This window comes from Platalea leucorodia, assembly GCF_965183815.1.
Source record: "Platalea leucorodia genome assembly, chromosome: 1".
Taxonomy (NCBI): Eukaryota; Metazoa; Chordata; class Aves; order Pelecaniformes; family Threskiornithidae; genus Platalea; species Platalea leucorodia.
The window spans coordinates 129870626-129923603 of NC_138823.1; the positions used below are offsets into that span (position 1 = coordinate 129870626).

A 52978-nucleotide genomic window follows, 5' to 3' on the forward strand; every position below is an offset into this window, starting at 1 on the left:
GCTCTTGATGAGGGTCTCTCACCGCTTTTTTGGCAAGAAAGCTCTCCCAGCTGCCACAGTGCTCGGAGCGGTGCAGGTTTCGCAGGCACATCTGCGGCGCCCTGCTGCAGAGGCAGGTGCGTCCTGCCGGTGGAGCAAAGCTGCTTGCTTTGCTTTTTTGGGGAAAGCTGGTTGCCACTCGATGCATAGGATGTGGAGCGTCGGGCTCAGTGAATGTCGAATACCTGAGACCACGGCTCAAATATCACGACAGGGAGAAAGCAGGGTAGGCAAGCGATGGGGACACGGTACAGGCTCACAGCTCACGGCACACGGCTTCCTCTCGCCTGCAGGAAGGAGGTTGGGTACCAGCTGCTAAGCAAGAAAGCAAGTGGAAAACTATGACCTATAGGAAACTATGTGAGGCACGTCTGGTCTCTGAAGACTACAGATGAGCTGGCGATACCAACACTGCAAACAGATGCTAAATTGATTGGAAATTATTTTGGCGGAAAGCCATAGCTGGAGCAGGAGCCCTGGTATAAAGAAATTGATGCAAAATGCATTTTTAAGTCTCAGATCTGTTTGAGAAAACAGTGACCTGCTCTCTCCTAAGCACCGCTGCAGGACTTTGCACAGGCCACACATCAGTGTATCTTGCTGAAAGCAGTGAGGTACACACTTAGAAAGCGGCCAAAGGCTGATGGTCAGCATCAGGACCCACTGGGGGCACTGACAGGGAAGCAGCATCTCAGCCACTCCTTGACTGACAGCTCTAGAAGGACACGAGTATCACCAATTTCAGCTCCTCCTGCTGCAGGCAAAACTCCTGCACTAATGGTGACACCTTGCTAAAGTGGTAGGTAAACAGCAAAAGATCCTGGAGAGATTTTACCAGACCTTGCAAGCCAGAACACCAGCAAAGTAGTACAGGCTGGTAAAAGGTGAAGGTTAGGGGAATGCAAGAACACAACAAAACTTGGAAAAGCCTTTTTCCCCTCATCTCCAAAGTCAGGGGTTGAGCCTGGCACTGCTGTCACTGCAGCTTCTCTAGGAACCATCCCATCACAGGGCAGGGAAGGAAAGCTGGAAGCTTTCTAATGCTGATGTGTTTTTTTAATGATAACGCACAAGAAACAAATCTAAAATCTGTGTTAGACACAGAAGGAGAGGAATAAATATCTGTTAAGAAATATATTTGGGTCAATGTATTGAAATATTAGGAAAAAATACATGGCAACATCTTGGATGAAATCTTCCAGGTGGACAGACAGACACATAGCTTGGTTGCACCCATGTTTTGAAATGTCTGCTATACTGCAGTATCTCCTATGCTTCCTTTTCTCGTCCTAATACTTATGCTTGACACTTACTCTACCAGTCCCCAAATGATAAAGAAAACTTTTCTCCTCATGGCTCCAATTCAGGGAACAGCTTTGTGCAAACACATTCAACTGGTGTTCAAAACCTGTGCTCCGTCTAGGCGGTAGCACTGAATTATGGTCCCATATTCTGCATTTTAATAGCTTTGTCTTTCCCACAGGGCAGTAAAACTGCACACCAGCCCCACGCTGCCCCCAGCGTAGCAGGGTTTCCAGCTGGGCTAAAAAGCAAGCAACCTAGTAAAGGTTTCGCTCTGCCTGGTGGCATTGGTCAAAGCTTTGGTGCTGTGAGCTTGCATTGCCTTTCCCCCTTAAATTCAGAAAACATCGTCTTTTTCCACATAGAAGAACCCTAAAAACAATATTTACAGATATTTTGGTCATTGCTGAATCTTTAATGTGTCCTCTTTGAGGTTTCCATTTTAACAGCAGCACCTGTGCGTTCCTATGAACCCTACACGTTCAGCACACTGTTTTTATTTTGAACCAAGGATCTAGATTCCTGTAGGGACAGGGGTGGGGACAGGAATTTAGCAGCCTCTATCACAGTCTATGGCCTTTACTAACAAACATCACAAACTCTGTCAAAGCTTTAGCTGGGGCTCTTTCTGCAGTTCATCTGGGATCCCGTAAAGGCAACAGATGTGCTTTTTTTAACCAGTGGAAGCTGTGGTGAGGAGACACTTGCCTGGGAGATTCTTTTTGTGCATGGGGTTTCTATTAGCGCACGTCTGTGCAGTGCCGCTGGCCTGTGTTTGGATGTGCAGAAGAGCAGAGCATGTTACAGAGGTGACTCCGACGACTCACGCTGGCAGACAGTCCCTCCTCACAGCCGCACACCTCCTCGCCACAGCCACCACGTTCTGCTTTTCCTTTTAACGCCTGTCTCTGTGTACATCCTCTCTGTTTCGGTGTGAAGAGCTACAGCTGTCTAGTACAGCGTAACACACTATAGATACCAACACCAGGAGCGCCCACCCTGCGTAGGACAGGGCTCTGCCCCAGCAGCAGCCCCATCCAACTGCGACACGGAACGGCACGGCTTCGGAGGAGCTGCCGGGTAATACGGCGAGCCGGGCTCAGCGGCTTGCGGCGGCACAGCTGACGCTTCAGGAGAGCCACCAAAGCAACCTGCGCCACGGCTGCAATGACAGCTCCTGCCAGTGGCACCCAGGCTCACCCACGTGCCAAGTGATTTCTACATGCCCACAGAACAGGGCCAAGACGGTGTCTTAGGGGCACCTCTAAAAAGATGAGTGACACAACTGTTGTTATTTAGCTGCACCACGCGAAGCTGGAACCGCCAGGGTCTCATGACTGATAACTGCTCGTTTCCTTAGGAAGGAGAGAAGGTGAATAAAACCCTGGGGCGGTGAAAAAGAGATGTGATCTCTGCCGTGGGAGGCCTTCTAAACTATTTGTCCCTCTGAGTTGCCAGCTATCCACCAGCTCAGCTCCAGCAGGTGAGACAGAGGGATGCTGAGTTTGGGGCTCCTGCCAGAGCTCAGCCCCTGCTGAAGCAGATGCAGCTCTAAGCCTTTGCAGAGCTCATGCTCTGGGTCCCACTGCAATTAAAAAGGTTCAGAGTCTCCCGTACCCCACAGGAGACAGCCAGATCTAGCTGAGCAGTGCTGCTGTTGCTGCAGCAGGATACCTACATCCTCCCCTCTGCCACAGGGCTGGCTGGGCACAGGCAGGGGCTCGGTCTCATCTGCTCTTCCCCAGCTGAGAAAATGCCTCCGCCACTTCACAGATCTCTACCTGGGTGTTGCCATTTAACAGAGGGACTTGCCCTTGCTAGAGAGAGACAACCGGGTGTCAGAGAACCGCTCTCACGTCCACGCTGTGTTTATATGCAGAGAGAGAAAGAAAAGGGGGAGAAAGGGAGATGTTACACCCACATTAAGTAAGGAGCACTAGTCTTGATCTGCATCTCACAATGACCACACAGGGATTTCAAAGACTTCAGAAACTCCTAGAGGAGAGATTCCAATCCAGGCAAAAGAATAATAATACACGCAATTTTAAAACACAAATTCCTCTCACGCTGCCAGGATGGCTTTTGCAACTACAGCTTTCACATATTTATACTGGCCAAGGACCCACAACCATATGCCAGACACAGCTTTTATTCTCGTAATCAAAACAGGCTCCACATGTGTTAACGTTCTTCGTACAAAGATACATACAGGTAGTTTCTATGAACCAGAAACATACTGTTTTCGACTGTTCAGACAGTACCTAGAACAGATGCAGTCCTGAAGAGCACTTTAGGCCCTCTATTGTAATAAAAGAAACAAAATCCATGCAAGGAGAAAGTGAGATTTTAAAACATGCTTATTTAAAATAAGTTTATTATAATGAAATAATATAAAAGTCTGACAAAGGTCTTAACAATGCTCCAGAAGAAAAGGGACAGATGCTGTATGATTTGAGAGATGATGCAGACTGGAAACTCCAAAGTATTTTGAGACCGAACTGCTTACGACAGCACAATGTGTGTGATGCTTACACTGGAAGAGGTGATTTTAGGGGGCACGAACAAGCCCTTAGAATTAAGTAAATTTAAAGTGTGAGGCAATATACCTTCTCTTCATCTTTAAATGTATTTCAGTCTGTAGGTAATGTATTTTAGTATGTACAAGTAAGGCTTGCAGTAAGCTCAGCTTGACATTGATAAAATGTATGCTCAAAATTGGCTTGAAAAAAGAAAATAGGAAAGGAAACGACAAAAGCAAGCTGCTTTGGTTTTCAGTTTAGTCACCATATTCTGGAATGCAATTTTCTTGTTTAGTTTCAAGCAGACATAAACCTCAAACTTTCAAGATGGCTTTAAATAAAGGAATTAAAGAATAAGTTTTGGACCCCCTGAGTGCTGCAATGCAAAATAAAGTAGACAAACTTAGTGCTAAGCAAAAATCAGGATATGAAAACAAGGAAATTTCATATATTAAAAAGAAAACCAAAAACCTTTAGCACATCAGATTATTTGCAGGGAGAAATAACATACCAAGAAAGGGATATTGAAAATGATACTCAATGGTCCCATTTCGAAGAAGCGCATGCCAGCGTGTGTTTAAGTGAAGCGTATGCCTGGATTCTAACTTCAAAGCAAGTGCTTAAATCCTTATGTGAACTGTGAGCAGGATCAGCTACTGCCTGGGCTTGCTCAGAGCCAGTAAGTGCACTATGATACCCCTTCTGCATGAGGGTGATTTTATATTGCTTGGAGCATGCAGTAGTTCGCAGGGTTTGTTCACCAATGGGCTACAGAGGTTAGCAGAGAGGCATGAATTCAGTTATTCCCGCCCCCCTTCTCTTTTTGTTTTGTTATCTGTACTACGCAGGCAAGAGAACAGAAATAAGTCAATTAAAAAAAAAAACCAACCTGTGCTTTCACTTGTAAGAGGTAGAGCTGCCAAGTCTGAAGTGTCCCAATTTAAATTTCATCGGTGAAATTAAAAGTTCAAGGTATTGTGGTTTTCCTGGCAAAATATGTCAAACCAGGGAGAAACTTCAGAGAAAAGCAGCACATTCTCCATCTGACTGTAGGTTTGGTTGCCTGCCAAAGAATTCAGGTCTGATTTTCCAAATTTACATTTTTATCACTTACAAAACCTCTTGCTTTGCACTCTCATGGAGCAATGCTTCAACTTGACAGCAAGAGCTCTGACAGCAAAGAACTTGAGGAATGGAAGGGGTGGTCACCAGGTGGGGAAGAGGGAAAGACAGCCAGATAGGAACATGCTAATGATCTTTTCTGGTGTCTAAAAGGCATTTTAGGGTTCCCTAAAGCTTTTTCCAAAAGCTGAATTGATAATGAAAAGAAAAGGTTAGAAGGTCCAGCATACGGACATACCTAACTCTGTTTTCTATAATGGTCCACACCCCGTTGCCAAAGCACGCTGCAAACAACTGGAGCACATTTTGGGCATACTTTTTATACATCCAGCCAACCAAGTGACACTTTTGAAACCATGAAACATTTTTAAAACAAACAGCTGTAACCTAAATCCTGATGATGCTTTACAAAAAGCTTTTAAGTGAAGGTATATGGCCCTTAACTTTAAGTGCATCTGCTAAAGGGAGACCCACATTACAACAGTGTCAAAATGGGATGTTTCAATGACTCCTTAAGTTTACACTAAAGCACTTGAGTATCCAGTTCATATTCTACAACTGTAATGTCACAAAACTTCACTATACAACTGAGTATGGTGTCTTAAAATAGCAGAGGGGGCTCCAGAACATAGTTTGTTTTAAAAAAATAACAACAAAATAAATAAAATAAATAAAAGCCTCCCATTGCTAAGCAGAACTCAACTGAAATGATTTGAGAGCTCTGCTCTAATGCCAACGGCACTATATTACAAAGATGTGTAAGATCTCTATTCAAATATGCTGACTGCCATTATTCAGTACTAGATAGCACTTCCATCAGATTGCTTTGGGATTTACCATGTCTCAGCAAGGATGTGCACTGGATAGACACTGTCAGTGTCATATGCTGTATCAGAATTCTACGCTCAGCTATACTAATTTCACCAAAACCAGCCTTACTCCCCTAGGGTAAGGCTGTGATTACTCTTATTTTGCCATGGCTAAGTAAAATCCCTGAGAATATGCAACTGTTAGACATTGAAGGAAACAGCCGAAAGCATTTCTAAAGGAAAGGGATGCAAAACTTCAGACTAGTGCAGTTTAAGAAACCAAAGTAGTTCATGTAAAGTACACAGAGCGAGGGTGCTGTTATCCGAGTCACGTGGACCTCTGTCAGTATGCAGGTCACTTGTTCATAAATGTCAGCCATTAAAAAAAACAAAACAACCCTAACCAATTAACAAACCAAATAAATCAAACAGAAAACACCAACCTTCTCTCCAATTCTAAATTTGAAGGCCAAAAGTTAGTTGCTTGTTCTGTACAATTATAGAAATCAAAAGCAATCTTCTCTGCTTGCCAAACTGACATCACAAGAAAAGAAAGACGTGAATTGTCTAGCAGTGTATTTGCTTCCACTTGGTCATCTGGTCTATTGCATCCTTAGAGGTATAACTTGGAGTTCGGCTCTGCAACATGCTGCATGGGTTTCTTTCTCAGTGGTGGTTTGACTGGAAAGACAGCATTCGTTAGTCTTAGAAGTGCTCAATGCCCCGCAGTGCATGGTGAAGTACCAGTTTTCAAGGCAAGGAGACCTTCCTCAATTCCTTCTCTATAAGTCCCCTATTTAACAACAAGCACACAGGGGTCTCCTGAAGCCACCGTCTCCTAAGAACATTCCCAGAAATACCAACTTTATAGAGATGAGCAAGACAAGAAAGCCTGTTCTGAGGCAGGATGCCACGCTGGTTAGAGGATATGCAATGTGGACCACTCTCTATTTGTTAGAAGAAAGAAGAATGGTAGAAGTTAGTAATTGCTGAAGTTAATGGCCCAATGAAGCTGTTAAGTTCTCTGCTTATGAAATAAAGCCTCCTTACTTTTTGCATCAAACATTGGGTCTGATGCACTACGAATAAACCAGTAGTTCTCCTGCTAGTTAAAAAACAAAACAAAACAAAAACAAACAAAATCCAAAAATACCTCCAAGACTTTAAGTGCTGAATATGCTTTTCTGCTACTGGAAAGGTCAGAGCAAAAAGGGAAGCCAATTTTCATCATGATCTCACAGTTAGTTTCTAGAGAAGAGGGATTTTTTTTTCCTACTCTTCCCATACCCCAGCTGATACTTTGTGGAAATGTGGTCTCCATTACCTTCCCAGAGCATTCAGCTAAGAACTATTACAGAAAAGTTTCCCACATAATAGCCAATAACCCTGAGGAAACCATGCAGGGTAGAGAGCTGGCTGTTCTGCTGCAGGGGTGGTTTCTTTGCATTCATGCTTCGAAGCAGCAGACAGCCAAATCCCAAAGGCTCTCTGCTTCATTTTTAGCACTGCGAGTAGTGAAATAATTGAATGGAGCTTTGGTCAAAAGTTTTGACTTTTTACTCAAGCATAAATATATACTACTTAAATTAAGAAAACACAAAAACTAAAACCCCACATCCTTCTGATTCCTCTTGGTGTATGCAAGAACTACAGATAGGCACAAGTCAGAGAAGATGACAGAACAAGAAAGACATGCTATTTAAATGCCTAATTACAGTTCTGGTATCTTGCTTTATACACTAAGTGTGATGTTTGGTCTTTTCTTAAAGCATCATACGCTTTTCTTAAAGCTCGCAATGCTAGGCTCTTTAGAAAGGATCGAGTATTTGGTGTGAAGAGAGGCTCCCGGCACAGAGTGATGCCGGGCAGCAGGCCTGCAGTACATTCATTTTACAGACAATGTGGTTTTTAGCCTAGCAAAGGCCAGTACTTCTCCTGTGAGTATGGTGACACTGAACCTTCTCCTGTATTTACAAAGACTTACTAATTCTAAGTACCTCATTATCAGTCTTCTCTCTTCCTACACATGAGTTAAACTCAACTCTTTGCACAAAGCCATCTGAAGCCCTAGGTCACCACTGAGACCCATTTATTCCTTGATTGGGCAGTGAATAATTCACAGACAGCCTTTTAGTCATCAACACAACTAGTAATTTTGTCCTTAACCATATCACTAGCTAAAAGGACTTCTTTATTATTTTCAATAGCAGCAGTGTTAAGGAGCACATTTTTATCTGTATCAGCAAAATGGGAAAAAGGGCAAATCTTATTTTCTTAATTTCCAGTCACTTCAACATCATTTCAGATTTTCAGGCTTGTAATTGGCCCAATGTGTAATGACTCCTTGACAAATTCTAGCTTCTCCTACGCTTTACTCATTTCATGTCCACTTTCATAAAGTCTCTGCCCATAATGGCAGCTTAGGAAGGATTTTAATAAAATCTGCTTTTTAAACTGCTAGCTGTATTCAATTTAAAAGCAAATATTACTTTTCTGTGTGAATTTGATTTAAGAAAACCCTAAACCCAAAATAGAAAAACCTACCAAAACCTTAATAAAACAGGATGATGGACATGATCTTCAATTGCTTGTGTAAAGCACTGTTGCAATTAGCTGGGCTCTGCCAGTCTGTGCCAGCAAATTTCTTGTGGCCCACTGGCAGGAGCTGACAGGGAGAACGTGGCACATACTGGGAGCTGGTCAGGGAACACGACCCACAGTTTCAAAGGCTGGTTCCTGGGGAAGCTCAGACCACCAACCATATAGGCTTGTGGTGAAGATCTCTGTAATATTTGGGGGGGTGCTGCATTAAAATGCTTCAACCCAAATTAAGGGACAAATGCATAGCGTACCTTATAAGGTGGCATTTAACTGACCCTCTGTTCTGCTACCAAAGTAATAATAACTCTCACTACCTCTGTCCTCCTACACCTCCTCTGTCCTCCTACAGGTCACAGGGAGTGGGCACAGGGCATGGGAGAGCCAGAGCCAGCAGCGCCCGCCTGGGCTCCATCCTGACATCCCGACTGCTCCGCTGCACGTGCGGCTCTCTCCTAAGGTACGGGAGCAAAGGCCAAATTCTGCTCTGTTACTTTTATGAGGTGAAGAGAAGAGGGAGTGCACAGGCAGGAAAGAAACAGTCAAAAACATTCATCACAGACATAGTTATGACCCAAAGAGAAACAGTACCTCTGCATTTAAACACAAAACAAGCGTTAACAAAAAAATAAAAATCATACATACCCTTCCCCAAAAACACTCACAACACCCTTCCCACCTGAAAAGATACAATGAACAGAAATGATGTCCAAGAAAGCCCAAAACAGAAGAAGTTTTTGTTAACAAACACAGTCCCTGAAGTTTTAAGACATGGTCTTGCTGTAGTCATACCACCTCGTCTGACTCCAAACCATGTACTTCATAGAGAGTGTCCAAGATATTTAGCTGCTTTTCCATGGCTGGTAAGTAAATGTTGAGGTCCCTCTGTATTCCTTTGTAAAATGATTCTTCCTGAGGATCACACTCCTCTACAGACAGAGCTGCCACAAAATCTTCGTACGTTGGAGCTGCCCTTAAAGCTAACTGGGAGAGGAACCAAAGCTTTTAGATTTGCAAAACAGAACAGGAAAAGAAACTGAACTAAAGTAATGAAAAACTTTTGAGACATCCCTCTCTGCACTTAGACTGCATAGCTTTAATGTATTTATGTGTATGTGCGTATGTTAAGATTTTTAACGGACAGGGAAGCTAATATATATTTATTATCTCTATGTAGATCCCCAGTTTAAGACATCTTCAGAGAGGTCTGATTTTAAGGAAGTGAATTAAATACAAACCCCAAATAAAGTACAGTTTGTTAGGGGAGCTCCCAACCCAGTGTCACACACTTCAACATTTCAACATTGAAGTCCCTTTCTCAAAACACTCTTTAGAAAGCTTTCCCCAACATTTCTGTTTCTCCCAGTCAAAGCCTCTGCCATGACTGCTTGGATGAGGCTCTTCTTTTTTTCCTTTTATAATTTTAGTGGTAATTTCCAGTGACAGACACGAGGGGGAGCTGCCAGACTGGACAAAAATAAACCATTTTCTCTAGCCAATATATTCTACTTCAACTCCCTGACACATTCTGCACTAACCCTTCTTGAATGCCCACATCCAAAGACAAATCAATCCTCAAAAAGGCAACCGCAAACCCTCATTTCTTCATGTAATAGCCCTGCAAGACTGTGCTGAAAAGCACATAATGAAAAAAATGTGCATGCAAGCGTGTTCCATCTATTTTGGCTCCAGAAAGCAGGTTCCACCCTGAAAGCCCAATACAGAACTTAGCGATAGCCACAATCCTCACCCGGAAAATAAGGTCTGACAAGGTAATCTATTCATTTTAATGCATATAATTTTAACATGGTTTATTAATTACACACAACATAAGACCACATTAACAAGACTCCCAGCTCTATCAGTAACCAAGATAAATACTTACCGCAAAGACCCCGCGGACAACCCAACCATGGTGCTGCCGTAATGTCTTTCCATAAGCATTGTCTTAAAGGAAGAAGAAAAAAAAAAAAAAAAAAAAAAAAAAAAATCAATCAAGAGAGAGATGTATGGCAGTTTTAAGTTTGCATCACAAAGAGAACTTAGAGCTTAGAAATGACTATTTAAGGATATATTCTTGCCACTGGATGCAAATAATGGCTGTTTCTGAGCACCAAAGTCATGACTGAAATGAGATGACAGATTTGTGATTTCTGCATTGAGGTCTCAGCTCTGCTGTCAAATCTTCTTCAACTCATCCACGGCAAGTAAGCGTTCTAACAGACAGGAAGGCAAATGTAATTTTTATTTGACTAGCTGTGATTCATGACTAACACTTCTTCTACTATCTAGTTCTCAGTTCAGTGCAAGTCTGAGAAAATAATATACGGGGTGAAACAATCCTGAAACCTGATGGTTAACCAATCAAGGTGGTTAGCTCAGGCATTAACCAAGAACTCTCTCTTTACATCTGAGGGTCGAGTTTCAAGGGTCATTGGAACAGAAAGCACTGGGCCTTTATTAAAATAATCCTCAGGATCTCTATTGTGAGTGCCCCTGATTGTAGCCTTTGATGAAGACCCTTTTTATGTTCCTAGACAGCTCCACTTTCATATACAAAGCTTTTTATGGACAAAGCCAAATATCTTTGAGCCACATTTTCCCAGTCTTAGTTTGTCACTGCCATCATTTCATATCCTTGTCCTTCTGTTGAATTTTTAAGTATCTGACATCGTATTGTACTTTCCCTGAGCTGTTCACCTTGAAGAAATAGAACTTCTACATTTTGCTGCTTTAGCATATTTGCTCAAAAGACTGCAGACAGTTGTTATTGGAAGAGTGTAAAAAGTCAGTAAAACGCAGCCACAAGTTTTGTTGTAATATGAAGTACTCCTTGTCTTATCAGTCTAATGACTGGGGAATGAGGCTTTTCTATCTTTACAGTAGGAGAGAGAATTTATGAGAAAAGCATACAGTAATAAGAGCAATGAAATAAGGAGAGAGTGTTGTGTAGAAAACAGGACTGACAAGTCTATTATCTGCCTTATCAGCAAATACAGGGGACATTAAAAACACCAGAAGTTGAAAAGTTTGCTTAGATTTAAATCCCAAGTAAAGACAAATCCCTTTAGAAAGCTGTTTGTTCCTCAGAAGATCCTAAGAACTGGTGGATATTCCATTTTTTATTTTCATTTCATTAGCTTGATATTTGAGCTTGTAGGAAAAGAACATACACCCCATCTTTACTTGAGATTCAAATAGCACAGTAACTCCTAAATGAGAAACTGTAACAGTAAGCCAAAGCTGCACTGGTGATACAGATATGGATGAGGGGGAGAAAGGGAAGGAAGAAGTGAGAAAAAAACAGGAGCACAGCTCTGTTGCACACAGAGCAATTGAAGAAATAATTCAGTGCTGAAGCCTTCAGACTTAGAAGGTCAAATAAGTGGCTTGGCTTTCTGTGGTATTTAACATCCACATCTGGTAGCAGCGTATTTACAGTCCCACTTCCTAGAGCTGCTTACATACTTCAGTGTAGTAGTTCTTAGTTTACTAATCCTACAGGACAACTTCTTAGCTGTTTAAAAGAAGCTAAAAAAAATAAAGCTTTAAAAAAAGCTGGTTTAAAGCCATTTTAAAGGATTATCATAACATTAGACTGCATGCATATAGAGAGGGTCTTACTCAGGAATAACCAAGTCAAGTCTGAGAGGGGTTTGTATTTTGTTTTATACTTGCTGTGGGCACTAGCCTGACTCAGTAAGTAACAGAAATTGTGTACTTGGAAAAAATTCCTTCTTTTCTGTTACAAACTCCCTTCTAACTGATACAGGCAATTCACAGCCATACTGGCAAAGAGGTGATTTCAAAGAGTAATGGCCAATCTCACAAGGAACTAAAAAAATAACACAACAGCAACTATAAATGCGGGAGCGCTCTCACTGCAAACCAGTAGGAGAAAATGGAGTGAGACAAAGCACTTTTTTCCCTAAGATATGACCGTCTCCCCTGCCAAAAGTATGCCAACTAAAGGAATCTTTATCTGCTATTAAATCAACATTGACCAATTATCTAGTAATCTGCCTGAAGATGGCCATTTTCAAAAACTGCAATTTTCAAAAAAGTTATGTCTTGGAGATTACTTGCATCGTTAGTCCCTGAAGAAAAGAAAACACAGGTTCTAAATGAGGAGGAAAATAGCCAAGTATATAAATTCAGAAGCACATGAAGAATAAAGCAACTGGCACTTACTCAGAGCTGTTTGGATATTCTTTTCCCCGTTCTTCACTTCTGTCAAAAACCCTTTCAAGAACTTTAAGCCTCTGTCAGGATGAACCCACAAAATAAAAAGAAACCATATTTATAACAAAGTAACCCAAAGTATAACAAAGCCCCCAAAGTTGCAATACAACTCAGCTGTGCAGTAAAACTCAGAATTAAGGCGCTATTTTCAATCTGAATAAAAAAAATGCAGCCACCTCCTCCAGTCTCTCTCCTAGCCCAAGGGAAAACACTTCGCTAAAACATTTCTGCTGCAGCTTAAAATCACCTGCCTGATATTCTGGCCCAGCAGGATCAGTCACTCACTGTAATTTCATTTTTATGGGAAAAAAGGTTGCCTGTAATTGCTTTTTCAGGCCTTTTGGCAAAGTTGTAGTGATACAACCACAGACAACACATTAATCTTGAACCTAGCCAGTTTGGATTGATGCAGCCTGTGGAAAGTAACCACTTTTCTCCATGTACATAAGCTTGCACCGATGAAAGGCCCCTCATTCCACCTTAGCCGTTCATATTGTATGTAGATACAAGGCCATTACCTTTTCAGCCACAGGAGAGCCTCCGTAGCAGAGTTTCTAACTTGTGCTACACCGGCATTCACTTCATGGAGCACTATCTTCTGAAGGGTATCAAACTCTTCTTTGTTGGTTATAAATTTCTGGTTTATTTTCTGGAGAAAAAACAAAGCTTTAGGCTTCTAAGACCAAACAGTGGCCTGTCCTGTAAATACCACCTATTTACCAGGACTCTTCCCTGCAAAGGATACCACAGATCCCCAACCACATCACACAGCCCCCACAGCACGGCTGGCCTGCCACGCCAGGCACGCCTTTGCAGGGCACAACACCAGACACATCTGGCTAACGCAACCAAAAAAAAGCATCTCAGTCAAAGATTTACATGGAACCTACCATTTCTGTCTGACAAAATGCTTTAGGTTCGCATGGCATCCTCCACACCAGTGGAACGGAGTTAAACTCAACCTGCTCTCTGAGCAAAGTCCCATTTGCCCCAAGCTTCAAGTACAAACAAGACTGCCTTCTGACAACTGCTAAGCTGCAAATTCTCCATTACACTTAGCAGTCATCGGCATGCTTAAGCTTTTTAATTTATTCCAAAGTTTGTTATACACAACTCCTCACAAAAACAAAAGGCAAAATATACGCGGCAGTTAAATAGTCGTCTTCTACCTTAAAGGAGCAGCTGCCTATCATTTGACAATAAATATTCAATTTTTTTTTTAAATAGCATTCTTCCCTCTTTCTATTTTCAGTCTTTCAGTGGCTACCTTCAGCAAGATAAGTTCATATCTGCCTTACTTTGCACCAGACAAATCTGAATGTATGCAACGTTGCTTATCATACACTCAGGAGATATGGTTTGCTTTTCTGTTTTTTCCTTGAAAGAAAAAGCTGTGAAAAGTCTCACTATGAATACATCTTGTCTCACAAGTAGCACTTCAAACCTTTTCGGACTTGGAGCTGGAAGGACTGTCAGAACGAGAACCGAAGCTGCAGCGTCTGCCCTGACCTGCTGTGAAGCTGCTTCTTAACGCACTAATTTGCTCTTACTTGTTTGAGGAAAGGTTTTTTTTCCCCCCTGGTTTGTTTTACAGTCTAAAGTCAATATTGCTACCATTGCATCATGACTTAGAACCTATTCAGTGCAGAATCGAAGTCATATTCATTAGGTGTCACAGATGTTTTTCTTGGCAGTCAGTCAAGTATTTTATAAGTTTGTGCACAACAGCTGGATTTATTAAACACAGCATGTACCGTAAGAACAGAATTAGGGGCATTTCAGCATTCTGATCTGACAGATGGTAACATTATCAAATATTAAATAGCATTCCAATATTGACTCCTACAACAAAGATTCTTGAGCTTTAATACCTAAAATAGATATTTTGTTTAAAAAAAAAAAAATCAGTGTTAGAAATAAGCTGTTACCTTGATGTTACCTACAAAATCCATTTTAACAGGAGCAAAAACAGTTGGTCCCAGCTTGTCTAGGAAAAAAAACAAAGGCGGCCATATTTTAAAATTGTGGCTTTTTCCAGTCCTCACGTCTTAGTAACAATTAATTTCATTTACTCTCTTAACAATCCTTTTAAATGGCAGGAGAATACTGAATGAATGACATAAACCGAAGTCTTTCTTTGGTGTAGAACCAATCCACCCCGGTTGGTACAAGTGGTAAAATACACCGACCTACAATCTGGAAGTCTTCAAAAGGGTGCATGCTTACAGGGTCCTCACATCTGCTGTTAGATTCAGGGGCCAAGCAGGTGGGGGGCTGCGCTAGCTGGAGACAGAAGTCTTTGGAAAATCAAATAGCAGCAATAGCTAGTACAGCTGATGGTGTGCTCTCAGCAGTATTAGACACGCAAGGCATTCCACACTGTTCTTTTGAGGGCAAGAAACCACTGTTCCAGATATACCCACAGATTTCCAGACAGCTTATACACGGGTCCCATCTAAATGAGAGTGCCTCCTCTAAAAAGAGAAAGACTAAGAAGTATCTTCTTGTACCAGTCAAATTGATTCTGCTGATAGGAACTATTTCTATCACTTTATAACTATCACTTTATAACTATCACTTTATAACTATCACTTTATAACTATCACTTTATAACTATCACTTTATAACTATCACTTTATAACTATCACTTTATAACTATCACTTTATAACTATCACTTTATAACTATCACTTTATAACTATCACTTTATAACTATCACTTTAGCAAAGAAACACTTTAGAAATCACAAGAACACAAAGAAATCACTTTAGCAAAGAACAAATTCTCCAAAGCAACTGCTCCACCTTTTCTCACAGCTGGCAGCTAGAGGAGTAGATAGCAGCAGGCAGCTAGAAGGAGTTAGATGCACCCATGGGATGAAAAGAAAGCGCTGCTTACCCAGAACGGGCACAATTGCGTAACATGACTCCAGAAACTCTTCTGTTGGTATGCCCTCTTCCTCCCGAAGTTCAATATCGCTGAACCTGGTGTCCAGGACAAGCAGAGAAGATTGTTTACCTTAACAATTTTTGTGCAACTTCTGAAGACAAAATTACATTTCATGTCCGCTTCACTTGCATAGAGGTAAAACTTATAGACATGGAACTACCAACATGGCTTTTCTTTCACAAGGTTAAAGTAAATGACTGCAGAAAATACACATTTGGTGGCATGCAAGCAAGGCCTGTAATTATAACCAAGGAAAAAACCTCCCACTCCACTCTGTACAGCCAATTCTACAAAGGATATCTTCAATTATTGTGCTGGATGCAGTCATGTTAAATGATCTCAGCAAATACAGCTTTATAGACAGAACAGCCTTAAAAATGAGTCAATTAAGGACTTAAAGGTTCAATAAGCCTTTTAATTTACATCTGCAACATGTACTACCTATTGCTCATGACACTGAAGAAGGTAGGAGAATCATTTTCATTTCTGTCTTCCTCACACAGAGTCAATCCACTTAAAGAATTCGTTTCCGACTGCAGCAACTTGTGGGCATCAAAGCTTTCTACAGCTTGCAGCTTGTTCTCTCCATCTTCTTTAATGCCTTATATTTATAGGAAACAGAAGAAAAACAAAAATAGAAAAAGAAAACAGCCACACACCCACATTGTTATTCTTGTTCCTTAAGACAATCATACAAATTTAAAAGCTTTCCCTGCCAACACCATGACTCTAACTACAGTTCCCCTGCTGTTGGGTGCTCAGACCACATGTCAACCAGTCCCCTCCCCATTTCCTTTAATCAGACAGACCAAGCACCTGGCTCCAATGCAGGTAAGCCCACGTATCCTCAGCAAGGACAGCAATATGAGAGAAGAGCATTGAAGAAGTGATTGGGTGCAGCGGGGAGCAGACTCATCTTGAAAGAAAGATTACTTCTCACATGCTGTAACTTCCCTGGTGCTGATAAAATGGCACAGTGCATTTTCAAAAGGAAAAGAGTAATAGTGACTTGTTTGGTCTTTCTGATAAGTAAGTAAACTGGCTGCTTAGATAGGTACTGCTGTGATATCAAAGGCTGCTATGTTCTCCCCGATTTGTATGAGTATCTTTAAAGTTTCCCAGAAAAAGATCCAGTTGCCTCTTCCCCACTGTTCTCTGTTTTATTTCTTCCTTGGGGTCAAGCGCATTTTTTTCAAATAAACAGAGCACTACGTGAGCACCTCTGAAGGAAGACAAAGTCTTAGACACCCAAAGAAAAGCCACATCCCATGTGTGGTAAGACCTTCTGACCTCACGGAAAAGTGCAGAGAACAACTCAAGAAACAAAAGTGATATATTCGCAGTATCTGCAGCGCACAGGCCATGGCCACAGTATGTCTTCCTGCCATACTGTCACACTAACATCCAGAATTTCTCGGGGAACATGTCTCTCCAGGAAAGGAATACTTTCAAAGGCCAGTGAGGATTTATAGGCCTGAAGTGGAACCGAGCTCCTGGCTGAAGGGATCCAGCTGCAAGGAACTATCTTCCTCTGAGTAAAGCCTGAAAACAAACTTGCAGCTTTCCCTATTACTTGCAGAACCACTAAATAAGCCTAGTGCTGCGTGAAAAAAGAATCACTCAAACCCGGTAACAGCAACGAGACTTTAGCCGTGCTCCTCAGGTCAGAAAAAAATGGCCTCAGCCACCACTGACCATGCCTTACTCACAAGCAAAGTGACTCTGCTAAGGAACTAGAGTTTGAGGGATGTCACTGATCTGTCCTTCACCAAGACACATGGGATGGTGAGTAGAGAAACAGCCCGAGTCCACAGCGACTCCACAGGAGTGCCACGCATAAAGCCTGGGGTCCTCTGAAACTTTGAACTCAAACACTGTAAGCACTAAATGACAAACTGAAACTTCTTACGGGACTTAAATGCTTGAGTGTTTTTAAAGATTGACTGCTCTTAATAGAAGGGAGAGGGAAGGAAGAGTATCTGAGACAGGGCAGAGCTCCTGGGGTCACAGGGAGCACCCAAATACAGCCACCAGCAAGACAGGGCCCCAGGCTGGCTGGGTCAGCCCATCCCAGATGGATGGCACTGCACAACCTGCTCTACGCCGTACTGCCAGCAAAACTCTGCAGCTTAGATGTGTGTACCCAAAAGGGGGTAGGCTTTTCGCTTTTTTGCACAGGAATGACCTCAGCAGCTAAATACCAACAACCTGACTTGAATTAGTTTCATCTCCTTGCTTTAGCACTGTATTCTTGAGGTATCACACTAAATGGTGACACATGCATGTTATTCTGCAGGGACTTACCACATAACAAAACACCAGTTACAGAAATGGGAAAAATTCCAGAGAACCCATGTAAGAACAAAATCACCATGTTCATTAACTTGGGCTTAAAAACTTCAGGTGATTCACTGACCGCATATATAAGTTTTGGAATAATGGCCAGGCAGAGAAAGCTCTGTTCAAGAACAGTCCATTCAACAGGACAGGCAGAAATCATACGTTACTTGTATAGACTTACCCAAAGTAAGTTCAGCAGCCCTTAACAATATAGCTATGTTGGATGGAATTTTATACTGAATTAATTCAACAGTGTTTTACTGAAGTCACATGCAAATCTAAGTTTCCTGCTGTTGCTAAGGTAATGGAAGAAATAAGGTGCTTTCTAGTATACTCTTAATTGCAGAAAAACTGTTAATTTTCCATAAAGATTTGTCAGAGCAATCAAGAGCGACTACAAGGTCAACCCCTCCAAGACAGGCACACAATTAGCTTCAGTGCCCCCCTTCTGACAGTGCAGCCCTACACACTAGCAGAGATGCCAGCATTCCCAGTGGAGGGCCTCTGGGAACAACGTGTCCGTCCACAGCGCAAAACAAGCCCAAGCCCTGCCAGGCTGTATTGTTACGCACGTCAATCAGCATCTAGAGGAGCCTCCACTTGCCCAAAAAAGAATTTTTAATTTCCTTCCCCATTCAGTCTCAAGTTAGCTATCAACAAGGGCAGGAGCTATGCTGGGAAGACTTGACAACAGGCAGATATCGGACTAAAATACACTGACATTCCTTCTCCTGGGAAGGAAGGTATCGGCACTCTCACAGGCAGCCTACACCTCCCTCCATTTACACTTTAAGAGTAAGATTCTGGATAAAAGATGGTGCATATATTTACCTGCCAAATCCTCTGCTATGTGATCTTCAACAGAAACATCACTGCCCCCCTCATTTGTTTCCGGGTTTAAACGTTCCAGACTTTTAATAAGGGTTTGCTCTTGATGGTTAATTTCTGCTTTTACAGAGCCATTTTCACAGGGGTTCATCTGCCTGAAGAAAGGGAAAGAATAATGGTTAGTGTATAAAACATTGCTTGGTAAGCTTCTTCCTGTGAAAACACACAAATAACAATAAGAGAAAAATAGTTGACAGAAATTATAGGCTGCCACAGGCTGCTCTGAGCAAAAGAACTTGTCTAAAATAACAGAAGGAACCAGGCAGCTCTTTGCAGCAAGTAGGATTAACGATTCAACCTCAGTTTGCGGAGTCTGAATATATTTACAATGACCTTTATTAAAAAGAGATATAATAAAAAAAATACAATTGATTACAAAAAAGAAAATCACAGGCAGGTATTGCAGCTAAAAGAATATCCCCTCATTAGTACGTTAAAATATGCCATCTACTCCACAAATCATAGCCTGCTCTCCATCAATGATTTTATGAGCTTATGGAGTGGAACCTGAGATGCAGGAAAACGCACTGAAGCGGGAGAGAGCTGGCTGCTGACTGACCAGTAAGTCACCAGTAAGTGGATGGCTGAGAAAAATAAAAGGGAAAGGGCTGATAAAGAAGAGACATGAAGTGGGGTGAGCCAGCTCCCTTTTGGTCTGTCTGCTTCCATGTACACAGCTCAGAGCAATACAATTCTGCCTGCATCCAGTACTAGTAATATTACAGTACAAATATGGAAAGAACAGACACTACCAAAACCAGATTAGAAAGAGATTGACAGTAAAGACTTTTATTATACCTTTCCGTTGAGGTGTGACTGGGCAAGACAGAGTGCTTTATCTGTAAGATAAGTGGGGAGGGGGAATATTCTTTAAAGCAAGAAGACTGTATCATGCTTCTCAAGCTTCACATTTTATTAAGCCTAAGCTGGAGTCAGCAAAAAAGCTGAAAAGCTAAGCATACGCTCACTAATTCTCTGACCTGGAAGCAGTATACAGACAAATATGAAAAACTTAATACATTATTACACCATTAAAATATTGAAAAGGTAAAAAAAAAGAAAAGAAAAGAAAACCAGGAGACTTCTTTTAGAAGCTAGCTAGCAAGTGCCAAGTGAGACACCATACAGCGTGTGGAAAAGAAACAAGGCAGTGAGTTTTCTTTGCAATGATGTTTTCTTCCCTTAAGAAAAAAAATGAGGAAAAAACAGACGAAATGTGAGGCCAGATACCAGGTCTGGTGAAGTAATCTCACTTCCCAGATGCACTGACGTGTCTACCTTCCTACGTACAACTTAGTCTGCTGTTTGCCAGAGATGCTCCAGTTTTGTGTATGTAGCTGTGGATCCAGGATTCAAGAAAGTGCCCTTCTCATTCAAAAGATAAGCTCATCAGCTTCTGTGGGCGTATTACCACAGATCCGATGCTGCAGTAGCTTAGAAGAGCAATAATTGCTGTGAGCTCCCACAGTGGACCAACTTGTCATACAGCTAGGTGTTTTTTGAAACATCGCTGTCTGCAGATGGATCAGGCCCTGAAAGTTAATGCTTAATAAATTTCACCTATCGATAAAAGTTAAGAGATTAGTCACTGCTTATTAAAACATGGCCCCACCTTGCTTGCAAACCCCAAGAAACAGCAGAGCATGTCCAGTAGAGGACTACTAGCTATAATATGGGTAAAAATGCATTCCCTACTTCTACAAATGCTCCTTCACAAAAGGGTGCCTTACTATCCATAACCCAAGACTGAAAGAAAAGGATACTGGCCATTACCTTGTTCATTCTGAGAACTGCTAAATGTGGGGATCCAGGCGGGGTCTGATGCAATAACTCAGAAGTGAAGGCAGTATTTGCAATCTGCATACATTCTTCAAGAGTCTTTAGGAAGGTGTCACAGGTTGATTTTAACAGAGCTCCCATATCAATCCCGCTCTGTGGGAAGAAACCAGTTGGAAGACATGGACTCACCACAGAAGACCAACTTGGAGCAACTAATGTCTACAAAGCCCACAACTGCTACAATCATGATTTTTGTTTAACATGAATTAAAATGCAATGTGTCAGCTGCTCAGAGAACTGGCATCACATATTACTGGGGCTATGCCCCCTCACAGCATTACCACTCTTGTCAGCCTCTCAGTACAACAAGCTCAGTACGCTTGCGTTTTAAAAAAAAAATGCCTCTTAGTTACTTATCTCTGGTGTTAAAAGTGTATTAAATACTAAGCCTTGATGTATTCAATGGCATTCCAGAAGACACCACTGACAGGAGAAATAAAAAATAAACAAATTAAATAGATACAAAATGATCTGCAGATAATAATTTCAAAAATCCCATGAATAAAAAATTACTGCAATTGAAAAACAGGCAGAATGAAGTATCACATTGCCACAATACTCTTCACCTCTGCAAAGCACAGTTATTGATGCTGAAATGCTTTTAGCAATAAATCTTTCCAGTGAAATACCAGTAAGATCAGGGAAAGTGAGTTTTCCCCAAGAAGCATGAAATATGAGCTGGATAAACACCACATTACTTGTTTGTTGTCAACACCTGTGAGCTGCAAGTTCTAATAGTGCCATTTAGTCATTTATACACTACATCATGCTTCTGCACTGTCTGTTAATTCACCATAAACAGTTTATCAGGTATCTTTACAGAGATGGTTTGGACGTACAAATGATTAACCTTCAGGTGTTTTGCCTGTCTGTCCTGCAGCTGAGGACCCATCTCTCCAGTGGGAGGTATCCTGGAACTCCACACCAGCTTCTCTAGCAGGTGATGTGCATCCCTCTTCACACATTTCCCTCAAAGCAAGGGGCAGACCACCATCATTAGGAGACCCCTCTTAAATGAGGCTTCTTTGGTCAGGAAGATTTGCAAGGTTTGAAACTTTAACTTAAGTGAGGCTAATCAGGCAGTTCTTTCTGGCAATTTTGCTTTTTTGTGGTCTGCATCGTCTCTTGACCTTTTGCGGGTTTCGGTTGAGAACAGAAGCTGAGCAGGATATTAATGACCCAGGAGCAAATGTGCGCTTCTTGCAAGTTATCTTTTTATAAAAAAATTGTTGCTTTTTTGATCCACTATATACACATGATCACCTACAGGCATGTTATTATCTAGATCACAGACATCACATCTCACTACTTGCTACCCCAACACAGGGAAAATTATTTGCAACAATACAGTGTTACTCCATTTAAACAAGAACTGTTGTGTGGGTACATTATTTCCCACAGGTTCTCTGCAGAAAGAGGGTGCAATATTAAGTAACTGTGAGTGAATACCACATTGGCTAAGCAGAAGAGTTCACAGTGCTCAAGACTTCACGGATATGGTCTACACCAAAAATAGAGCTGTACCTCTGGTTCTGATATACCAGAAATGCTGGCTTCCTTCGTTTTATGCACTTGCTGAACAAGGAGGTTACAGTACAGTCTAAGTTCAGACATTTTAGTCTTCAAGGCTTCTGTGTTTTCAGTGAACTCTAAAAGTGAAACAAAAGAAGAGTTAAATTTATTGTATCCATCTTGCAGTACATGATTTTGCAAAGTTGCTGAAATAGCATTATCCAATCTAATTCAATCAATGCTTCCTTATTTCAAAACATTTTCTATCAACTCAAAAAGATGAGCTGAATTGGCCATAAATTATGCTCCTGACAGGTAAAATACTGTTTCATTATTTGTTTCATAGACAGGAACAATATGTTCCTGGACTTAGGACACAGAGAAAAAGCAAGTACACAACACTTGACCTTAATGGTCCTTTTAAACAGGACGAAACCTCTACATATCATATTTTTTGTTTTCACTAAGTAGTTTAAGGTGCAAACAATTATACTGTGAATTAAACGATCAGGGTTATAGGTAGAAAACACTAGAGGGAAAAGACGCATCCTATCCTACACAAAGGGATTAATTTAATATATATCCTTGAATCACAGAGTTGTTGAGGTTGGAAGGGACCTCTGGAGACCAGCTAGTCCTACTCCCCTGTTCAAAGCAGGGTCAGCCAGAGCACATTGTTCAGGGCCATGTCTAGTCAGGTTTTGAACGCTGCCAAGGATGGAGACTCCACAACCTCTCTATGCCACCTGTTTCAGTGCTCCCTCATCCTCACAACAGAAACATTTTTGCTTATGTCTCAATGGAGTTGCTTGTATTTAAATTTAGGACCATTTCCTCTTGTCCGTTCACTGACAAGAGTCTGGTTCCATCATTTTTATGCTCTCCCATCAAATATTTCCTTTAATAATCTTAGTGACCCGTTGCTGGACTCACTCCAGTACGCCCATATGTTTCTTGTACTGGAGAGTGCAGAACTGAGCAGACTAATCCAAATATGACTAACAGTCAATCTGAGATTTTTCAGAAGTAATTTTTTGACATTAGAGTCCTAGAATTACAAAGTAAATTATTTTGTCTCTTAGTAAGACTAACATGGTTTAGTTCTGCAAATACATCAGTAGCTTTTCACCCTGTGCTACTGTATGACAGTTTATAGATATAACCTCTTTCTGCTGCTAGGCACTGCGCATCAGATCCCCACTTTGTGGAGGACCCTACAGTAGCATCTTCTGCTCAGTTCTGACTCAGTTTGAACTGGCAGATGCAAAGCCTGCACATAAGGCTAAGAGGAGAAGCAATTCCTCAACTCGGTGAAAGGAAGTGCCCACCCCCCCTGCATTTGCTCAGGATCACTGATATCTTAACAATAATTTGCTGTTTTCCCATCTTCTGCATAGTTACTGTGCTGAGGCTACACAAGGTTAAGGCAGGAGGTCTCACACTGACTCATGAATGACACCACACTTGCAGGCAAGGGGGGTTTTCACTGGGGTGAAAGTGAGATTGTTGGTGAAAGCAAAGAGGTAAGTGAATTAATTTTCATAGCCTGACCATGGTTGGATTTCAGTTTCCAAATACCAGCATGCACATTTAAAACCAATTGCAAACCTTTATTTTAATTGCCAAGGGATTCTTGAAGTGCACAAGACAGCCCAGTTAGAACATGGAAGGAAAGGGTCTGAGGAACTCCAAAGCTCAAGAGCCACTGGTATGAGAGGCTGGGTCATCATACTAAGACAGTTGCACAAGGTGAGGGTCTTACCTTCATGCACAGACTGCATCCCAGTGACCTGCAGCCAGGAGCTACTCATTCCTTGTACTTACAGAATTTATCAGCACACGATTTTCAAATTATTTATACATAGTATATATTAAGGAAAAACCAAAGTTTTCAAATCCCTGCACCGAGAGCTAACACCTGAGATTTCTAGCTAGAGTTCCCAGATGGCTTGGCTTTTAGTGGCACCAAAGACCTGAAGCACAGGTTGGACACAGAGTTCAGGTATAGATTTTGTTATCTTTGTGTGTACACCTACTAGGGCAAGGAGAGGGAAATAAAAAGCAAACAGTATGTGCTGGCAAAAGGGTGTTCTTGCCTTTTTCCTTCTGTGTTCTGCTGTCGGTCAGACAGGCTTTGGCAGTTCCTAGCGCAACCAGCCACTTTTGCCTTTCAACTGCATTTCTTGCCTTCAGATAGAAGTATTGCTCCCCTGGGATGATCAGGTCCATTCGTGTGCTGTCTGCAGGATGAACTGGAAGCAACACAGATTTCAGACCAGTCCCTCAGCCCTTCCCAGCCCAACTGAATATAACAACAGATATATTAGGTGGCAGCTCAAACAGTAAAGAAAGAGGAGGAATCTACAGCCCCAAATTACTCCTGTTGCCATTTTATGACTTGTCTTCTGAGTCAGGGAATAGATAGGACATACATATGTACAGCTGTGGGACAAAAGGCTATGAAAGGCAGTTTTGTGATCGGTACAATATCATCTGGGAGTCTTTATGGTAAAGGCATCCTCTTCCGGCCAGCCTCTCTTTCAAGTTTCCAGCCCATAACCGAACCTCAAAGATGTGGCAAGGAATCCCATTTGAGTGAGCAGACCTAGTACTGAAGTTTATTATTCATATTTCTAGCTTCAGCTTTGCGTTTATGAAGAGTCATTTGAAGCTGTATGATGTTCCACCACGGCTCATGAAAAACAGTGACCCACCTGCATGTAGAATACCCATTATATTAGAGGCTTGCAGCTTTCTTAACATTTTCAAAATACTATAGAATAAAAACTGGCATATATATCAAGTCACTGAGTTACTACAAATACATACCAAAGAAATCAAGGAGACAAATAGCTCTTGTGATCTGAAATCTCGTCTTGAATGCAACATTACTGGACAAATTTCATGCAGCTGAGTGTTACTGTATCTTAGTTACCTTGAATTTCACACACGGCCATTTGGATGCTTCCTTTACAACCCTTCCAGGCATCTTCCTGAGAGTCATAATAGGACAGGATGCCACCACAGAGAAGAAACCATCGAGGCTGCCAGCCTGAAAAACAAAACTGCATTTCTCAGTTGCTTCTCTCCCTGCAATTCTACTACCTCTCTCATTCAGGACTTGCTGCAAATAAGGCCCCAAAGATTCTCAGTCCCCCCAGGAAAATTAAACTCTTTAAAGTGGTAAGATTTGTGGACAGGCCTGGACGTTGTACACCACAACCCCTGCTTGCTGGCAGCTACGTGCCCTTTCTGCAGGCAGCTGGACCACAGCGGTATGTTCCTGAGATGCCATATGTCATTTTCAGTAGTTTTGCTAAGACAGTGTCACTGACTCACTCTCTCTTCCAAAACCACCTTTTCAGTCCACCACCCCTCAGTTCCTTCCATCACTCCTCCACCCACCTCTTCACTGTTTCCTAAAGCTACCCCAGCTGTCTTGCCTTACATGTCTTCCTCCCTTGCGGGAAGGTCTAGCCAAACTGTCTTGAAAAGCAATGGGCAAGAAACTCCTAAAAATCAAGGGAAGGAGGGGACAGAGGAGGATGTGTTGATTTCTGAACACCATCTTTCCACGAAGCAGTTCTCAATAGCTCTTGAAACTCTCATGCTGCCCACATAAAAAGTAATCTTGAATTAATGACTTGCACTTCTGGATACCTTCCCAGAGAAAAAACAAACCACCAGGCTAAACCAAAACCAATAGATCTGGGTACCACTTTTGCCCACCCTGCTGTCCAACTTCAGAAGTAAATTACCCCCTTTGTTTTCTTCTTTTGGAAGTACTACAGCAGTATGAAAAGATACAAACAAACAAGACATGACAGCCATCATTTATGTCTAATTAAGAACTACAAGCTCATTAACTCAAGAAGAAACGAGGCAGCAATGTTACTGGAGGAAAGCAGTTTTCATTACTGAGCTGCAACAAGCTGCCCCGGACAGGACCAAGGTGTGGTGGTGCATTCTCCCACCCACCCTTCTTCTCTTGTGCACCTGGCAGAGCATGGGAAGCGAAGCTGCTTTACAATCTCAGTAACTCCCGTCAAAACTTGGCCTTTGTGTAACGAGTTTGGCGGTTAAGCGTCCCTTGACCATATCAGAACATGGTTAAGGTGGGAGCAGCACTGTCTACACCAGGGAGGCAGCCCTGACAACCTTGGGACATATTTTTTGTCTGTATCAGTCACCTCCCGATAGCCTTGGGGGCTATCTTATCTGCGCCATAACTCAGGAGGATCTGTACCAGCATCACTGGAATTTTTGAGAACTTTAGTGATTTCCAACACGGGCTGTGAAAGTAGAATGGAAATTTACTGATGCCTAAAGTCAATCATCTCGTGACCCTACAAACAGCAGTACCAAGGGAGACCCTTTGAGCTCTCCTGGATCGCAGCGGGCTGCACCAGAATCTCCCTCTGGGTGGGATGCCTCTCACAGCTGCGAACTCTTAAGTTTGCATACAGAGGTCTGACAACAGGACCCGGGCTGATCTCCGGCGCCTTTCACCCCTTGAGACTCAACATTTGCCTGTTGAGTTAATCATTTAATGTGAGTATTTCACTGAACTCAAGGGGAATTTTTACTGGGTACCTTTATATATGCATATTGTGAGTATTTCACTAAAGTCGCAACAAATTACTAGGCCTATTGTCTCTGTGTGTGTATCGATACAAATATTGCAGTAGACCTCATTTAATCTAATCACCTTTTTTTTTAGATGCTAGATTAATTAATGATTAGTTATGGCTAAATTCTTGTGAATTTCTCCTTGCTGCAAACAAACCTTAAACTGCTGCTAGCTATTTTCTTTTTTCTTCTTCTTCTTCTTTTCTCCTTTATATATATATTCCATTCATATAGTAAGTAATAGAGTGAACCTTGCCATCGAACTCTGTTGAATCACACTTTTATAGATTACTATTAAAATCACTATTTCCAAGTATCTTTGACGGTGATTCTTTAAGCGACCTAACCACTCATCCGTGGCACAAGGGAGCGAGACACCGAAGCTCCCCACGCTGTGCTGGCAAACCATCTCTGGGAAAAACACTTTGACAAGACACGGCTCCACACATTTTTGCAGAGAGGCCTCGCCTCTGCTGCCCTGCACGGGGAGGAATGACTGCTGCTTATGAGCTAGGGACCAATTCCTTAGGCTACTGCTGAAGCCAAGCCCAGCTCAGTTTAAGGTTAGAAAGCCCTAAAGCCACAGGCTAATAGTAGGAGTATGATTTGGGTTTTTTTGTTTGGTTATTATTTTAAACAAGCAACACCACAGCATCCGGGCCAACCTGGTCTACAGGTTACTGAACCTTCAGGGTGCAAGGGAAACAAACATAAATCCTTTTTCACACTCTTCCAGAGCTCTTCCATTATTTCCTAGAAGAATATAAAAACATTATAAATGCCAAAGTATTCTCAATACTTCTTTATTTTATATGAAGGGAAAAAAAATCACAAGAATGAGAATAAAAAAAAAAGAAAACAGCAAGACTGATTTTTATTTGTCTTGCCACCAAAATAAAGAAACTATCCTAAAAGTCACTATTGATATGGAGGAACTCACAAAAAAAGGAGGTGATTGTTCAGCAGAGAGTAGTAGTTAATTGCTTCAGACACTCAATGGCACAGAACCAATCCCTTAAATAATGCACAGCGCCACAGTCAATACAAGCCTCTAATTCAGCCTGGAGATCCTGCTGCTGCACATGAATCATTTCAGCCATGGTCCTACAGCTTACAATTGCAGCTGATGCTCAACCAAATTGCATCCCATCAGTCAAAGCCTGTGCAATCAATTAGTCAACATACAAAGCACTGTAGCTCCATCACTTTGGAGGCTGGTTAAAAATATTTTATGAGTCAATATATTTTGTTGAGGTTTTTGTTTGGTTGGGTTTTTTGATTCTGGGTCTTTTTTTTTTTTTTTGAGGGGGAAGCTGCAATTACCTGTCTTCCTTCGCAGAACCTAACTCTTCTTTATTAGATATGTATTAAAAAGACTATGATAGGCAATTGTTAATCAGAACAACATGTATTTTCAGAACAGAATTGTTACACTAATAAAAATACATTTTTGTAAAAGGAAACCAATTTAAAAAAAAAAAAAAAATCACAGCAAGGTTCTGTCAGAAGATGCACTAACCACCTGGTACTCACTGACACTGAGTCAGCAGCCATGGGAAGGTTATCCTAAACAACCAGCTAAAAATAGCATGTGGCTGACAAATCATGGGCAGTGCAACAGGGATACAATCTTCAATTACAGGAACTTCACATTTGCAGACAAGCAAAGAGCAGAGGGAAAAAAAAAAACAAAAACAAACACAACAAAAAACAAAGCAGCAAAAAGACACTTGGACTCTTCCACAAATGCAAGTCTTGGGTTTATTCAGTTTTATTCTCTCCCTATAAACTGTCCTAGGAACACTGCAACTTTTGGAACTGAGCATTCAGAATTCACCTGATGTAAAAAGTTAAAGCTGAACCTTTCGAGGTCTTACTGGTGCCAGCGCTAACACAACTTTGAAGAAGAATTTACTAAGTCCATTTATACTGGTGGTGCACAGGCAGGACAAAATATAGCTCATACTTTCATAGCTCATTTTAGAGGCACAGAGCCATTAACAGTAAAAATTGACCTTGCTGGGGAAAGACATATATAAAAAAAAGACAATAAAATGCAAAGCACAATAAAAGTGAATAGTAGCTTAAGGTCTCAGCCATAGAAGAAAGTGAAGAGATTCCAGACAACTTCACAGACACTGGTTAAGGTCCTAATACATATTGCACTCCTGTGTGAAATTTAAAGTTAGTACCTGCAGTACCTGGAAGATTTGATATTGTCCACTACAGAAACAGATATTTAAGCAGTCTGTGCCTGCTAAGGATTCAGTATTTCTCCAGAAGTTTCCACAGCCTGAAAGATCTGCCTACTTCCACCATTACACTTCAGGAAGTCTGGATACAGCTATCACTGAGCAAACTTGACATTTCTTGATAACACAGTTGAAACTTGGACATAATTCAAAATTTAATGTTACACAACTCAGACTCCAGACAGCATTCGTTCCAAAGTGCCAAGCCTGAAGGAAAAAAAAAACATTTGAAGACATGTAGATCATGTCAGACATCCACAAAGCCAAACCATCTGGGAGAATTACATACTCAAGAAGTCAAACTGATGACCTGGAAAACAAGCTGCAATTAAGAGATGTCAGTTCCAGTTGCATTTCTAAAAGGCACAAAGGCCAGACACCCAGGTTTTTATTATTGCTTGCTTTCCACTAGAATTAGGTAATACTTTATGGTTATTAATTTCTTGAACTTCAACATAAGTCTTTATAAAAACTTATGCAACAGATAGTCCTTGGACTTCTTTGACTTTAATTCAGATTTTAAGTGCGGATAGGAGATAATTCTGAAATTTCCACGTTAGGGCAACATCTGCCTAATAGGAGGGATTAAAGCCTTCATCACATCCCTACTTCTAATATCACAGGCAAGACCCAAGACAGCTGCAGGTGGCAGAGCAGGGCCAGATCCCTGCTCTTCTGTGCAGGGTTGCAAGAGAGTCCCAGAGCAGCTGCTCTGATAGTCAGAGACATCTCACGGCACGAACAAGCAATATCCATCTTTTCACCCCACCCTGTGCAAAGCAAGCCGTGCCATGTGTTCAACCCTACCACCACCTACCACTTTACCTCCCAGAACCCAGGGGCAGAACAACCCCAGCTTCTGCCCAGCGCTGTGTCAACGACTGATAGCTGGACTAGAGCCACTGAAAACTCAGCTCAAGTAGGACCAAGACAGTGCTGGTGTCTTGCAAAAAGCAAGAGAAAATCCAATACATGTCCTTCTCCAGTTGCCAGTACTGATGTAAGTCTATGAATGCCACCAGGTCCGCACCTTTGCTGAAGCCCAGCCTGCTCCTGGTTGTTCAGGTAGCAGCTGCTGGCCAGAACATACTGCCTTCCCCTCCTGCAACTGTGGCCGCAAAACACCTGCCTTCCAGTTACGAGGAAAGTCATATTTTCCAGTTACAGGATGCATCTAACAGCCAAAACACAGGACCAAGCCAAGTGATCTTATTTCCAGCTTAGAAAGAAGACCACTGAGCTGCCATGGACCGTGCTGAAAAAAACCCCAACTTCTGCACTGGGCTCACCGCGTCTCCTCGCCTATACAACACAAACGTTTCATACTGGCCCAGAAGGACCACTGCTGTCCAATGGATGAGGATTTCCCCAGGGAATTAAGGCTATGGAAATCTCCACATCACAAATGGACAAAACAGTCGTTTTCAAGGTCCCAATGTGCTTGCAATCGCAACTACTGGGTGCATGCACTAAATCTTACAATCCAGTACTTAACAACTGATGGTGTGTACCTCTCATGAGACTAAGTTCAGTTCACGCGGCCGCGTGTTTCATGCTGTCAGTCATCACTGTGTTTCTAGTTGGGAACAGCATACAGCAAAAGCGTATTTTGCACAGACCAAATCTGAAACTTTTACCCTTTTTGCTCATATAGTGACCAGAAGTAACACGGTTAAAGGGTTATCTTGATATAAGCAATTCGCACCCAAAACCACTGCCTGCTCTTTCCACACAGCCTCCTAAGGCTACCTAGTATTTTGGGAAGGACAATCCCAGGCACTGGAACACATTTTGCAGCCTTAATTCTGTAGCGAAACAATTTGATAGGATAAAAATCCACAGACCGTATACATGAGTATATATGAGTATATATATGAGAATTCACGCATGTCCTCTGAGCTATTACTGTCTCACCTAGAGAGCAGCTTCTAGAAATGCCCATATTGCAATATTACTCTGATTATGTGCACATTAACAGCAGGAATCAATACCAAAAGCCCCTAAAGGTAATGAAGTTAACAGATTTAGCACTTCAACAATGGTATCACTTTTTAAAGCACTTGTTTGAAGAACACTAGAGGTTCAAGTGAAGCAAGCAACAGCTGGAACCAGCTTTTACACAGTGACCCTCTCCCAAATGATTTTTCTTGCAGGGGTCCCATAAAATCCACCCTCATTTCAACCACAACTCATAGTGCAGGGCTAGTGGCGTTGGAAAAGGCATTCTGCCATCACAGGACAACTGGGTTTGTTTGTAAAAGATTTTATGCCAGTGACCAGCCAAGGCATGGAGAGCTCAATGTACCAGCAGTCAAGGCATTTTTCAAGGGGACACAGTGAAAGGATGAAGGGCAGAGAGGGGATCAGGGTGAGTGATGGAGGCGAAAGTTCAATAATCCAGGCCACTGCCCAGACATACGAATTCAAGTCATTCAAAGTTCTCAGGAATTTCCCTCCTCTGTTTACACTTCCCAGCCCCAGCAAACCAGGTGCTCCTCTCTTTGACCCCTGGGGTGGTTATCAGGCCAGACTGAGCCAACACGATGAATTTATGTAAACACACAAGGTGGTATCTCTTCACCATCATTCTGCCACACCTTTCGTTTCTGTCCTACCCAGCCATTCCCTGAGATCACTTATTTATTTCAGCGCAGGACTCAATGCAGAGGCACCGGTACTGCAGCATACCTGGCAGGGAATGCTGCACTGTGTATGCTCTGCAGCATTGCTCTAACACCTACAGAGGAGAGAGGGGACACTGTTTTCCATTCCTGCAGCCTCATCAAACTTTTCTGCTGTGAGCACATTACTCAATTATAAAAAGCTATGACAAAAGCAAGGCTGCCACGTGAAGAAAAGGGGAAGGAAGGGAAGAGAGACATGAGAAAGAGGGTCAAACCACACAAATGTAATTATGCAAAATCCAAAGAGAATGAACTAACTCGTCCCTGAAGCATCCTGGGTGAGAAGCATAGCCAGGACTGGGTGAGACTCGGTCATCCACCTAAACCAATGCCTGGTCTTGAGAGCAGCTACGGTCAGCAATACTGGGCAGACCATTGCCCTGAAGGCCACAGAAACCTCAGCTGTCTAGGTCAACCTCTACAAAAGCCAGACTTCTCATTTTATACAATCAGAACTTGGACTATGCCCAGAGGTTAAAAAGAAGGGAAAAAATTATAAACAAAAGCTTCTTAGAACCAAATGTTTATCTAAGTGTGAAGTTTTCAATTACTTCCTCCATCTCTGGAAACAGAGGACCTTACTTCCAGAGCTTGATATCAACTGGAAGTGTACATGTCTCCCATCCTAAAAGGTCAGATTTCTTAAATTAAACTCCCAAAACAAAGACTCACTCTAAGCAGTACCATGTGCATCCGGATTCAAGCTATAAAAACTGATGCTCTTTCACATTTTCTTGAGCTCTCCCTCCAGGTTTGTTCAGGAATTCTGAATCATTAGAGACAAGAGTAATTTAAAGTTTTATGTGGAAGCTGAAATTTACTGCTTGGTGCCAGCTCTTGGCATCTCAGGATAAATTGAAAAGAATTCAGAGCACAACAATGAAATGAGAGTGGATGATTACAGACAGGAAGGTGGGGAGAGCGAACTCTGGTATGTGGTATGATGCAGCGTCACTAGTGATGGCATGAATGCGAGGGTGTCATGCCTCAAGGAAGATTAATTACTTAAGGTTAGAGTTACTCAGCACAATTAAGGAAGTGAACATTTAAATACCAGGAAAAGCTTAGCTTTGTGAAGAAAAGCGATCAAAGCCATTTCACAGAGCATACAGAGAATACTAGGCAAGTCAGCACTAGTCAAGTTTTTCTTTCTAATGACGAAGCTGCCTTTGATCCCCAAGCCAAGAGCTGATACATACCACCTTTTCCAGAGTCAGCAGCAATCCTGCCTGTGGCCGGTGATGCCAGGTAAGGCATGCCTTACGCTGAAGATCTGAACTGAATTGAATTTCAGCAGAAAAATCAACTGAAAGTGCCAAGCTTTCACACTTCATACACACCATTGAAGAAAGGTATTCCCCAACTTCACGCTCTGTTTCCCTGTGGGTAAGCGATAGTTTACTCATTCCATAAGCCTGGTGATAAATCAAAATCACAGATTATTTTCAGAAGGTAATCTCCAAAGACTAAAGAAATTTCTTTTATTAATCAGAAGGTATGCTTAACAAAGAGCGTGAATTGCAGCTTGAGTTCAGTCAGAGAGTCCTGTGGGAGACAGTTTCCAAACTGCAAAGGGCAGCCTTCAGGTGCAGTTCACCTCTGCTCTCTCCTTTCTCTGTCCTGCAAGCAGCATCCCCTGGTTTGAGATCAGTTCTGCTAAAAGATCGCAGCCAGGATCCGGCTGTGATGCTGTGCACGCCAGAACGCTTTATGCTCAGCCAGGACCACAGGCAGCAGCAGCACAACAGACCGAGGAGCTATAGGGTGACGCTTTTGTCACCCCAACTGCTTACTACAATAAGCAGTACTGAAGTAAGAGTTATAGTCCCTTTATCCAGGCTATAAGCCCATCCCTAGCCTCCACAACCTTTAACAAGCAATGATAACATTAGAGAGTTTTGGCAAAGGATGAAATCTAGGGAATTTTTAAGATCAAGTACACACTTTGACTGTAGGCTCAGCTGAGGCCAACTTACACACCTGCATGATTTAAGTCACCCAGCTCTGGGTTTTGAGGATTAATAATTTTAAGTTTGCAGAGGCATCGTATATTTGCCCAACTGAAAAAGTGCTATCACACTTTATACATCAGCGATAATTCTGCTTGCAAAGTTCCCTGTTCCCTTAAGGTTTTAACCAATTTAGCAGGGGAAGCATAGATGAGAGCAATCTCAGGACATGCTTACTGCAAACACAAGATCCCAAGTGGATTTTCATAGGCTAGACCTGCGTGCATGCCTATCTGATCCAAAGCTGGCACACTTCACTTGAACTTAAACAAAAATATTACATTGTAAAATCACTATTTGGTGGCCATTGCATTAAGGGAGAGAAAAACTCTAAAAACTTAGTTCTCTAAACTCAGAGATTTCAGAGGCAGCACTGGAACCACTGCATATAGAAACCACATCGTGAGCGTGGGATCAACACCAGAGAAAAACCCTATCTCCAAGCAGAAACCATGTAACACTAATTCAATTTATCCTAATCTATATAAAGCAAACAAGTGCATTTATTATAAAACAAGATAACTTGTTTGAGCAGTAACACAAGCTAATCTGTCTTTCAGTTGCCAGCAATCGTGCTGTGCTTTCTTCGCCCTTTGCCCACGGAAAGCCAAGCTTAGTTCCTACTTCTGAAATGTTCTTGCTGTCAATAACTATGTAATTTGCAACAAAGATTTAGCTCCCTGCCCAAGAGCTGAGGGAAAATAGGTTGATGTGGACTTGACCTCTCGTGATGGCAATGACAGAAGACGTTATAAAACCAAAATTCCCAGAAAAGACTTCAATTACCAACAAACTCCATCAGCTCCTCTCTCAGAGCAAGAAGGGAAAGCAGTTATCCTTTTCTACAGTTTTAAGCTTATTCTTTGGTGAATGCCTTATCTCCTCTCTGTGTGAAACAAAGGTGTGCTCCTCATTATGAGGAGGAAAGGGCATAAGATACCTGCTGTGTACGTTTACATCAGCACTGTGTTACTAACACAGGCACACAAAAGATTACACACATTTTCCCGACTTTTTGCATACATCATTTGCACCACTCAGCACCAGTGTAGATAACCTTGAGCAAGAGGAAAAGCAGAATACTGACAGAAATACTGTTCTGGATGACCTGTTGAACCCTCTTGCTTCCCTTAATCCCTGAAAGGAGGCTGTCCTGTCTCTCACTCCCCAGCTCTGTGCTACTGCTATGACAAACGCCACATTACAGCACGATACTTTTTTTTTGCATCAGTGCATAAATTTATAACTTAATGGCTTCAGGGCAGGAAGTCTTCATTTTATGCCAAAAGAAAGCACATGTAAGCCTAGTTAGCTTGCAGAACAGCAAATTTACTGTTCTCAAACACACACGAGACAGGCCTTCTACAACCTAAGAAAAGGCATGGAGTGACCTTGACCACCACACTTACTAGCAGAGTCAAGTTCCAGCAAAGAAATCAGAAAGATGCTTCAATCCTCCATCACTGATTTTCTCTCTACTGAGAACAAAAACTCATCTAATTTCCAGCTGGGGCAAATCTCACGCATTCAAGGAAGAGAGACTTCTTCAATCTGCATGCAATTAGACTGAGGTTTGCAAAATGTCATCCTTCTTCATGAAGGGTCAATGGGTTGACAGTACATATCAATGTGGCTAGCAAACAAAAATTTAATTTTGATAGAACTGGAATATTTCTGGTTCTTAGTCTTCATCTTACCATCAAAACAGAAGACAAGTCCAGCTGATCCTACCACATCCACACTCAGACACAAATGCTACAATGCCAAACACCAGTCAGTCATCCACACAGGCACTGGTTCCCACAGACACTCACTCCCCAGATCTCACGGCACGAAAGCAAGCACAGGGGTTCCAAATACGCCCCAGCATCCAAGCAATGCAAAGAAAAACAAACACACAAAATTTTAGATCAACTGAACCATGGACATTTTTATTATGGGGAAAGGACTAATAACACTACCCCAGTTCTGCAATCCAAGTGGAAAAGCCAAGCATCGCTGCTCCTACTGCCACAAAGTCCATAATCCAAGAGCATTCAGAAATAATTAAAAAAAAAAAAAAATCCATGCCTATTCACTGAGACCTGACAATTTTTGATTCCCCTCTCAGAACACCTGAAGGGGAAAAGCTGCAGCAATCTTCCAGCACAGCAACAAACCCAGCCTCATGCACCGCTCCCCCCCCATCCCCCTGCCACATCAACTCATCACTTGCTTGCGCTTCAGCTTCTTCTTTGTTTAATTTTGGTTTCCTACACTTTCTGAACTAACCAGAGAGGTGCAGCTGTTCCAGCCTCTCTGAAAAAAATTCAAGCAGGAAGGCAGCCCTCCTTGCCTACGCTCCCAAGCAAAACTTGCACCTGGCAATGTCAAGGTCGTGGTTATTTTTCTCTGACCGTCAAGTTTCCGAACTGTTTCAACAAACCATAGAGAGGTTGGCACCAGGCCAGACCCCACCAACACACCCCAAATTACAATCCAGCCCTGGCTCCAATGCCGTCCGGCCACGGACACCCCACAGAACACGGGTGGCCCCAGACCCTCCCCACCTCTGCAGCGTTTCTGACCCCACCACCTTTAACCTCCGCTGAGGAGACCCTGGCCATGCACGGCTGCTTCCAGCCTGCTACCGAAGCCAAGCGTCCCATGGCATGGGAACACCCAAAAAATTCAAATCCAGGCCTAGCGCTAGCAGGACAGCCCCTTTTTTTTTTTTCCCCTTTTTTTCTTTTTTGCATGCATTTTCATCCAGATCTCCCAAGTGTGATTTAATGCCGACACCTTTTCCTCCCAGGTCTGAGATTCCCCTGACTCCCCGAAGCAACTCAATAAAAGCAATAAAAGTTTCACGGGGGCGTGCGGAATGGGGAAGCTCGCCGGCGAGCATGACCTCATGCACCCGAAATAACCGCAACCCACGACCCCGGGGCGGGCAAGGGACGCCCCAGACCAGCGCTGGCACCCACAAGGGGCTGAAACGCCTCCTCCAGCGCTGGATGGTGACAATGTGGCAGCGGGAAACCCGGCGGGGTCAGGGGGCAGCGCTGATCCACACTCAACAAATATATATATATATATATACACACTTGTATAAGTATACATATATAAAAGAAGATGAGGGCACCCGTCCCGCTAGGGAAGCCCGCTCCGCGCGGAGGCTGAGGACTGGCAGCAACTCACCACTCAGGTAGTTGGTCCACTTGTACAGCACCCCCTCCATGGCGGCCGGCCCCCGCCCCCATGCAGCGCGGCCGCCGCCCCCCGGCGGAGTCACGCCGCCCGCCGCCGCCGCCGCCCCCCGCGCCCCGCCGCGCCGCCGGCACCCAGGGCCATAGCGGGGCGCCGCCCGCCCGGCCCGGCCCGGCCCCCACACGCCGAGCCCGCCCCTCGCCGCCACGCTCCTAGCGCAGAACGCGCCGTTGCAGCGCACCCAGAGAACGGCCCCGTAGCGCTACGGAAGCGCAAACAGTTCTAGGAATCGCAACCCACGTGACCGATAGGAGACCGGAGGGCGGGGCAGACGCAGAACGCCCAAAGCAGGTGGCCTTCCGCAGCCAATGGGAATGCGCCTTCTGTGAGCGCGCCGCCCAATCGGCGGCCGGCAGGAGCCGGCTCTATTGTGTGAGCGCTCCGCGGGGCTCCCCCGCTCGCTAACGTTCGCTTCCTGGAGCGCCGAGGCCCGCCCACCCCGTCACTCAGCGCCCCTCCCACAGAGGTCTGCTGCCGATTGGCCAAGCTGAGGGACAGACAGGGGCGTGCCCCAATGGGCGACTTCTTGTTCTGGGCTCGCTCTGAAGCGAGCCAATCAGAGGCCGCGCCTCTAGTCCCGGCCCGTCGGAAGCCGGGCGCCTCCAGCTGTGGGGGCCGTTGCCACGTCTGCTGGGCGGGCGAGAGGAGCCGCGCACCGGGCCCGGCCCTGGCCGCTGCCGCGGGGAGCCGCGCCGCCAGGCTCGTAGGGGAGGGGGTGCGGGATGGCGGCCCGGCGGCGGTGAGCCTGTGGGGCGGCGATGGCGGCGGCGCTGCGGGCCGCCCTGCTGGGCGCGGCGCTGGGCTGCGCGGCCGCGGCGCTGATCCCCGCGGCTGACGTGAAGGTGGAGGTGCTGCAGAAGCCGTTCCTCTGCCACAGGAGGACCAAGTGGGGGGACATGATGCTGGTTCACTACGAGGGCTACTTGGAGAGGGATGGCTCCATGTTTCACTCCACGTAAGTAGCTCGCCCCGGGCCGCTCGCCTTCGAGCGGGCTGGTGGGTGAGCTTGCGCGGGGAAATATATATATATATATATGTGTTTGTGTGTGTGTGTATATATATCTTTACGTGTATTTTAATGTAGGTGATCTCTTCTGGCAGTGCTTTCCTGAATCTGGAAAAGCCTCAGAGCGGCCCGCAATCCATCTACGAAGTAGCTCTGTGAGGAACGTTTTGTTGAGGGCGGGTGGCTTTGTATTTTATCCTTACAATTCCCCCTCCCTCCCAAAACGCCCCAAGCTTGCCTTTACCTGTGTACAAGGAAACAAAAGCAATGCATGCATGCATGCTCATAGCATTCCCTAGATTTTATTGGTTATTGAATTAAAATAGCTTAAATAATGCTGCACAAATTTGTGTGCGGGGTCCTTTCCACCACCACCTATGTTCAGAGAGTTCGGTTTGCCTTTATACTTCGACAGTTTAGGAAGCACTGACTCACAATGCTGTTTAAGATGAACACCAACAGTAAAGCTTCTCTCCTTTCCCTTTGCCAATTGAGGCTATAAAATAAATCTTATTTAGCTTTTGTTTTCTGGTTAGTCTGTAGAAAGTAGGGCCATGTGGTATTTGTTAAAAGATGGGAATGTTAGGCATCCTCTTCTGCAATTTACACACAGGTTTTGGTATATGATCTCAGCAGTTCAGTAAGTCTTCTGCTATGCACCAATTTCTGTCTCGTTTCTAAAGCAAACTTCTAGGGGAGAAGTCTGCCTCTAATTTAAAAAAAAACCAAACAACTATATATATCCTTCCACTACTGGCAGTACAATGACACCTTTTCATTACTGAAACGGCATATTCTTCATCTGCCCCCGACCAGACAAATCAACATACCAGAGCCACAGTAATGCAAGTAGGAGGAAGAGCCAGAAATTCGAGGGAGTCTGCAGAGAGCTGGCAACGACTTGCTAATGTTGCCTTTCCTGTAAAACATCAACGAAGGGTTAATAGTGGGAGACAGCAAAATGCTCAAGTATCTGTAGGCTATGTCTGAAGTGTACTTTTGTGGAACATACCAAAAAAAAAAAGAAGACAATGTTTTGCATGTTTATGCCTTTGCAGACGATTTAAACTAAAATCTCACTAATTTTCTCTTGTAGTTAACCTGCCTCTCTAAAAGGAGTTCTAGTGATACTCTAAGTTTTTGCTGCTGACTAACTTCTGTAAGTTCTCTGTTTTCTTGTTAAGCACCTTTCCTGCATGACTAGTAGTATATCGAGCTGTTAAAATTCTGTCTCTGTCAGTAGAGTGAAAGTAGTCCTGGTGTACCACCTGGTTAAATTCGAAAAGGGGCTTGTCTGCCTATTTTAGACTCGAATGTTTTGCATGCATTTGTTTCTCTTTTCTAGACTATCTGTTGTGTAGTTGTTTGTGTGTTGTTTTAGTTTGTTTTTTTTTCCCCTAATGGCTTTTTTGGAAGAGATGTGGCTACTTCTTCTAAGTGTGTTATAAGGTATATTGTAATCAAGACCAAGCTCGTTCTTGATTTGCAATTTACCAAATATGCATACCCTTGAATGCAGATTTTTAAGTAGAAATGCCTTTCTAGTCTGATCAGTTTCAAAGTGGAAATAGATGATCAGGGAAGTGAAGGTGGGGATCCAGGTTGCTCAGTGTTGTCATAAACACACCATGTAGATATGGTTTTATTTCTTTCCACTTCTTAAGGAACCTTGTCATGCAAGGCATAAGTTTTAAAGACTTAAAAGTCTAGGTCTTTCATTTAAGAAATGCCAAGTTGCCGAACAGTGGTGTCTTTTTAATTATGTATCTATGCTGTGAGCATCTTCCATCTGCTCCATGTGCTTTTTATGGAACTTGCTGTCTAAAGACTAAGTGTTTTATTCTGTTCTTTTCCAGTCACAAGCATAACAATGGTCAACCTATGTGGTTTACACTTGGCATAAGGGAAGCTATCAAAGGCTGGGACAAAGGCTTGAAGGACATGTGTGTGGGAGAGAAGCGGAAGCTAACTATTCCACCAGCCCTTGCTTATGGAAAAGAAGGGAAAGGTAAAACACCTGAAGTCCTTCCCTTACTTTATTTGTTTTTAATATCTGTATTTTATTGTTCTTCTTGGTCTAAGAGGTTAGCAGGCTTTCAAGCTTTCCAGGCTGATTCCATTAAATAAGAAAAATTGGTGGAGTTGCGTGCTCTTTCTCACAGATTTTTTTTTTTTCTGCAGAAATAACCATTAAATGGTTATGTGGTGAATGTGGAGTGGAAAAATAGGAATTGATGGTAGCTGCTGTGCTGTATGCTCTGAGTGTCTTTTCTGTTAGTGCTGTGCTCAACAGTGCTCTGCTCCCCACCCTCCCCACCCCCCTTTTTTTTTTCTTTTTATAGTCAAGCTGTAAGTGGTTGCTTAGGTAACAGTTGGTTTTTTAGCTGTGGCATCTGTGTTTGTGGTAATACTTCATGAATGTGCATGTGCAAGCCCTGTTCTTGTTTGCAGGTTTCTTTTAGAACCTGAAGAATCTCTCTGTACTGCTGCCCAACCAGTTCGTAGCTGATGCAGTGAAAAGTCACCATTTATTTCTCCATATAGGGACATTTAATTCTTTCCCTCTTTTAGCTATTTTCAGTTTGGGCAGTGGTCTTTGTTATTCACAGTAAGATACACAGGTAAATGGGCAGTCATGCTGGCATCTACTGAAGATGTATTGAATGATGTACAGACAGATAAAAGCATTGTTTGTAGTGTTTTCTCATCCTGTCTATTACTGATGGTGTTTGGGTGTTTTCCTTTCAAACATTTCCAGAATCCTGTTTTAATGGGAGGGCCAGATCTGCAATTTGCAGTTAAATGAGTAACAGCTTGAAAGATGCAGGAAGGTTAGTTTTTCAGCTTCATGGGGTTTGTTTTAGTTAACTTTTTTGAGCAATTATTAGAATATTTTGTCATGACAACAGTTATCACAAATGACCTAAGGAAATGCAAGGTTTCAAAGCAGGAAGGATAAATGTCTTGGAACATGTAATCCTTCCTGCTACTGTCCTTTCCCATTAATCTGAGACTGCTTTAGGAATCAGGAGTGTTTGCATGTCTATCTTCTGGCAAGTAAGGCTGAACATAAGCTAAGTAGTACTCCATATTACTCCATGCTAAGTAGTACTTCATACATACAAGTGTACTCTGTATCTTCCTTTCTTGAAAGTATCCTTTTAAAACATCTTTTAAAGCTTCTAATACTATCAAGAGATAGTATTAGAAGTAATTATGTTTGCAGTGGTCAGTCAACTATATGCAGCGCACAACTGTAAATTTTTCAACAAAAAGATAAATGTTGAAGTGCTTGCTTAGTCATCACAGGCCTAATTGCCTTGATTAATATGTAAAGCACTACAGTTGTTCTTCAAAGACTTGCAAGCCTCACCTCTGTGTTTAGTGCAAGGCTGAACAAGTAAACACTGCTAGCTGCTGCAAGAAGTTACTTGCTTTAGGAAAACTTTGAAGTATTTGTATGTTGCTATTTTCAAATTATGCCCTTGAAGACAGAATTATTCTGTATTCTTCATGCTTTCCTCTGAATGCACATAATTTCACTCTCCTCCCACCTGGTGCTTTGCTTGCTGTCTGACTTGAATGATGAGTCAGATGCCTTTTTCTGTAATGCTCAGAAAAATTACCTGTGTTCCAAACTCTAAGCAGGCCACTGTGCGCTGTATTTCCAGAAGTTTCTGCACACTTATTCATCCCAGAAATCTACAAGCCCATTTGTTACTGCAGCTCAGGGTGTACTTAACACCATAGGTCTGATGTGTGTAGGTGTGGATTAGTTTTTTCCCGATCTTCTTAAGGCACAGGAATATTTTTTTGGGGTGCTGCCATCCAATGTAGAAATATATTTGGTCCTATTCAACTTCTCTCTATATAAGGAGCAAAGTGGTGTGCTAAAAAGTCTTTGACAGTAGCTTCAGCCATCAGCTTGAAGGTATATCCTACCATTTTAAAAGCCAATGCCTGATAAACTGAAATCCTGGGGCAGGGAAGTGTATGGTCCTTGGCACTATTAGGAAATTATCAGTCTGTTCACCTGCATCAAAAGTGGAATGATGCCAACGTGTCTCTTCAGCAGGTTTATATACTTAGTTTCTGCTGTGTGTTTGGAAATGGCTCAGTGCTTTGTGTGGCAGTCCAGAGGCAGCTGTGGGATACTGACAGCATTGCTGCCCTTCTGTCTTTCTCTGCCAGAAGAGTTTTTCCAGTGGCAGAATAGCAGTTACAAGGTGTCAGTTGGCAGTGGAGAGGAATTTGGAGACTGGTGGGGTTATGGTGTATCAGGAGGACTGAATTCAACCTTCTTGCTACCCTGTCTATTGGTCTTGGCTGTATGTTGCAGTAGTGGCCACCTGGCTGGCTGTACAGTCTCCTTCACTGTTTTCCACTCGTGGTCTATCTGGCTCTGGCCATGAAAAAAAGATTCAAGAATGTTGTCTCATAAACCTGTGATGATGATTGCTGAATATGAGCTCACATCAACACATACTAGTCTCTAACAAAACTAGTTACATCTAAAGTTGCGTATGTGCTGTAAGGGCTGCTCAGGGTCCAGGCTACACTCTGAAATAGTTACATTTATCACTGTTACAGATACTTATCCTTGTTAGTTCAAATTGCAGGATGCTTTGAAAGTAGTAAGGTTACTGGAACATTGCTCTGACACATATGGCTTTTGTATGGCACTGAATATGTAGTTGTTTTTAACTTTTCTCCATGTTTACCATTTTGGGCAGGAAAAATTCCACCTGAGAGCACACTGATTTTCAACATTGACCTTCTAGAAATTAGGAATGGACCAAGGTCTCATGAGTCATTTCAAGAGATGGATCTTAATGATGACTGGAAACTGTCCAAGCAAGAGGTGAGTGGGTGACACTTCATGTGAGCAAACCTAACATGATGAGATAGTGCAAAGGGAAAGACAAGCTTAACTTGATCCTGTTAGAGAAGTATCTAAACACAAGTTAGATTTTAGCTACTACTGTGCACAGAGCAACTCTGCAAGCAGAATACACACTATTTAAGAGTGCTTAAAGCAATCGTTTATTGGGCGATGCATAGTTGTTAGCATAACTACTGAATTGATATGCCCATCATGAATGGTAAGACGTCCAAAAAGTTACTGCTGGCCAGGTGGTCATTAGTCATGAGGGGAAGGGTGAGTCTCTGTTCTTCCCTGGAGCTGACCTTCAATGTTGCTGCCTTCCAGTTCTCTGCTTTTTTTTGCCTTTGGAGTTTTATGCCTTTTTGGGTTGGTATCTTTTGTGCCGAATGCACTTGAACTGCTATTCCTGGCTCAACAATTAAGCTCCTGTCTTTGCCTTTCTTGTATGGCTTCAGCTCACACACTTTCTTACGCCTTAACAACAGATTTTTTTTTTTTTTTTTTTTTTTCCATCAGTAAAACTAAGCCAAATAAGCACATCTATGCTGCACCACACTGAGCCTTGAATCCCAGTGGAACTACTGGACTGGGGGGTTCAAAAGTGGCCTTGGTAAGCTGAGGCATAGGTGCATGACAGATGTGTGCCCCACAGTTATGGGAGACTTGGATAAGTTAAAACATCTTAGAAATAAAACCAGACTTCAGGGCTTTTTGGGATTAGTTGATGATTTACTAATAAACTGGAATTAGAAATTCTGCTGTAGGGTAGTCCTGTTTCATAGCATTCGCTGTCTGAAGGATGTGTATTCAGCATTATTCACCTTCTATTTGCCTCTTATTTTCAGTCTTCTGCTTTTCCAATGTGCAAAAGTCATCCATGAGAAGCTAGGATAAACCACTGCATTCTTTTTGATTTGGGGCTGGTACAGTTTGTTAGACCCAAAAGACTCATCTTTCGTACTGTGCATCAGACAGCATCAGTGTGTCCAGTGTCTGTGTATTAGAAATGTAAGCAATGACCCTAACAAATACCAGAATGTGAAATGAATAAAACAGACCTGAAACATGGCCCATTTATCTTGCTGTTAACAGTCCACTGTTGCCATTTACGTAACAAGAACTGTGTCTGTTTAACAGGTGGCTGTATTGATATTGATATTCTTGTAGAAGGCTCTGCAATTTAGAACCCTTGGGATCTCAATAGTTAAACCTTAAACTCAGTAAAAATAATCTGATGTTGTTCAAAACACCGCTCACCATTAGTAATGAGCTTAGTGTAAATAACTGTTCCAGTAGTCTGTTTAAAAGCTACCTTGAATCTTTGTCCCTCAAAATTTTGAGGTGTCTAGAAATAAATCTTTATTAATGTAGTTCCCATTAGAGCAGCAAAGCTGAGATTGTGGACAGATTTCTGTATATGTTTGGGGCAGCTGTTTACATCTACTGGTTTGTCAAAGTGCTAGGATGTGAAAAAGCTGTTTGGGTCTCTGACCAATTGGTAGCTAACAGCTTCTGCCTACCTATTGATACTTCACTGTATAGACATGAGATGACAGGTTTTCCTGGCTCATTTTTCAGTCAGATACCATAAAGGTACGGCAACTGATTTGCTAGTTTTACTGTTGCTTATCTTACTAAAGACTCTTTCATCACTGAATGGGGCTGCAGAATCAGTCAGACAAGTATTATTCTGGCAGTGGCATAAGAAGGAAGGTGTTTATTGTCTAATCCTACCATCCTGGACATAGCGGCCCTCTCTTATGCTACAGTAATCAATTCTTTCATAAGCCTAAACACATTAATTCTCACCTTTTGTCTAATAGGTGAAAATTTACTTGAAGAAAGAATTTGAAAAGCACGGAGCAGTGGTAAATGACACCCAGCATGATGCTTTGGTTGAAGACATATTTGATAAAGAAGATGAAGACAGTGATGGGTTTATATCTGCAAGGGAATTTACATACAAGCATGATGAGCTGTAGAAAAGGGTGGCATAATTTTTTTGACACAAATGGCGGTGACTTAGACTGTCTGGTTCTCTTGTCTTAATTCTATGTTTTGGAGCTGGCGGCTGCTGTTGGCAAAGAAACACTCTTTGTTTATATAAAAGAATTTCTGTTCATTATGTACAAATGTTTTAAACTATTTTAAAGTATGAAAATGTACCTCCTATGCAGCAAAGACTTGCACATCAGTGTTTTTTTTAATTTTGTATTAACTTATTTTTCAGAAATGAAACAAAATTTCCAGTTATCAAACACTGTGAAAATCAAAATCCAGTTCAGTGCCTTTCTGTGACTTGTTTGTGTGTTAAGATCACTTTCAGTGACTCCTTTATGTATAACTTCTAGTCTGTGGCTTAATTACTTGACCTTCCTTCTTGTGTGTCACTGCTTGAAAAGCAGTGTGCTGACCTTGCTTTTTTTCCTGCAGATTTTTGAAAGATGTGCTAGAAGGCATCAGCATCTCTTTATACAGCTGAGAAACTGATACAAAGCTGAATGAGAAGAATGACTATCCTGTGCTGATTTTGCTCTTCTAAAAGGGAGTGTTACCAACCATGCCAATAATTGTCTGCATTTTTCTTTAAGTTATGTGAACAAAGTAGGAGTTAAATGCCAGACTTTTGCTTTTAATGTCAGCAACATTCTAGGAAGTGCCTGTAATTTGGAAAATAGAAAGTTATGCTGCAGTGCAGAGGTGGTGTCCTTTACATATAGACACGTTTGTTTTGAAACTCGGAGCTTGCATTCATGAAGAAAGATCATACCTTTCTCCTCTCAAGTTTTGAGGGAGATCTTGAGCAAAATGTTACAAGTCTGAAGTTTTTACCACTTGCAGAAGCGGAAGAGCATGCTGACAGGAGGGTCAGTATGGCCGGAAGAGCAATTTGCATTGCCCTGCCTGCTTTGCTACTGCCTGAGTTGCAGCACTTGTTTCATCATTGCCCCATTGCAGTATTTTCACAAGTAGCACATAAGTGATGTGAATTTTTAATAATAGTGACTTTAGAAAAATAGAGGCATGAGGTAAATGGCATGGTGCTGTGTTTTTACAGAGGTGGAGACTGTGAGGATTTTAGCTCCACTTTGTGTTTGTTTGAACTGTTTCTGGAGAGGAGGAAACACTTAGCAATTGTCCCTGGGCTCTAAAATGAGAGGGCAAGGTATCTCAGGGAAGCAATTAGCCTGTATTCTGGCACCACTAACATATGGGTCTCTGAACATAGTATTTTACTTGAAAAAATGTTGCTTAAGGCTATGTAGGGACACAAAGCAAATCCAATTGTATGAAACTGAGATTGCTGCATTGTACTAATCCTTAGCTATTGCCAAGTGCGACTCGACATTCAAGGTTCTCAATGCTGTAGATGAGCTAGTCATTTTCCCTGCCACCTAGTGTTGCAAGTAAGTCTTAGAAGACTATTAAATGGAGTTCAGCTGCATATGGACATCGCAGATTGCTGTCAACAGTGACTGTTTTAGGGGGAAAAAGTGTAAGTGAAGGTACGTGGTGGTGAGGGTTTTCTGTTGGTTGGGTTTTGTTTCTTCCAGCATCTGGCATTTTGTGGCTGATGGCCTACATGATACAGAATTATGACCATGTATCTTGGTTTCAGGAACCTTTAGGTCTTTTTCCTCAGTAATGCCATCTAGTTTTCTTGAACCCATTTATACTTTTGCTCCCATAATGTTCTATGGCAGTGAGTTTCACCATAGAACAATGTAGGGAAATATTTCCCTTTGTTTTTAGGCTTGTTGCCTGTTTCGATTCTTGCACTGTGAGGAAATAACGAATAATCATTCCCTATTTAGCTCTTACTGGTCCTGATTTTGCATATCAGTTATTTTTTTTACTCATCACTTGGGAAAATTCAACTTGCCTGACCTCAGCTCCCAAGGTTGTCTGTTGTCCGTGTTCTGTGCTCGGTGCCTTAATTTCTCCTACAGCCACCAGGGCACTAGGCGCTTGGGGGCAACTTATCGCATGTATATTTTTCATGCTGTATCAGGATAGGTGCCTTATCAAATAGAGATACCTGTCTTTTTCCATTGACTACATGGGGAGCCTAGGCAATTACCATAGCCTAGGCTGAGGAGGGCTAATAGGATATGAGGTTGGCCTGTAAGGCAATCTTGCCTCCTTTGTAATAAATAAAGAGTTGGGAGTCAGGCAATGCTGTGAAATGTACCTATGCATTATCTTCTACTTAGTGGTTTGTTTGTTGTTTTTTTTTTTTAAAGCATTTCATAAAGACAACTTTCAGTGAACATGAATTGTAGTTAATTTGTTAATGCCAGCAGAGCGTTAAAGCTGCAGGACCAAGAAGCTTTATTTGGTGCATTGTGTGTAGGTTTATGCCAGATGAGTGGATGGTTTTTGTTCTTAGTGCTTTTCTTGGTAGCTGTGTTATGTTTCTGAAATGAAAGTAAAAAAACATTTCAAAAGTGCAGAATCAGCAGCAGATTTGAGAAGCCACTTCAACTTTATTACTGTTTGCTATCGCTGAAGTCCTTCTGTGAAGATGAAGGGATTTCTGCGGTAGAAATAGCACTGCTTGTCTTAACCTCAATTGCACCTGCTTGTTAATCCACAGGGCAATACTGCTGCAGTGCCAGCAGGAGCCGGCCAGCTACCTGAAGGAGAGCAGAGGCAGGCAGCTGCCTGTCCTCTGAGGGGAGAAGGAATATTGGAACTTCAGTGGCATTCAGCAACATTTTGGCTGGCTTGCGTGTGAAGTGCAAGGTGTATTTCCCCTGAAGAAACAAACCCTCACTGCCTGTCTGTAAAATGCAGCACTTGAAAAAGCGGAGAGGGCTCAAAACAGTGTTGTAAGCACGTACCAGATTGTTCCTTCTGCAGTTTATAGCCTTCTTCACACGTTTCTTGTTGTTTTGTGGTTATATAGGAAAACATGTACTGATGGCTTTCAGAATGGCTGCTTGTCATTCAAAGCCACTACCCAGCAATTACAGTGGGAGTTGCTGCCTTCTGTAGGTATAGAAGCAGCCTTCAGAGCTCATTTTATTTGAAAATTCTTGATATGCAATGCAGTGACACAAGAAAGCTTTTGGCAAAGCTTCAGAAATGGTGCTTATAGTCTGAAATGTTTTTTAAAGCTTTCTTCTTTGAGATCAACTGCGAAGGCAGTGTTGAAAATGAAGCAATCACTTTATTGGGTCTTAAATCTTTGCTTTTTGGTACCTTATGTTCTTGTGCTGCCAGCAACATCCACAGTATAGAGGTGTTTTGGTGAGTACTATATGTGACAGAGTCATAAAATTGCAGTGCTAAGTACATGTTGAACACATTGCTACCATAGTTTCTTTTTCATGACATTTAGAACGAAAATGATCGATAGCCTGTTTCATGAGTACTTCAGTGTAAAAATAGGTGGTACAGGTCAGCCTTTCAGTTACAGTTCTCTGTGTTACATGTGCTCCCGCACCCCATCATTTCTGCTATTAGATACAATGTGGTCTGTCCCTTGATCCAGAAATCCCAGTTTCAGATGGCAGGTGAGTATCAGCAGGATAGGGAGAGCTCGCTGCTTTGGGGCATTCCGGGGGAAAGGAGCAAGACTAGGGGAAATGTGGTAAGAGAGTGGAATTATGCAGAGCAATGTGAGAAATGCAAAAGATTTTGTTTCCTAGATCCTTTGGCATCTGCTTACTTGGTAGAAAGGACGCTGGCAGCCACTGATGTAGGTACTGCAAATTATAAGGCTGGTTCCTGATCTGGCTTTGACTAGAAATCACTGCTTCAGCCAGTTTCCATATGGATTTTTACTCTTAGAACAAAGTTCAAGTTCACAATTCCAAGGTCCATTAAGAAATAGTCAGAATAGGTATGTTGCATTTGTTGCATATGTTGCATTTAAGAAGCATGACTGCTGCGTAAAAATACATCAGCCTCATTATAGAGCTTTTGCAAAAAAAATCCCACAAAAAAAACCCCAAACCCACCACCTCAAAACCTTTCATATATCTTCAACACAGAATTGGTTTTGGTAACAGGAAATAAAACAAACAAAACCTGCTTATATTTGTATAATCCTGGATAATTTTAGCCTACCTTGAAAGTTAATCATAATGCTTACATTCTGTGGCCTAGTTTTCTCCTGGTACATAGGAAAAACAACTCTCTGACAAAATAATGATCTTTCTTTAGCTATCCTGCTTCTGGTTTCATGCTTGTGCTTGATTATGTCAACAGTTTCACACAAGAAACGTAATTGAAAAGCTCAGGAGGAAGCTATGTATCTGTTACAGGGACAAGGACCTTCATTATCATCTCTCCCAGCCTGGAGGGGATTCAGATGGAGCCGCCTCCTGCATCACATTTCTCCCTTCTAGGAGGTTCTGGTCCAAAAGCAGGCTGGTTTAGCTAGGGGTTGCACCAGGTTAGGAGCCATGTGGTATTTCTGTTCTCTTGAATGATGTAAAAAAAAGTAGGAGCTTGGTTTAGACGAGAAATTTGCCATGAAGATAGAGGATAGTTTGAAACATGTCAGGTAAGTAATTTTGTGCAAGGTTTCTGAAGGCCATATTCCTGGAGTTTGTCCACAGGGATAGTATTTTTTTCTCTTCTTTTTTTGTGGTTTTTTTTTCCTCATAACTGCTCTGCATCTCCATTAGGTAAACAATAACAAAGCCACTTTTAAAATACTAGGATCTGACCGCAGAAATCTAGCAGAGCCAACTCTTCAGAGCTTCCCCAAATCCCAGTTATGTTTTCCTCTAAAAAATCTGAGGCTGATGCTAACTGCCATTAAGAGCTGCTCTTCCTATTAGATACAATGCTTCTAATTTCTAGTTTGTGTCATGACCTGCTTAAGGAGATTAAATGGTGCAGGATAATTGATTCCTCATCTGGGGGTCAGACTGAAAGCATTAAATCAATTTCTCTAGTTTCTTTACAGCAGCTGATGTTTCCTCTTCTGCCTCTTTCCCTGAATATTGAACTAGGTAATATCTATTTCTATTGCGTGGTTGGCCTGCTGTTTCTCTGGGAGTAAATAGCTCAGCTTAGCTCTGGGCTCTCTAATCTGCTGGGATATGTCTTTAGAGAACAGGTTTTCATTCCATAAATACAACGCAAAATGTTCTTGGTGACCCTGTGTCCATCTCTGGGTATGGAATCTATATGGCTATAGCTAATGGACTAATCATAGCTTAAAGAAAATTATGTCCTGCTGGATTTTACTCTTAGCAATGCTGACCACAACACTTAGGTAAGACTGGCGATGATCCTTCCTTTTAACAGAAGGTAAGAATTTATATTTGCGTCCAGTATTTCAGCCCTTATGTCCTGTCATGTCCTCCTTGCTATTGTAATTATTATTAGTTGGGTTAAGACCTGGGTTTAACATGGCCACATGGACATCGCGATGTAGACTTGCACTGTGAAATAATTCAGCGCCCTGCCTCTGCAAAACTCAGCCTGAAGCAAAGCTCCCAGACATGTGGCGCTCATCTTGCTGCTGACGAATGAGCACAGACTGCAATGGGAGCACGTATGGAGCAGAAACGGCCAACGCTCCTATTCACGTGGTACCAGATCCCGTTATTGCAAACCCAAGCCAAGTCCAGCTCGCCATGGCACCCTGTCGAAACGGCCACAACCAGCCACTCACGCAGCGGTGGGGCTGTGTGAAGGCGGGCTGGTGAGGTGGGCGCTGGGACACCAGTCAATAAGCTCTGCCAGTCCTCTGCTGGCTTTGAACCGTCACGCCTTGCTTCTGGAGCAGGCAGCTGCGGGAGGGCAGCACAGGGATGCGCCGGTGTCTCTGGACAGGCTGGAGGGGCACCAGCCAGGCTCGCGCTGGCACACCACTGCCTGGGGGTAAAGCAAAGGGCAGGCTTCGGAAAACACCAGGGGCCCTGGCACCAAGGGGAAATAGGAGAGAAAACAGAATTGTAGAATACCTCGAGTTGGAAGGGGCCCATAAGCATCATCAGGTCCAACTCTCTGCTCCTCGCAGGGCTACCTAAAACTAAACCATATGACTAAGAGCATTGCCCAGACGCTCCTTGAACTCTGACAGGCTTGGTGCCGTGACCACTTCCCTGGGGAGCCTGTTCCAGTGACCCATCACCCTCTCAGTGAGGAACCTTTTCCTAATGTCCAACCTGAACTTCCCCTGATGCAGCTTCATTCCATTTCCTTGTGTCCTACCGCTGGTCACCAGGGGGGAGATCAGCACCTCCACCTCCGCTGCCCTCCGTGAGGAGGTCGTAGCCTGCGACGAGGTCTCCCCTCAGCCTTCTCTTCTCCAAGCTGAACAAAATAATAGGCAGGGGAACCGCTCTCCGTACCATCCAGTTTTCCTTGGCTGATATCCACAGCCAATACAGGGAAGTTTAGAAACTCCTGGGTAATTTATTATTGATGTTTCTTTATTAAAATATGTACATAAGGAATAACATGCAACCAGCATGAAACGTACGATACAGTTTGAGCTTTGTTATTTTTCCCATCTCCTATTAACTACTATTTTCCAGATGTAGATCGTGGCCAAGGCTGTTTAGGTAAATGTGGGCTCTTTTACGAGAAAGAAATACTCAGTTGTGGATATTTTTGGAAATACATTTCTCCCATCCTTTGGAAGTACAGGAGCCAAAAGGACTTCTTTGTTTTACTTTAGTTTGAAGTATTTCTGTCAGCAGAGGTCCTTTCCTGCCTGCAGGTATCTACCACTTCCATGAATCAGGGAAATAACTTAATTGTCAAGGGGGTTTTTTGGAGTCAGGATGTCTTAAAGTCATATTAAACCTTGGGCAGTCTCTTTTTTTAAGTCTCCTGAAAAGCGGAATAATGGGAAATGCTGCAGCAAAACCACCCGTTGCCTAGGAAGGACACGCCACTGCTCACAGCCCCCAGTGTATGTTGTGCATGGGAGAAGAAAAAAATGTTGCTGACACATGCGTAACTTTTTAAGCATACTCAGCAGACCTGTTGCTGTGGTAACTAATCCGAAGACTGTAACCTCCCCTGAATGAGTGCTATTTGCACTGCACCAGATGGCTGGTAAATCATGTAGTGGCATTTTCTGTCCCTTGTATTACTGTCCGATCTTTGCTCTGAGTGCTGTGATTTAATTTGCAGCAATTTACACATAGGTTATTCTGCCAGGACACACTAATAGAAAATATAAAGCTGCTTCAGGTATGCAGTCACTTTAATGAACTCCTGTATCACCTGCATAACACCAGAACTGGTTTTATTTTATGTATTTATGTTCAAGCTGTTGCAATTTTATGAGTAATGCTAAGCTGAGAAAAACTCAATGCTCGAATTTTAATATAATTTTAATAAGGGTAACTCTATAGCACAGAGTTACTATAGTGCATTTCTTGCAGAGGGACGTGAGATGCCTTTTCCAGTTCATCGGTCTGCTACAAGTATTTCTGTACAGGCAGCATCGTAACAATGGAAGCACACATGAAGATTAAACGGGATCATTGCATAAGAAAGTAATGCTGTTGTCTCTATATTTTCTGCTTCTTTGTTGTCATTACTGGCTTATCTTCTCGGGATGACAGATTTCCTTCTTCCACCCGCCTTGACTATTTATTATTATGAGTCTTAAGCTATTGCCAAGTATTTTAGCCTCATTGTTATAGGTGCTGTTGTAACACACTAAAAAAGCTCCAGGCTCACAAGCTTTGTAAGCCAATAATAATAAATGTGTCTTGTGATACCTTTTAGAGTTATGAAAATAAGTATGCTGTCACAGGTTACCATACATTAAAACAAGGAAAATTACAAAACTTATGAAAACAAAGCAACAGACTGATGCTTTTTTGATAAATCCAACCATTACTCCAGAAAAAGGCAACCTTTTTGAAGGGGCAATGGAGCAGCTTGGTTGTGTGGCTCAGTGCTGTACCTGACAAGTTTCTAGACACTGAGGGTAACTGCAGCATGCCCAGAGTCCTTGCAGCATTCTGTCTTCTACCCCTGTGCCACTGGCTAAGCAGCTGTGTTCTGTTACGTCACTTGTGCGATGGAGAAATGAATCACCTTCTGCGGTGCATGAGTAACAGCTCGGCATCTAAGCCTGCCATTGTGCCTACGATGACATCTCATGTACAGCTGCAGCC

The 52978-nt window shown here is 42.5% G+C and overlaps 2 protein-coding genes across 7 annotated transcripts; one reads left to right on the top strand and one right to left on the bottom strand.

Annotated features, from left to right (window-relative positions):
* Nucleotides 1-2740: 2740 nt before the first annotated feature.
* PLEKHA8 (pleckstrin homology domain containing A8) lies at nt 2741-37177 on the bottom strand. Of its 6 annotated transcripts, none has more exons than XR_014228205.1 (16): nt 28980-29215; nt 27453-27540; nt 25094-25210; nt 24255-24410; nt 22171-22295; nt 20581-20739; nt 19606-19646; nt 18751-18902; nt 16021-16180; nt 15529-15614; nt 14560-14618; nt 13150-13280; nt 12581-12651; nt 10275-10336; nt 9035-9373; nt 2741-6472 (listed from the first exon to the last, which is right to left on the bottom strand). XR_014228205.1 is itself a non-coding variant. In XM_082312259.1 (15 exons), the coding sequence occupies exons 2-15, from the start codon at nt 27532-27534 to the stop codon at nt 9176-9178; spliced, it is 1599 nt and encodes a 532-aa protein (XP_082168385.1). In that variant the 5' UTR covers nt 27535-27540; nt 28980-29081; the 3' UTR covers nt 2742-9175. The 6 variants fall into 6 exon arrangements, 4 of the variants coding, with proteins under 4 accessions (XP_082168385.1, XP_082168384.1, XP_082168382.1 ...); XR_014228206.1 differs by having other exon boundaries at nt 2744-4923; nt 6235-9373; XM_082312259.1 differs by having other exon boundaries at nt 2742-9373; nt 28980-29081.
* A 424-nt stretch (nt 37178-37601) lies between these two features.
* On the top strand, nt 37602-47107 carry FKBP14 (FKBP prolyl isomerase 14). Its single transcript, XM_082309855.1, has 4 exons — nt 37602-37936; nt 39844-39995; nt 42721-42848; nt 44696-47107. Exons 1-4 carry the CDS (start codon nt 37740-37742, stop codon nt 44852-44854), a joined length of 636 nt encoding a protein of 211 aa, XP_082165981.1. The 5' UTR covers nt 37602-37739; the 3' UTR covers nt 44855-47107.
* The last annotated feature ends 5871 nt before the right edge of the window (nt 47108-52978 follow it).

Bases quoted from the DNA above. Each gene is read 5' to 3' on its own strand.
- FKBP14 (XM_082309855.1), top strand. From the start codon at position 37,740: ATGGCGGCGGCGCTGCGGGCCGCCCTGCTGGGCGCGGCGCTGGGCTGC. The intron at 37,937-39,843 runs GTAAGTAGCTCG...GTTCTTTTCCAG, and splicing joins GGCTCCATGTTTCACTCCAC to TCACAAGCATAACAATGGTC. The intron at 42,849-44,695 runs GTGAGTGGGTGA...TTTGTCTAATAG, and splicing joins GGAAACTGTCCAAGCAAGAG to GTGAAAATTTACTTGAAGAA.
- PLEKHA8 (XM_082312259.1), bottom strand. From the start codon at position 27,534: ATGGAAGAGCTCTGGAAGAGTGTGAAAAAGGATTTATGTTTGTTTCCC. The intron at 20,740-22,170 runs GTACAGCTCTAT...TTCTTCCCACAG, and splicing joins CTGGTATATCAGAACCAGAG to AGCGGGATTGATATGGGAGC. The intron at 16,181-18,750 runs GTAAATATATGC...TATAAATATAAG, and splicing joins CATAGCAGAGGATTTGGCAG to GCATTAAAGAAGATGGAGAG.